The sequence below is a fragment of the Telmatherina bonti genome (genome assembly GCF_933228915.1).
Source record: "Telmatherina bonti genome assembly, chromosome: 3".
NCBI lineage: Eukaryota > Metazoa > Chordata > Actinopteri > Atheriniformes > Telmatherinidae > Telmatherina > Telmatherina bonti.
The window spans coordinates 5339063-5410268 of record NC_136621.1 but is presented as its reverse complement, the minus strand read 5'-3'; the positions used below and the strand labels follow the sequence as shown (position 1 = coordinate 5410268).

Sequence of the window (71206 nt, the reverse complement as noted above, 5' to 3'; positions counted from 1 at the left end):
ACTTTGCCCGGTGGCATGTCCAAGCCAACATCTGGAGCATCCAGGTCCAGCTTTGGTCCTTTCATGTCAAACTTGGGCATTTTTACGTTTGGCGCATTTATCCCACCACTGAGATTGGGACCAGAAACTTCTAGGTCAGGGGTTTTTAGATCCAGGTTTGGGCCATCTAACTTTGGGCCAGAAAACGTGAAGTCAGTCATCTTCAAGTTTGGTTTTTTCAATTTCCCAGATGGACCAGAAAGATCTAGATCTGCTTTAGGACCTTTGAAGTTGACATTGGGTGCATTAACATCTATATCTGGGCCATCTAAGCTGCCATTGATGTCAGGACCTTTAAAGTTTGGGAAGCTAAATTTGGGCATCTTTAACTTGCTTGAGGGAGCTTTAAGATCCCAGTCTGGAGCATGAAGTTCTGGCATTTTCACTTTGCCTGATGGCATATCTAAGCCAAGATCTGGAGCATCTAGGTCCAGCTTTGGTCCTTTCATGTCAAACTTGGGCACATTTATGTTCGATCCATTTATCCCACCACTGATGTTGGGGGAATTGATGTTAAAGTTGGGCGATTTGATGTCTAACTTGGGACCATCGAACTTTGGACCAGAAATATCCAAATCAGGCATCTTCAAATTAGGCTTCTTAAATTTTCCAGAAGGCCCAGTAATATCAACATCTGGCATTTCTAGATTACTTTTAGGACCATTAAAGTTGAAATTGGACGCATTTAGATTCATATCTGGGCCATCTAATTTGCCATCAATGTCAGGACTTTTGAAGTTAGGGAGACTAAATTTAGGCATCTTCAGTTTGGGAAACTTCAACTTTGATTTTGGTGAACCAATGCTGACATCTGGAGTTTTCACATCTAACTTTGGATCTTTAAGTTTCATGTTTGGCAAGTCCAGATCAGGAGTATCCATTCCGCCCTTTACCTTTGGAGCTTTGACACTGAAATTTGGGGATTTCATGTCTGCATTTAGGTCAAGATCTGGTCCTTTTGGCAATGCACCTGAAAGGTTAAATTTAGGCATTTTCACTTTTTCTGATGGCATGTCCAAGCCAACATCTGGAGCATCCAGGTCCAGCTTTGGTCCTTTCATGTCAAACTTGGGCATTTTTACGTTTGGCGCATTTATCCCACCACTGAGATTGGGACCAGAAACTTCTAGGTCAGGTGTTTTTAGATCCAGGTTTGGGCCATCTAACTTTGGGCCAGAAAACGTGAAGTCAGTCATCTTCAAGTTTGGTTTTTTCAATTTCCCAGATGGACCAGAAAGATCTAGATCTGCTTTAGGACCTTTGAAGTTGACATTGGGTGCATTAACATCTATATCTGGGCCATCTAAGCTGCCATTGATGTCAGGACCTTTAAAGTTTGGGAAGCTAAATTTGGGCATCTTTAACTTGCTTGAGGGAGCTTTAAGATCCCAGTCTGGAGCATGAAGTTCTGGCATTTTCACTTTGCCTGATGGCATATCTAAGCCAAGATCTGGAGTATCTAGGTCCAGCTTTGGTCCTTTCATGTCAAACTTGGGCACATTTATGTCCGATCCATTTATCCCACCACTGATGTTGGGGGAATTGATGTTAAAGTTGGGCGATTTGATGTCTAACTTGGGACCATCGAACTTTGGACCAGAAATATCCAAATCAGGCATCTTCAAATTAGGCTTCTTAAATTTTCCAGAAGGCCTAGTAATATCAACATCTGGCATTTCTAGATTACTTTTAGGACCATTAAAGTTGACATTGGGCACATTTAGATTCATATCTGGGCCATCTAATTTGCCATCGATGTCAGGACTTTTTAGGTTAGGGAGACTAAATTTAGGCATCTTCAGTTTGGGAAACTTCAACTTTGATTTTGGTGAACCAATGCTGACATCTGGAGTTTTCACATCTAACTTTGGATCTTTAAGTTTCATGTTTGGCAAGTCCAGATCAGGAGTATCCATTTCTCCTTTTATCTTTGGCGCTTTCAGACTGAAATTTGGGGATTTCATGTCTGCATTTAGGTCCAGATCTGGTCCTTTTGGCAATGCACCTGAAAGGTTGAATTTAGGCATTTTCACTTTGCCCGGTGGCATGTCCAAGCCAACATCTGGAGCATCCAGGTTCAGCTTTGGTCCTTTCATGTCAAACTTGGGCATTTTTACGTTTGGCGCATTTATCCCACCACTGAGATTGGGACCAGAAACTTCTAGGTCAGGTGTTTTTAGATCCAGGTTTGGGCCATCTAACTTTGGGCCAGAAAACGTGAAGTCAGTCATCTTCAAGTTTGGTTTTTTCAATTTCCCAGATGGACCAGAAAGCTCTAGATCTGCTTTAGGACCTTTGAAGTTGACATTGGGTGCATTTACATCTATATCTGGGCCATCTAAGCTGCCATTGATGTCAGGACCTTTAAAGTTTGGGTGGCTAAATTTGGGCATCTTTAATTTTGATTTGGCTGTGCCAATGTTGAGATCTGGAGTGCTCACTTCCAGATTTTGGGAATTGAGATCAATGTTTGGTGAGTCAAAGTTCGGGGCATCACCTTTTATCTTTGGCATGTTGAGACTTAAATCTGGTGATTTTAGATCTGTGTTCATATTCAAATTCAGTCCATTTGGGGATGCATTTGAAAGATTGAATTTTGGCAATTTGAAGTTACTTGAGGGTAAATCAAAACGATCAGGGCCAGAGAGATCTAGTTCTGGCTTATGGAAACCCACATCAGGAATTTCACCATCAGTTGAATCAATGGCACCTCTAAATTCCAGTTTGGATAGCTCAAAGTCAGGAGTTTTAAGATCACTGCCAAACCCATTCAGCTTTGGGCCATATAGTCCCAAATCTGGGACTGTGAAACCGTTTTGAGCTTTTAGGTCCATGTTTGGTAATGCCACATCTGGAGCATCTATATCTCGTATCTTTGGCGACTTCAAGGTTAGGTCGGTTGTATTTAACCCTTCACCAACATTGATGTCTTTTTTCTTTGATAACGTACCAAAGAGTTTAAACTTTGGCAGTTTCAACTTTCCTGAACGAGCATCAGTATCGGCCTTTATTTTACCAGAGGGCAACTCCACATCAGTGACCTTCAGGTCCAGCCTTGAATCTGTGAGATCAGATCTGGGGAAGTGAATACCTTCTTTGAATTTGTCAGGAGTCTTTAGCTGATATTTAGGGTGTTTAACTCCTGGTAAGTCATCATGTGGTTTCTCTAAGCCACCATCCAAATCTGGAACGTAAATATCTAGCAAATCATATTTAGGCATTGTAAACTTAGGAGCCTTGTATTTCCCAGACAGATCTATAGCATTAGCTGATGGAGTGTCAATGTCCAAATGTGCTCCTTTTAGGTCAGCTTTGGATAGATTCACATCAGAGGCAGAGCTGCTACTTTTTACCTTTGGTGTTTTCAGACTTAGCTCAGGTGTTTTCACATCATTTTTACATGAGAGCGAATCAGGAGAAGCATTTACACATAAATCTGGAGATTTAAGATTAGTCTTTGGTTTCCTAAGAGACAAATCACCTTCTGCTCCATTTCCATCAAAACTTGTTTTTTCAGGCAGTTTTCCAGACTGCTTTAACTTAGGCATTCCTACAAAACTGGAGAGATCGTCCACATTTAAATCTGGGTATTTCTGCCTCCTGGATTGTTTGAGACTGGCTTTTCCTGAGAGGATATTGGGGGTTTCTACTTCTGGTGCCCTCACCTCACATTCTGGGCTACTGGTAGGAAGTCCAGACAGAGACAGGCGTGGCACTTTGAATTTTGGCATGTTGAAGTCTGGGTTTATTCCTGAAATGTCCACTTTTGGAACATCGGCATTAAAACAGGGACCTGTTATACTTTCCCTGTCCAGGTCCATTTCAGAGGTGTTAACATGAAAGCCTTGTAGGTCCAAACCCATTTCTGGGGCACAGTCAGTGTTTGGTAGGCTCATACCAACAGCAGTGTTGGCATTTGGATCATCTGGGAATGTTCCAGGGTTATTGAAGTCTGAAGCCGTTAAGTCCAGACCCCTCACACCAAGTTTTAGCCTTGGCTTCTCAGCCCCAGTTAGAGTAAACCCATTTGAACCAAGACCCAGAGGAGGAAGGTTCAGGTTGCTGTCTGCTAACTCTCTGGCATCCAACTGTGAATCACCATCGGCATCTGTACTGGATTTCAAAAGTCCAAAGTCCACTCCAAAGCGAGGCAACTTTTTATCATGTTTTAGGCTGACCGTGGATGAAGTGGGTTCTGCTGTAACCTTCCCGTCCACACAGCCCTCCTCAGCACCAGAGGGCCGATCCTTTATAAACCTCTTTATTTTGGCATTGAAGAGTTTGCTGTAGGAATCCTTCAGCATCTAGAAACACAAGTCATAATAAGTAGTTGATGGGAATTTCCTTTCATAGCGAATAATATCTGTATTTTGTATTCCACCTACGTCTCCTGGACTCCTGGTGCTCTCATCCAAATTGCAGAGGCTCTTGCTCAGGCTGCTTCGAGTCAGGACTTGGATTTTGTCATCATATGGCTCCATCAGCTGCAGGACTTTTAATACTTCCTCTTTTGATAGCTGATCAAAATTTATTGTTGCCCCCAAAATTTCGTCCCCTGAAACGAAAAATCAAATAAATAAAACATTTACATGAAACATCAGCTTGTTCAAGAACATTCCCACAAGCTCATGTGTGCAAATGATACTGCATGTCCCAGATGCATGTTCAGATTATAAGAACTGTGCATGTGTGTGTATGTGTATGTGTGTCTATAGGGGTCACAAGAACTCAGACAAACAAAACAAAGACTTTCTAATGACTAAAAAGGGATAGATAATCTAATGAACACAATCAGACAATGTTTAATGGATGGACGGACGGACAGATGTATGGAGCAGCCCCTCCTGCAGGTGGTGAGCCTGTAGGAGGGGCCGAAGGCTGCAGAGTGAGCTGGGCTGTGGCTGAAGGTGCAGACCCTGGCAGTGTGATCTTTGGCTATGGAAGTGAGCTGTAGGGACATGGAACATCAGTTCCGTGGCGGGGAAAATGCCAGAGCTGGTGTAAGGTGAGACGCATACTCATTGTCCCCTGACTTGCTCTCTGCACATTAGGGTTCCTCTCTGGTAGGGTAGCCTCTTTCCGCCTTTGTGTGGGGGGACAGGGCCTGGATGTTGTTTGTGCTGACGCACCAAACAGCATTTAAAGAGGCCTCCCTTTCCAAAGTCCCTGAGCGGTGTGTTGGAGGACACTCCTTCTGGGAACTTCGTACTGCTGGGAAACTTCAATGCTCCATGAGACCTGAAGAGGCGTGATTGGGAGGAATGAGGCCCCTGATCTTAATCACCCGTATTGTCAAACTCTAGCGAAGAGAGGGGTTGAGCTTATACAATCCCGACCTGGTGGTGAGGGATTGCTGATGCTGGTCAGGCCTGGCAGACCTTAACGTGTTGTGAAGGTCTCGTCCCTGAATCCCCAAAGTCAAGCTGGCAGATGTGGCTGGGAAGAGTGAAGTTTGGCTTCCCTGCTTCAGCAGCTGTCCTCAAAAAAGGGTCTGACCCCCCGGATAAGCAGCAACAAAATAGATAGATTGAAGCTGAAACGATTCCCTGAAATCCTGCGTGTTCTTGTGTCCGTGTTTGATGTAAAACTGGGACACTGATGTGATGTTATTGTTTATTATTGTTATTGTCTTCCAGTTTAAGCAGTGAGAAAGCTTCAGTAGGAGGTCAGAGCTCTTACCTTCCTGCAGGCCCTGGTCATGTGAGGCGTTGCTGATACTGGAAATGACCAGGCTGCCCTCTGCAGACCGCTCCAGGGTAAAGGCTTCGGAGAGGCTCCTTCCCCTTCGATGGCGCGACTGAACACATCACATTTCATCATTTCACTCATCCACATGGTGTTAAGACATACAACAACGTGTTTATATGAATATATTTTCAGCTGTTCAACAAAGAGCAGTGATACTTCGTACCATTGTTCTTGATGGTGACTGTCAGATGTCTCACTGAGTCTTCAGGAGAAACAGATTCTGGTTGAGAAGATAAGAAATATCAGATGTAACAGCAGCAAAACATCTAGCGCAGCAGAAGCAGATCATCCTGCTGTTGTCATAGCAACCGTTTCATCTTTGATCAGGATCAGAAAGAATGTTCTGTCCTGCACGTTCTGTCCTGCTTGTTCTGTCCTGCATGTTCTGTCCTGCTTGTTCTGTCCTGCTTGTTCTGTCCTGCATGTTCTGTCCTGCTTGTTCTGTCCTGGATGTTCTGTCCTGCTTGTTCTGTCCTGCTTGTTCTGTCCTGGATGTTCTGTCCTGCTTGTTCTGTCCTGCATGTTCTGTCCTGCTTGTTCTGTCCTGGATGTTCTGTCCTGCTTGTTCTGTCCTGGATGTTCTGTCCTGCTTGTTCTGTCCTGGATGTTCTGTCCTGCTTGTTCTGTCCTGCTTGTTCTGTCCTGCTTGTTCTGTCCTGGATGTTCTGTCCTGCTTGTTCTGTCCTGCTTGTTCTGTCCTGCATGTTCTGTCCTGCTTGTTCTGTCCTGCATGTTCTGTCCTGGATGTTCTGTCCTGCTTGTTCTGTCCTGCTTGTTCTGTCCTGCTTGTTCTGTCCTGCATGTTCTGTCCTGCTTGTTCTGTCCTGCTTGTTCTGTCCTGCTTGTTCTGTACTGCTTGTTCTGTCCTGCTTGTTCTGTCCTGGATGTTCTGTCCTGCTTGTTCTGTCCTGCTTGTTCTGTCCTGCTTGTTCTGTCCTGCATGTTCTGTCCTGCTTGTTCTGTCCTGGATGTTCTGTCCTGCTTGTTCTGTCCTGCATGTTCTGTCCTGCATGTTCTGTCCTGCATGTTCTGTCCTGCACGTTCTGTCCTGCTTGTTCTGTCCTGCATGTTCTGTCCTGCTTGTTCTGTCCTGCTTGTTCTGTCCTGCATGTTCTGTCCTGCTTGTTCTGTCCTGCATGTTCTGTCCTGCATGTTCTGTCCTGCTTGTTCTGTCCTGGATGTTCTGTCCTGCTTGTTCTGTCCTGCTTGTTCTGTCCTGCTTGTTCTGTCCTGCATGTTCTGTCCTGCTTGTTCTGTCCTGCTTGTTCTGTACTGCTTGTTCTGTCCTGCTTGTTCTGTCCTGGATGTTCTGTCCTGCTTGTTCTGTCCTGCTTGTTCTGTCCTGCTTGTTCTGTCCTGCATGTTCTGTCCTGCTTGTTCTGTCCTGGATGTTCTGTCCTGCTTGTTCTGTCCTGCTTGTTCTGTCCTGGATGTTCTGTCCTGCTTGTTCTGTCCTGCTTGTTCTGTCCTGCTTGTTCTGTCCTGGATGTTCTGTCCTGCTTGTTCTGTCCTGCTTGTTCTGTCCTGCATGTTCTGTCCTGCTTGTTCTGTCCTGCATGTTCTGTCCTGGATGTTCTGTCCTGCATGTTCTGTCCTGCATGTTCTGTCCTGCATGTTCTGTCCTGCACGTTCTGTCCTGCTTGTTCTGTCCTGCATGTTCTGTCCTGCATGTTCTGTCCTGCATGTTCTGTCCTGCACGTTTTGTCCTGCACGTTTTGTCCTGCACGTTCTGTCCTGCACGTTCTGTCCTGCACGTTCTGTCCTGCTTGTTCTGTCCTGCATGTTCTGTCCTGCTTGTTCTGTCCTGCTTGTTCTGTCCTGCATGTTCTGTCCTGCTTGTTCTGTCCTGCATGTTCTGTCCTGCATGTTCTGTCCTGCATGTTCTGTCCTGCATGTTCTGTCCTGCTTGTTCTGTCCTGCATGTTCTGTCCTGCATGTTCTGTCCTGCTTGTTCTGTCCTGCTTGTTCTGTCCTGCTTGTTCTGTCCTGCATGTTCTGTCCTGCATGTTCTGTCCTGCTTGTTCTGTCCTGCATGTTCTGTCCTGCATGTTCTGTCCTGCTTGTTCTGTCCTGGATGTTCTGTCCTGCTTGTTCTGTCCTGCTTGTTCTGTCCTGGATGTTCTGTCCTGCATGTTCTGTCCTGCATGTTCTGTCCTGCTTGTTCTGTCCTGGATGTTCTGTCCTGCTTGTTCTGTCCTGCTTGTTCTGTCCTGGATGTTCTGTCCTGCTTGTTCTGTCCTGCTTGTTCTGTCCTGCTTGTTCTGTCCTGGATGTTCTGTCCTGCTTGTTCTGTCCTGCTTGTTCTGTCCTGCATGTTCTGTCCTGCTTGTTCTGTCCTGCATGTTCTGTCCTGGATGTTCTGTCCTGCATGTTCTGTCCTGCATGTTCTGTCCTGCATGTTCTGTCCTGCACGTTCTGTCCTGCTTGTTCTGTCCTGCATGTTCTGTCCTGCATGTTCTGTCCTGGATGTTCTGTCCTGCTTGTTCTGTCCTGCTTGTTCTGTCCTGCATGTTCTGTCCTGCATGTTCTGTCCTGCTTGTTCTGTCCTGGATGTTCTGTCCTGCTTGTTCTGTCCTGCTTGTTCTGTCCTGCTTGTTCTGTCCTGCATGTTCTGTCCTGCTTGTTCTGTCCTGCTTGTTCTGTCCTGCTTGTTCTGTACTGCTTGTTCTGTCCTGCTTTTTCTGTCCTGGATGTTCTGTCCTGCTTGTTCTGTCCTGCTTGTTCTGTCCTGCTTGTTCTGTCCTGCATGTTCTGTCCTGCTTGTTCTGTCCTGGATGTTCTGTCCTGCTTGTTCTGTCCTGCTTGTTCTGTCCTGGATGTTCTGTCCTGCTTGTTCTGTCCTGCTTGTTCTGTCCTGCTTGTTCTGTCCTGGATGTTCTGTCCTGCTTGTTCTGTCCTGCTTGTTCTGTCCTGCATGTTCTGTCCTGCTTGTTCTGTCCTGCATGTTCTGTCCTGGATGTTCTGTCCTGCATGTTCTGTCCTGCATGTTCTGTCCTGCATGTTCTGTCCTGCACGTTCTGTCCTGCTTGTTCTGTCCTGCATGTTCTGTCCTGCATGTTCTGTCCTGCATGTTCTGTCCTGCATGTTTTGTCCTGCACGTTCTGTCCTGCACGTTCTGTCCTGCACGTTCTGTCCTGCTTGTTCTGTCCTGCATGTTCTGTCCTGCTTGTTCTGTCCTGCTTGTTCTGTCCTGCATGTTCTGTCCTGCTTGTTCTGTCCTGCATGTTCTGTCCTGCATGTTCTGTCCTGCATGTTCTGTCCTGCTTGTTCTGTCCTGCATGTTCTGTCCTGCATGTTCTGTCCTGCTTGTTCTGTCCTGCTTGTTCTGTCCTGCTTGTTCTGTCCTGCTTGTTCTGTCCTGCTTGTTCTGTCCTGCATGTTCTGTCCTGCTTGTTCTGTCCTGCTTGTTCTGTACTGCTTGTTCTGTCCTGCTTGTTCTGTCCTGGATGTTCTGTCCTGCTTGTTCTGTCCTGCTTGTTCTGTCCTGCTTGTTCTGTCCTGCATGTTCTGTCCTGCTTGTTCTGTCCTGGATGTTCTGTCCTGCTTGTTCTGTCCTGCTTGTTCTGTCCTGGATGTTCTGTCCTGCTTGTTCTGTCCTGCTTGTTCTGTCCTGCTTGTTCTGTCCTGGATGTTCTGTCCTGCTTGTTCTGTCCTGCTTGTTCTGTCCTGCATGTTCTGTCCTGCTTGTTCTGTCCTGCATGTTCTGTCCTGGATGTTCTGTCCTGCATGTTCTGTCCTGCATGTTCTGTCCTGCATGTTCTGTCCTGCACGTTCTGTCCTGCTTGTTCTGTCCTGCATGTTCTGTCCTGCATGTTCTGTCCTGCATGTTCTGTCCTGCACGTTTTGTCCTGCACGTTTTGTCCTGCACGTTCTGTCCTGCACGTTCTGTCCTGGATGTTCTGTCCTGCTTGTTCTGTCCTGCTTGTTCTGTCCTGCATGTTCTGTCCTGCTTGTTCTGTCCTGCATGTTCTGTCCTGGATGTTCTGTCCTGCATGTTCTGTCCTGCATGTTCTGTCCTGCATGTTCTGTCCTGCACGTTCTGTCCTGCTTGTTCTGTCCTGCATGTTCTGTCCTGCATGTTCTGTCCTGCATGTTCTGTCCTGCACGTTTTGTCCTGCACGTTTTGTCCTGCACGTTCTGTCCTGCACGTTCTGTCCTGCACGTTCTGTCCTGCTTGTTCTGTCCTGCATGTTCTGTCCTGCTTGTTCTGTCCTGCTTGTTCTGTCCTGCATGTTCTGTCCTGCTTGTTCTGTCCTGCATGTTCTGTCCTGCATGTTCTGTCCTGCATGTTCTGTCCTGCATGTTCTGTCCTGCTTGTTCTGTCCTGCATGTTCTGTCCTGCATGTTCTGTCCTGCTTGTTCTGTCCTGCTTGTTCTGTCCTGCTTGTTCTGTCCTGCATGTTCTGTCCTGCATGTTCTGTCCTGCATGTTCTGTCCTGCATGTTCTGTCCTGCTTGTTCTGTCCTGGATGTTCTGTCCTGCTTGTTCTGTCCTGCTTGTTCTGTCCTGGATGTTCTGTCCTGCATGTTCTGTCCTGCATGTTCTGTCCTGCTTGTTCTGTCCTGGATGTTCTGTCCTGCTTGTTCTGTCCTGCTTGTTCTGTCCTGGATGTTCTGTCCTGCTTGTTCTGTCCTGCTTGTTCTGTCCTGCTTGTTCTGTCCTGGATGTTCTGTCCTGCTTGTTCTGTCCTGCTTGTTCTGTCCTGCATGTTCTGTCCTGCTTGTTCTGTCCTGCATGTTCTGTCCTGGATGTTCTGTCCTGCATGTTCTGTCCTGCATGTTCTGTCCTGCATGTTCTGTCCTGCACGTTCTGTCCTGCTTGTTCTGTCCTGCATGTTCTGTCCTGCATGTTCTGTCCTGGATGTTCTGTCCTGCTTGTTCTGTCCTGCTTGTTCTGTCCTGCATGTTCTGTCCTGCATGTTCTGTCCTGCTTGTTCTGTCCTGGATGTTCTGTCCTGCTTGTTCTGTCCTGCTTGTTCTGTCCTGCTTGTTCTGTCCTGCATGTTCTGTCCTGCTTGTTCTGTCCTGCTTGTTCTGTCCTGCTTGTTCTGTACTGCTTGTTCTGTCCTGCTTGTTCTGTCCTGGATGTTCTGTCCTGCTTGTTCTGTCCTGCTTGTTCTGTCCTGCTTGTTCTGTCCTGCATGTTCTGTCCTGCTTGTTCTGTCCTGGATGTTCTGTCCTGCTTGTTCTGTCCTGCTTGTTCTGTCCTGGATGTTCTGTCCTGCTTGTTCTGTCCTGCTTGTTCTGTCCTGCTTGTTCTGTCCTGGATGTTCTGTCCTGCTTGTTCTGTCCTGCTTGTTCTGTCCTGCATGTTCTGTCCTGCTTGTTCTGTCCTGCATGTTCTGTCCTGGATGTTCTGTCCTGCATGTTCTGTCCTGCATGTTCTGTCCTGCATGTTCTGTCCTGCACGTTCTGTCCTGCTTGTTCTGTCCTGCATGTTCTGTCCTGCATGTTCTGTCCTGCATGTTCTGTCCTGCATGTTTTGTCCTGCACGTTCTGTCCTGCACGTTCTGTCCTGCACGTTCTGTCCTGCTTGTTCTGTCCTGCATGTTCTGTCCTGCTTGTTCTGTCCTGCTTGTTCTGTCCTGCATGTTCTGTCCTGCTTGTTCTGTCCTGCATGTTCTGTCCTGCATGTTCTGTCCTGCATGTTCTGTCCTGCTTGTTCTGTCCTGCATGTTCTGTCCTGCATGTTCTGTCCTGCTTGTTCTGTCCTGCTTGTTCTGTCCTGCTTGTTCTGTCCTGCATGTTCTGTCCTGCTTGTTCTGTCCTGCATGTTCTGTCCTGCATGTTCTGTCCTGCTTGTTCTGTCCTGCATGTTCTGTCCTGCATGTTCTGTCCTGCTTGTTCTGTCCTGGATGTTCTGTCCTGCTTGTTCTGTCCTGCTTGTTCTGTCCTGGATGTTCTGTCCTGCATGTTCTGTCCTGCATGTTCTGTCCTGCTTGTTCTGTCCTGCATGTTCTGTCCTGCATGTTCTGTCCTGCTTGTTCTGTACTGCTTGTTCTGTCCTGCTTGTTCTGTCCTGGATGTTCTGTCCTGCATGTTCTGTCCTGCATGTTCTGTCCTGCTTGTTCTGTACTGCTTGTTCTGTACTGCTTGTTCTGTACTGCTTGTTCTGTCCTGCATGTTCTGTCCTGCTTGTTCTGTCCTGCATGTTCTGTCCTGCATGTTCTGTCCTGCTTGTTCTGTCCTGCATGTTCTGTCCTGCATGTTCTGTCCTGCATGTTCTGTCCTGCTTGTTCTGTCCTGGATGTTCTGTCCTGCTTGTTCTGTCCTGCATGTTCTGTCCTGCTTGTTCTGTCCTGCATGTTCTGTCCTGCTTGTTCTGTCCTGCATGTTCTGTCCTGCATGTTCTGTCCTGCTTGTTCTGTCCTGGATGTTCTGTCCTGGATGTTCTGTCCTGCTTGTTCTGTCCTGGATGTTCTGTACTGCTTGTTCTGTCCTGCATGTTCTGTCCTGCATGTTCTGTCCTGCACGTTCTGTCCTGCTTGTTCTGTCCTGCATGTTCTGTTCTGCATGTTCTGTCCTGCATGTTCTGTCCTGCATGTTCTGTCCTGCACGTTTTGTCCTGCACGTTCTGTCCTGCACGTTATGTCCTGCACGTTATGTCCTGCTTGTTCTGTCCTGCATGTTCTGTCCTGCTTGTTCTGTCCTGCTTGTTCTGTCCTGCATGTTCTGTCCTGCTTGTTCTGTCCTGCATGTTCTGTCCTGCATGTTCTGTCCTGCATGTTCTGTCCTGCTTGTTCTGTCCTGCATGTTCTGTCCTGCTTGTTCTGTCCTGCTTGTTCTGTCCTGCATGTTCAGTCCTGCTTGTTCTGTCCTGCATGTTCTGTCCTGCATGTTCTGTCCTGCTTGTTCTGTCCTGCATGTTCTGTCCTGCATGTTCTGTCCTGCATGTTCTGTCCTGCTTGTTCTGTCCTGGATGTTCTGTCCTGCTTGTTCTGTCCTGCTTGTTCTGTCCTGGATGTTCTGTCCTGCTTGTTCTGTCCTGCTTGTTCTGTCCTGGATGTTCTGTCCTGCATGTTCTGTCCTGCATGTTCTGTCCTGCTTGTTCTGTCCTGCATGTTCTGTCCTGCATGTTCTGTCCTGCTTGTTCTGTACTGCTTGTTCTGTCCTGCTTGTTCTGTCCTGGATGTTCTGTCCTGCATGTTCTGTCCTGCATGTTCTGTCCTGCTTGTTCTGTACTGCTTGTTCTGTCCTGCATGTTCTGTCCTGCTTGTTCTGTCCTGCATGTTCTGTCCTGCATGTTCTGTCCTGCTTGTTCTGTCCTGCATGTTCTGTCCTGCATGTTCTGTCCTGCTTGTTCTGTCCTGGATGTTCTGTCCTGCTTGTTCTGTCCTGCATGTTCTGTCCTGCTTGTTCTGTCCTGCATGTTCTGTCCTGCTTGTTCTGTCCTGCATGTTCTGTCCTGCTTGTTCTGTCCTGGATGTTCTGTCCTGGATGTTCTGTCCTGCTTGTTCTGTCCTGGATGTTCTGTACTGCTTGTTCTGTACTGCTTGTTCTGTCCTGCATGTTCTGTCCTGCATGTTCTGTCCTGCTTGTTCTGTCCTGCTTGTTCTGTCCTGCTTGTTCTGTCCTGGATGTTCTGTCCTGCATGTTCTGTCCTGCATGTTCTGTCCTGCATGTTCTGTCCTGGATGTTCTGTCCTGCATGTTCTGTCCTGCTTGTTCTGTCCTGGATGTTCTGTCCTGGATGTTCTGTCCTGCTTGTTCTGTCCTGGATGTTCTGTACTGCTTGTTCTGTACTGCTTGTTCTGTCCTGCATGTTCTGTCCTGCATGTTCTGTCCTGCATGTTCTGTCCTGCTTGTTCTGTCCTGCTTGTTCTGTCCTGCTTGTTCTGTCCTGGATGTTCTGTCCTGCATGTTCTGTCCTGCATGTTCTGTGCTGCATGTTCTGTCCTGCATGTTCTGTCCTGCTTGTTCTGTCCTGCATGTTCTGTCCTGCATGTTCTGTCCTGCATGTTCTGTCCTGCTTGTTTTTTCCTGCATGTTCTGTCCTGGATGTTCTGTCCTGCATGTTCTGTCCTGCTTGTTCTGTCCTGCTTGTTCTGTCCTGCATGTTCTGTCCTGCATGTTCTGTCCTGCATGTTCTGTCCTGCTTGTTCTGTCCTGCATGTTCTGTCCTGCATGTTCTGTCCTGCATGTTCTGTCCTGCATGTTCTGTCCTGGATGTTCTGTCCTGCATGTTCTGTCCTGCTTGTTCTGTACTGCTTGTTCTGTCCTGCATGTTCTGTCCTGCATGTTCTGTCCTGCTTGTTCTGTCCTGCTTGTTCTGTCCTGCTTGTTCTGTCCTGGATGTTCTGTCCTGCATGTTCTGTCCTGCATGTTCTGTCCTGCTTGTTCTGTACTGCTTGTTCTGTACTGCTTGTTCTGTCCTGCATGTTCTGTCCTGCATGTTCTGTCCTGCATGTTCTGTCCTGCTTGTTCTGTCCTGCATGTTCTGTCCTGCTTGTTCTGTCCTGCATGTTCTGTCCTGCTTGTTCTGTCCTGCTTGTTCTGTCCTGGATGTTCTGTCCTGCTTGTTCTGTCCTGCTTGTTCTGTCCTGGATGTTCTGTCCTGCATGTTCTGTCCTGCTTGTTCTGTCCTGCATGTTCTGTCCTGCATGTTCTGTCCTGCTTGTTCTGTCCTGCTTGTTCTGTACTGCTTGTTCTGTCCTGCATGTTCTGTCCTGCATGTTCTGTCCTGCTTGTTCTGTCCTGCTTGTTCTGTCCTGCTTGTTCTGTCCTGGATGTTCTGTCCTGCATGTTCTGTCCTGCATGTTCTGTCCTGCTTGTTCTGTACTGCTTGTTCTGTCCTGCATGTTCTGTCCTGCATGTTCTGTCCTGCATGTTCTGTCCTGCATGTTCTGTCCTGGATGTTCTGTCCTGCATGTTCTGTCCTGCTTGTTCTGTACTGCTTGTTCTGTCCTGCATGTTCTGTCCTGCATGTTCTGTCCTGCATGTTCTGTCCTGCATGTTCTGTCCTGCTTGTTCTGTCCTGCTTGTTCTGTCCTGGATGTTCTGTCCTGGATGTTCTGTCCTGCTTGTTCTGTCCTGCTTGTTCTGTCCTGCATGTTCTGTCCTGCATGTTCTGTCCTGCATGTTCTGTCCTGGATGTTCTGTCCTGCTTGTTCTGTCCTGCTTGTTCTGTCCTGCTTGTTCTGTCCTGGATGTTCTGTCCTGCTTGTTCTGTCCTGCTTGTTCTGTACTGCTTGTTCTGTCCTGCTTGTTCTGTCCTGCATGTTCTGTCCTGCATGTTCTGTCCTGCATGTTCTGTCCTGCATGTTCTGTCCTGCTTGTTCTGTCCTGGATGTTCTGTCCTGGATGTTCTGTCCTGCTTGTTCTGTCCTGCATGTTCTGTTCTACATGTTCTGTCCTGCATGTTCTGTCCTGCATGTTCTGTCCTGCTTGTTCTGTCCTGCATGTTCTGTCCTGCATGTTCTGTCCTGCTTGTTCTGTCCTGCTTGTTCTGTCCTGCTTGTTCTGTCCTGGATGTTCTGTCCTGGATGTTCTGTCCTGCTTGTTCTGTCCTGCATGTTCTGTTCTACATGTTCTGTCTTGCATGTTCTGTCCTGCTTGTTCTGTACTGCTTGTTCTGTCCTGCATCTTCTGTCCTGGATGTTCTGTCCTGGATGTTCTGTCCTGGATGTTCTGTCCTGCTTGTTCTGTCCTGCTTGTTCTGTCCTGCTTGTTCTGTCCTGCTTGTTCTGTCCTGCATGTTCTGTCCTGCATGTTCTGTCCTGCATGTTCTGTCCTGGATGTTCTGTCCTGCATGTTCTGTCCTGCTTGTTCTGTCCTGCTTGTTCTGTCCTGGATGTTCTGTCCTGGATGTTCTGTCCTGCATGTTTTGTCCTGCATGTTCTGTCCTGCTTGTTCTGTCCTGCTTGTTCTGTCCTGCATGTTTTGTCCTGCATGTTCTGTCCTGCTTGTTCTGTCCTGCATGTTCTGTCCTGCTTGTTCTGTCCTGCATGTTCTGTCCTGCATGTTTTGTCCTGCTTGTTCTGTCCTGCTTGTTCTGTCCTGCATGTTCTGTCCTGCTTGTTCTGTCCTGCTTGTTCTGTCCTGCATGTTCTGTCCTGCATGTTCTGTCCTGCTTGTTCTGTCCTGCATGTTCTGTCCTGGATGTTCTGTCCTGCATGTTCTGTCCTGGATGTTCTGTCCTGCATGTTTTGTCCTGCTTGTTCTGTCCTGGATGTTCTGTCCTGGATGTTCTGTCCTGCTTGTTCTGTCCTGCATGTTCTGTCCTGCATGTTCTGTCCTGCTTGTTCTGTCCTGGATGTTCTGTCCTGCTTGTTCTGTCCTGCATGTTCTGTCCTGGATGTTCTGTCCTGCATGTTTTGTCCTGCATGTTCTGTCCTGCTTGTTCTGTCCTGCATGTTCTGTCCTGCTTGTTCTGTCCTGCTTGTTCTGTCCTGCATGTTCTGTCCTGGATGTTCTGTCCTGCTTGTTCTGTCCTGGATGTTCTGTCCTGCATGTTCTGTCCTGCATGTTCTGTCCTGCTTGTTCTGTCCTGCATGTTCTGTCCTGCTTGTTCTGTCCTGGATGTTCTGTCCTGCTTGTTCTGTCCTGGATATTCTGTCCTGCATGTTCTGTTCTACATGTTCTGTTCTACACAGAACTCTGCGTTGTGGAGAAAAACCCCAGCAGAAGTTCCTTAGAGTTTCATCTCGTGCCCTTAGTACGAGTGTGGATGACTACCTGTCAGGGGCTGCGGTCAGCATATCACGCAGGTATCTGAGTTATGCTCCGTGCTGATGGGACACATTGTTAAAACCCAGGAACAGGTTTATCCAGAGAGCCGGGAACAAATGTTGTGATTTTAGTCTTTCATTTCTGTCAGCTACAAAGCCAAAGTGACCACACCCACTGCTTTCTAATACAGACGTCCTCCTGAAAGAGCAGGCACATAATGTCCTTTAAATATCCCATTCAAGTGTTAGGATGAGCCCTGTCCTTCATCCTCACCTGACTGCAGTTTTACACGATTAAAACCTGAGTCAGAACATTGCAGCTACATTAATACCTCAATAATTAGCTCCATGCAGTTGTCAGAACAATGAAATGTGTTAAAATATCATCCAAACCCTTAAAGCCTCATTAATCCTTATAGGATTATTACAGGTGATCATGCTGTTATTTTACTGGTTTGCCCTGAACTGAAATGACCTCAGCCTGCCTGGTTTAAAGGTCTGGTGATTAATTTGAGGTAAAATAACGTCTAAAAAGCTGTTTTGTTTGGACTGAACGGTAAGATGTGAATGAAACTCTCCTCCTATCATCACAAACATCCGCTGAGCTGATAGTTTACAACCTAAACATTACGTATCAACCGCCTTCCAGGTGAGCCAAAGTGCACAAAGCTGGTCGTGTAAAAGGCGGTGCAGAGTTCACAGTGAACAGGTGCTGGTTTGACAGAAACTACCTGCATGTCAGCCACTGAGAACCTGCACAGTGAGAACCAGACCAGACAGGATGGAACGACACGGAGAAACATGAAGGAATCAAACTGACCTCAGGATCCATCAGACGGGTGTTGTAGGTTTCAGGTGTGTGATGAGTTCCTGCTGACAGCACTGCAGGTCGTCTCTGAGGACAGGAGCGCCTGTCAGGCGGATGAAACTCCGCCTGAAGCTGTCAAACAGGTTCCACCTAAATGTCCTGCCAAGTTTTCGTCCAAACACACACAAACACGCACATTCACATCATACACCCTCATGTTAACACACCCTGACTACCACACACCTGTTCAAAACAAAAACACACTCCAGCAGGAAGTCTCACCTGCTGTCATCACACAGCAACACATCTTCTGCTGCAGAAACATGTTCACACAGGAAAGGGCAACAAATCAACTGGTTTGTGCTTTTCAGGAGGAAGAAAACACCTGAAGAGAGTGTCAACATAAGAAACCAGCTGAGCCGAGCCGAGCCGAGCCGATCCGAGCCCAGCTGAGGGAGTGCCAGGCATGTGAGTCACCGGGTGGGCCGGGCCGTTGGTCTGATATGATCCTACCCGAATATGCTCTGATGCCATAAAACAGCAAAGTTTCACCCACACTGGTTGTAATGTTCAGTGGCTACAACCACACTTTTATCTGCTTGTTATTAATAATAATCCTAAATTAATAAGATGAACTTTGGAGAACAAAAGCTTGAAGAAATGAATGTAAAAGATGTTGGGTGGTCCTCTCAATACTCAGATTTAATCCCAACTAACTAACCAATCCTAACCCCTACATTCAGGGACAAGTTTCTTATTTTGACTGGTTGATTTCAATGAATCCAATTCTAATTAAACTACAATATTTCAGTGATTTACTTTAAGAAAAGCAAAGTAAAGCACCATCTCATGTCTTCAGGATGATCTCCAGCTCCAGACTTCCTGCTGTAACAGAAAAGTTTTCTGGTCTTCAGATTGACATCAAATCAGCCATAATCCACAGTTACTTCCACAATCATCTCTTTTTATTCAAACAAACTTGGTTTAACAACTAACTTCATCAATAAACCAGTTTAACAACAGCAAACCTGAAAGTAAAGCTTTTGTTTGGTTTCAGTCTCTCCTATCATTTCATCTTTTTATAACTGAGAAGCTGTGTCGTCTGCCGTCACCAACCAGACAACATGTGGAGATTACAGAAATCAGATTAAACTTTATTCATACAGCACTTTTCATACAAAAGCAGCTCAAAACATAATAAACACAAATGTATATATAAAAACCCATCGCACATGTAGGTAAAAACCTGACCACACACACACACACACACACACACACACACCAACATGGGATACGAAATGAAATAAACTGACGGGTCCAAACTTTTCACTGATACTAAATAATTACAATATTTGTTCCAAAAGTGCAAAATACAATAAAACTTTTCACCGCTTTCTTTCTTTCGCATCATGTGCCGTTAAAATTTTTACTGGGAAGAAACCTTAAGCCCAAAACAGAATAGATAAACAACAAAAAAAACACCCTAATCAGAAAAAAGTGTAAACGAAGCCGATGAGATTCCAGCTGGAAATCTGTATTTTTCTATCTGAGAGGATCTGACCAGCATGCGTTGCTCATCAGGGATCCTCAGACCGGGTCCTGGAGAGCTGGTGGGCGGGCAGGCTTCAGAGGTTTACCTGCTGCAACACACCTGATGCAACCCATAAGCTGCACAGGTCTGAGTCTGGTCTCGCATTCAATCCCAGATCGGAACATTTCTTTCTGCCTTTCTCGTCTTCAGATTATTGGATTTATTTGTATATTTGCCAAAAAACTGGACATGGGAGCTGTGTGCACATCTGCTCCGAGCGGAGAAGCTGAAATAAAGACCAGCAGTCAAAGTTTGCAAGTTTGTTTTATTAAAAAACAGCACCTGAAACCTGAGACTTCCTTCATAAAGCTGAAAATGTTTTATGAAAACAGATTCATGTTAGCAGCTTCAGGTTGAACGAAGCAGTTCCTGTGCTGTGATTGGCTCTGAATGAGGTCTGCAGGAAGATATTTACTCTCAGAACAACAACTTCTTTGTTTCTCAGCTTGTAGACAAACCAGATTCAGGATCAGGTCTGAGATCTGGGTTACCGTGTTCAGATGGATGGAAATATGCACCATATCCAGAACATCATACTTTACTGACAGCTGGAGTTTTATCCCCAACAAGCCAAGTAGCAGCTAAACGTTTCCCGTCAGCCATGACAGGATACGACTAGTTTCACCCAAAAAAAAAAAACAGAATCACACAAGCAGCCCAGAAATCTTCCACTTCAACTAGTGCAGCAGTGTTTTTCACCATATTTGTTGTCAGTTTTCTCACATTCAGACATAAAGTCTGAAATCAAAACAGTTTTACCACACAGTAAAAAAAAAAAAAAAAAGCCCAAATTTCATCAGATAAACAAAAAGAAAAAAAAAGGAAAAACAAATAAATGTGATCCGCAGTTCCTCGGCTTTAACGAAGAACATCCTCAGGTTCCAGGCGTCCCCTCAGGTCTCCCACCAGTCTCAGGAAGAGGGACTCATCTTTCTGGCAGAGAGCAGCAGGAGCGTCGAACTCCACCACCTTCCCAGCATGCAACACCAGCACCCGGTCGCAGTCCATGATCGTGTTGATCCTAAGGAAGCAGACAGATGTCTTGGAATGAACCTCTGAAGGACACATATCTGATTCCCACAGACACCGGAGACAGAGGACATTCAACCTGTGAGCGATGGTGAGGACGGTGTTGTCCCGAAACCTCTCTCTGATGGTCCGCTGCAGCAGTTTGTCCGTCTTCTGGTCCACGCTGGCCGTGGCTTCGTCAATACACAGGACCTGGCAGTAACGGCATGAGATGGATCAGCAGAGGGATCAGCTGATAGATCAGCAGAGGGATCAGCTGATAGATCAGCAGAGGGATCAGCTGATAGATCAGCTGATAGATCAGCTGATAGATCAGCAGAGGGATCAGCAGAGGGATCAGCAGAGGGATCAGCAGATGGATCAGCAGATGGATCAGCAGATGGATCAGCAGATGGATCAGCAGATGGATCAGCAGATGGATCAGCAGATAGATCAGCAGATAGATCAGCAGATAGATCAGCAGATAGATCAGCTGATAGATCAGCAGAGGGATCAGCAGAGGGATCAGCAGATGGATCAGCAGATGGATCAGCAGATGGATCAGCTGATGGATCAGCAGAGGGATCAGCAGAGGGATCAGCAGAGGGATCAGCTGATGGATCAGCTGATGGATCAGCAGAGGGATCAGCAGAGGGATCAGCAGAGGGATCAGCTGATGGATCAGCAGAGGGATCAGCAGAGGGATCAGCAGAGGGATCAGCTGATGGATCAGCAGAGGGATCAGCAGAGGGATCAGCAGAGGGATCAGCAGATGGATCAGCTGATAGATCAGCTGATAGATCAGCAGAGGGATCAGCAGAGGGATCAGCAGAGGGATCAGCAGAGGGATCAGCAGAGGGATTAGCTACTGTCTGACTAAAAGACATTAAAGACCTGAAAACAAAATGAACTAAAAGTAGCAAAAAGATAAAAACTGAAGAAATGAGAAGCTTGAACTCATGAAATGAGGACGGAGGAAGCGTTTCCATGGAGACAAACATGACAGAAGATGCGTCTCACACACATCTGGCAGCTAAAAGCTGAAATGTTTCCGTGGGAAGCCAATCGTGACTCTGATGTGGGAAACACCCGGACTGATTCACGGCTGCACCTCGTTCCGTCGCAGCGCTTTGTCTGCAAATGGCTGGGATGGTTCCCATTGTGTTAAATGTCTTCAGGGCTACATTTGCAATGCCGCACACACACGCACACACCCAAACACACCCAAACACACACGCCCAAACCCATCCACATGATGAAGATGAGAGAAAATCAACTGCTATTATTGCATGTGTGTGTAATATTTATTTCTTATTCCTTGTGTGTGTTGTCCAGCTTTTAATCAGCAGAATGATCTGGATGTTGTTCTACCGTGTACATTTACTCTGCCAAGGGGAGCTTTAGATCTGCGTGTAATATTATCTACAAACTTTGGGTTCTTGCAAATATTCTCTAACGCTAACACACACACACACACACACACACACACACACACACACACACACACACACACACACACACACAGCAAGATAACACACAGATTTCTTACCTTCAACCTGACAAATCTAATATTTTCATGTTTAAGAAGGCTCTGACACAATGACAGTCATCACATACTGGACGTGTGCACGAACCGCCAGGTACAGACAGACGGACCAGCTGACAGATCGATTGATCGGAAGCTTCATGACACATTTTAGCTGAAACTTATTTCTCTGCTTTTGCCTTTATGGATATTAATGACATTTATGATGTTCACCTGCCTGAAGGAGAAAGAGACGCTCAGTCGGTCCGGTTTCAGGTGTTTATCTACAGATGTTCAATAAAACACCTGTCTGTCTGTCTGTTGATAGATTTGGTTTCGAAACGTTGGTACTAAGAAGCCCAAAGTGAGTCTTCCCTTTCCTACAACAGTCCCTTTGTTCAGTAACGAGACCCTGTTTTTAATCACAGCTTGTGGTCTTGGGTTCTCCAACTCCTCTGACGACTAGAAGACGACGAAGTGCAGAAATGCTCTTTGAAGAGCCGAGTCATCAGCCTGCTCTGAAACGTAGAACAGGACTCTGCAGATCAGTCAGAGTCCGGCAGGATGTTCCACCTGGCGAGTGGTGGTAACACGAGGCGTCTTTCACTGTGGAGACGGAGTGTAGCTCTGGATGAAGGTCGACAGGAGCCGTTTGACTTGTTTTGTAAACCAGAAGCAGAGCTTTGATGCTCTGCAACTGGAAACCAGTGCAGTGTGGTTAGCAGCGGAGTGACAGTTGGAGACCAGACTTGCTGCTGCGTTCTGCATCATCTGCAGAGGTTCAACCAGCGTGCAGGCAGAGCTACTACAGTAATAGATGACCAGAACCTGAACCAGGAGCAGCGCCGTGTGTTCTGACTGGTGCCATCTGATCCTCCTGAGGTTGCAGACAAATCTGCAGCACCAGCCTGTTATTAATCAGATGAACTGTTTTAATCGAGTCCCACCCCTAACAACCGGTGTGTTCCGGTGTGAGTCTGGAAAACCTGCTTCGGCACTACGAACCACATCGGTTGCGGCTACAGGAAGCGTCTTCGGCCTGGACGAGATGAGAACGGCTGCAGCTCTGGCTGAGCTGCACGCTGACAGGAACAGCATGACGGGCTGAGGGAAAGGACTCACCCTGGCCTGCGTCAGCAGAGCTCTGGCCAGACACAGCAGCTGCCTCTGTCCTGCAGAGAGACACCTTCCTCGCTCTCCCACCTCAGCGTCCAGGCCGCCTGGCGGTCACACACATTTACACATCATCAGCTGAAGCTGCGTTTCAAATGCAGCATGAAACAAACCAGACAAACATCACAGGAGGAGGAGAAACGAGAGGAAGTTGAGTAAAACAACCCAGAACTTCCTGTAAAATGGTTTTTACCAACATGAAGGACTCGCGTCCTCTGATGATGAAGATGTAGGTTGTAAACTCACCCATCCTGCTGACCACAGCGCCGAGGTGACACTGGTCCAGGACGTCCAGCAGCTGTGGGTCCAGGTGTCGCCCACATGGGTCCAGATTCTCCCTGATGGTCCCGCTGAACAGGAAGGGGTCCTGAGGAATGATGGCTAACCGTGACCTGCAGACAGGAAACGTTTCATCACATCTTCCAGCACGTGGACGAAACGCTTTTATCCTCTCAGAAACTGGTTCGGTCCCAGCCCCGACATGTCCTACCTGAGCTGATTTAGCCCCACAGCGCTAATGTCCAGCTGGTCCAGGAGAATCTGGCCCTGGTTCAGCTCCACCATACGAAACAGGGCCAAGAACATGGTGGACTTCCCAGAACCGGTGCGCCCAACGATGCCAATTTTCTCCCCGGCTCGCACCACCAGGCTCACGCCATCCAGGGCGTTAGGAAGACCCTCCCGGTACGCCAGAACCACATCACGGAACTCCAAGCAACCCTGCTCAGGCCACCCGGGAGGAAGCTGATGGCAGAGAGAGAAGATAACTGGGAGGAGGGGGCTCAAGTCCCCACCTGGACTGACAGGTAAGAGCCTCCTATTGGACGATTCCTGCATGGAGGATGATGATGCAACAAGTTATTTAACCAACTGATGCAGCTTCTCATTTCATAAACAACCATGTGGGAAGTTTCCTCCTGTTGTCGTAGAAACGATGTTCATCTGTGTCAGAAGTTTCAGATCATCTGCATGAAGCAGAGAAAACATCTGAGGAGATGCAGAAACTACTAAAACTGGGTTCAGGTCCGGGTACGGGTTTAGCTTCAGGTCCGGGTCCAGGTTTAGGTTCAGGTCCGGGTCCAGGTTTAGGTTCAGGTCCGGGTCCAGGTTTAGGTTCAGGTCCGGGTCCAGGTCCAGGTCCAGACTGAGCAGGTTTTTCCATCTTCCTGATGGTCCGGACATACAGTATTCTGAGATGACATCATCAGGATTCATGGAGCGGTTCAGGAAATAGGAGACATCATTTCCACACCTGGACTGGCGGCCAGAGTCCAGACCTGAACCCCATGGAGGACCTTTCTCGTCCAGACCTGAACCCCATGGAGGACCTTTCTCGTCCAGACCTGAACCCCATGGAGGACCTTTCTCGTCCAGACCTGAACCCCATGGAGGACCTTTCTAGTCCAGACCTGAACCCCATGGAGGACCTTTCTCGTCCAGACCTGAACCCCATGGAGGACCTTTCTCGTCCAGACCTGAACCCCATGGAGGACCTTTCTCGTCCAGACCTGAACCCCATGGAGGACCTTTCTCGTCCAGACCTGAACCCCATGGAGGACCTTTCTAGTCCAGACCTGAACCCCATGGAGGACCTTTCTAGTCCAGACCTGAACCCCATGGAGGACCTTTTTGGAGGTCCGACTCTCCCATCATCACTACTGGATCTAGGAGGAAAATTTAACTCTGGAAAGAGCTTCATCCTCGTCTCATCGGACCAGAATTCCTTCTTGCGTTTATTTAGCCCTCATCAGCAGAAGGTTTGGACGGGTCCTGATCCATCAGATCAATGAGCTCACATGAATGTGTTCCAGGTGGTTCTAATGCTGCTGAAAGTCTGACCGACCGGCACCACATTAAAGCCGTTTCCAGTCTGGATACATGAAGAGCTGTGAAAGCTCCGCCCCTGAGGAGCAGCTTCTGCTCTGACCTGTGCACCGTGATGCCGCGGCTCGCTCGGCAGGCCCGTGGAGTACTCCTCGGTCCGCTCCACGCTCACCAGCTGCATCTCAGTCTGCGTGAAGCTGAATATGAGGCTGGACAGAAGCATCGTGATGGACAGCGCGTAGGAAAGGGACAAACCTACCAGACCTGAGCAGAACGTCAGACATCATCTGGTGTCACAGCAAACAGCCCGCATGTCCCCCCAGCCGTCTCACCTGGATCTACAGAACTGTACCGGTGCTGAATGATGGCAATCACGCCCAGGCCCGTTACCACGGCAACACCAATCAGCTGCAAGCGGATGTCCAGCCACTGCATGGCGGCGTTGCTGAGAAACAGGCAGCGTTGGTTCTGCTCAAGCCGCCTGGCGTTTTCATCCTCAAACCTGCAGACACAGAAAGGATCCAGCGGTCATGTGGTCTTCGCTTTTTTACGTTCCTTCATGTAGAAGCTCAACAACTGGAAAAGGAACGTGTGAACAGATACAGCAGCATAAAGAGCAACCAGGAGTTTGTAGAAATAACACACATAGATCAGCAGCGACCAAGCCTTTAGTCATCTGCACATCATTCTCTCACGTCTGCAACACACACACACACACACACACACACACACACACACACACACACACACACACACACACACACACACACACACACACAGTTTCCATGTTTCCACACGTCTTCCTGCTACTATCTACCTGCTATCCTCACTAAAGCACCTCCACCTCAGCTGCATCCCAAACGTCTTCCTGACTTTATTCCAGCTGGGAATAAAACCACGAAGACGGCAGAAGAGGAACTTTTTCAGTTCCGGTGGTCAGGAGGACGTGTGCAGATGCACACGCATGTACACTGAAAATAACTTCTCTAGATTTTTACAATTTACTGTCATCAAGAGTAATATTTTCCATAGATGCAGTCCATACAAACTAAAATGTTTTTTTTTTAAATTATTATTATTGGTTAAGGAGACAGAAGATTACTTTAGAGTTTTGCCTGGCAACATGAAACTCGGGGTGTGTTCAGTGTGTGTGTGTGTTTGTGAATAATTATGTGTCTCATTGTTTTACTTGGTGTTTTAATATATGTAAAGCACTTTGCGCTACTTTATGTATGAAAGGTGTTATACAAGTAAATTTTGATTTCATTTCATTTAATGTTTTGTTTAATATTTTTTGCTGTTATGTTATTTTGCCATTATTTTACTGTTATTTTACTGTTATTTTGCCGTTATTTTGCCGTTATTTTACTGTTATTTTGCCGTTATTTTGCCGTTATTTTACCAGTTTTTTACCGTTATTTTACTGTTATTTTGCCGTTATTTTACTGTTATGTTGCCGTTATTTTACTGTTATTTTGCCGTTATTTTAGTGTTATTTTACTGTCATTTTAGTGTTATTTTACCGTCATTTTACTGTTATTTTAGTGTTATTTTGCCGTTATTTTGCCGTTATTTAGCTGGTCCGGCCCCCTGAAGCCAGACTACTGACCTAACTGAACACATCCCTGTTCCTCAGAAGGCGCTGATGACATGAGACAGAGTGCTGAGGGTTTATGGTGAAGCTTTAAGGGTAAATGATCAGACTTCAGGGACTGCAGACGCCAACGTGTTGCTGTGACCCACCTGGCAGTGTGACCGCCGGCCCGGATGGTACCCAGCCCGGTCAGCGTCTCGGAGAAGTGCGAGTACACGGGGGAAAGGGTGAGGCTGCACAGGCGCTTCAGCTCCCGGGAGGTGTGTCTGTAGAAGTGCTGTGTGCGGTAGTAGAGCAGGGCCAGGGGGAGCAGGGGCACCAGGACCCAGGGCAGACCGTAGCTGATCACCAGCAGTATGCCGAGCAGGCTGAAAACATTGGCCAGCAGGATGTTCAGGATGAACGGCAGGCTGTCGTCGATGCTGTACAGGTCTGAGGAAAACCTGTTGAGGATCCGGCCTAAAGGGGTCGTATCAAAGAAGGTCACGGTGGCCTGAAGGAGAATGTAAAAATGGAAGTTACGGGTAAGCACCGATCCATGCATCACCCCACATCCTGGAGCTTCAGCCTCACATCTACCAGCCTGCCTCTCCAACCTCCAGGCATGATGGCACTCCTCAGATGTACCTGAAGGACCCGGTCCAGAAGTCTGTTGTGGATGACACTCGCAGCACAGACGACTCCGTAGGCGAAGAGGAATGCTCGGATGGCGGTGAAGACGGTGTTGGCTGCAGCAATGCAGCTGTAGACGGTCAGGTAAAACCGGACGTCTTGGTTTGTGTTGGTGGAGAGAAGGTCCTGCTCGGAGGGCAGAGTGAATCTTCAGGACATAAAAAGCTGAAATAAGTTCTGGAGAAAATCCCGTAGGTGGAGAGATTTACACATTTAAACCTCAAAGTTTAATGTTGATCTGTTGAGCAAACATTTCAAAACCTTAGGACTCACGTAACCATGGCAACATGATGGACACTAGGGGTGGGAAAATCGAAAAAAGAAATTTGAAAATCTGGATTTTTTGCTTCACAATTTAAAATCTTATTCATTCATTTTTCAAACCGCTTCATCCAGTTCAGGGTGGCGGGGAAGCTGGAGCCTATCGCAGCTGTCTTTCGGGCGAAGGCAGGGTATACCCTGGACAGCTCGCCAGTCCATCGCAGGGCTTTAAAATCTTATTTTTGTTAAGAAAACAATTTTTTTTCTAATTATGTAAAAATAATCCATAATAAAATTTTTGTCATTTTTTATTGTTTTTATTGATCTTTTTACTCATCTTCTTGGGCATTATAGCAGCAGGATGATGGTCTGGCTACTGTGTTGTTTTGTCCTCATTGAAATCAAGAAAAATTAAAACAAAAAAAAAAAGGTTTCTACATTTCTTTTTTTTTAAAAAAAAAAATCAGAATCAAATTGGGACAAAAGCATATCGTCATAGTTGTTCCTACGACGGCAGTACTAACCCCTACGACGGCAGTACTAACCCCTACGACGGCAGTACTAACCCCTACGACGGCAGTACTAACCCCTACGACGGCAGTACTAACCCCTACGACGGCAGTACTAACCCCTACGACGGCAGTACTAACCCCTACGACGGCAGTACTAATCCCTACGACGGCAGTACTAATCCCTACGACGGCAGTACTAATCCCTACGACGGCAGTACTAATCCCTACGACGGCAGTACTAACCCCTACGACGGCAGTACTAATCCCTACGACGGCAGTACTAACCCCTACGACGGCAGTACTAACCCCTACGACGGCAGTACTAACCCCTACGACGGCAGTACTAACCCCTACGACGGCAGTACTAACCCCTACGACGGCAGTACTAATCCCTACGACGGCAGTACTAACCCCTACGACGGCAGTACTAATCCCTACGACGGCAGTACTAACCCCTACGACGGCAGTACTAACCCCTACGACGGCAGTACTAATCCCTACGACGGCAGTACTAATCCCTACGACGGCAGTACTAACCCCTACGACGGCAGTACTAACCCCTACGACGGCAGTACTAACCCCTACGACGGCAGTACTAACCCCTACGACGGCAGTACTAACCCCTACGACGGCAGTACTAACCCCTACGACGGCAGTACTAATCCCTACGACGGCAGTACTAATCCCTACGACGGCAGTACTAATCCCTACGACGGCAGTACTAACCCCTACGACGGCAGTACTAACCCCTACGACGGCAGTACTAACCCCTACGACGGCAGTACTAACCCCTACGACGGCAGTACTAACCCCTACGACGGCAGTACTAATCCCTACGACGGCAGTACTAACCCCTACGACGGCAGTACTAACCCCTACGACGGCAGTACTAACCCCTACGACGGCAGTACTAATCCCTACGACGGCAGTACTAATCCCTACGACGGCAGTACTAACCCCTACGACGGCAGTACTAACCCCTACGACGGCAGTACTAATCCCTACGACGGCAGTACTAATCCCTACGACGGCAGTACTAACCCCTACGACGGCAGTACTAACCCCTACGACGGCAGTACTAACCCCTACGACGGCAGTACTAATCCCTACGACGGCAGTACTAACCCCTACGACGGCAGTACTAACCCCTACGACGGCAGTACTAATCCCTACGACGGCAGTACTAACCCCTACGACGGCAGTACTAACCCCTACGACGGCAGTACTAACCCCTACGACGGCAGTACTAACCCCTACGACGGCAGTACTAACCCCTACGACGGCAGTACTAATCCCTACGACGGCAGTACTAACCCCTACGACGGCAGTACTAATCCCTACGACGGCAGTACTAACCCCTACGACGGCAGTACTAACCCCTACGACGGCAGTACTAACCCCTACGACGGCAGTACTAACCCCTACGACGGCAGTACTAACCCCTACGACGGCAGTACTAACCCCTACGACGGCAGTACTAACCCCTACGACGGCAGTACTAACCCCTACGACGGCAGTACTAACCCCTACGACGGCAGTACTAATCCCTACGACGGCAGTACTAATCCCTACGACGGCAGTACTAATCCCTACGACGGCAGTACTAATCCCTACGACGGCAGTACTAACCCCTACGACGGCAGTACTAATCCCTACGACGGCAGTACTAACCCCTACGACGGCAGTACTAATCCCTACGACGGCAGTACTAATCCCTACGACGGCAGTACTAATCCCTACGACGGCAGTACTAACCCCTACGACGGCAGTACTAACCCCTACGACGGCAGTACTAATCCCTACGACGGCAGTACTAACCCCTACGACGGCAGTACTAATCCCTACGACGGCAGTACTAACCCCTACGACGGCAGTACTAACCCCTACGACGGCAGTACTAATCCCTACGACGGCAGTACTAACCCCTACGACGGCAGTACTAATCCCTACGACGGCAGTACTAATCCCTACGACGGCAGTACTAACCCCTACGACGGCAGTACTAACCCCTACGACGGCAGTACTAATCCCTACGACGGCAGTACTAACCCCTACGACGGCAGTACTAACCCCTACGACGGCAGTACTAACCCCTACGACGGCAGTACTAACCCCTACGACGGCAGTACTAACCCCTACGACGGCAGTACTAACCCCTACGACGGCAGTACTAACCCCTACGACGGCAGTACTAATCCCTACGACGGCAGTACTAATCCCTACGACGGCAGTACTAACCCCTACGACGGCAGTACTAACCCCTACGACGGCAGTACTAATCCCTACGACGGCAGTACTAATCCCTACGACGGCAGTACTAACCCCTACGACGGCAGTACTAACCCCTACGACGGCAGTACTAACCCCTACGACGGCAGTACTAATCCCTACGACGGCAGTACTAACCCCTACGACGGCAGTACTAATCCCTACGACGGCAGTACTAATCCCTACGACGGCAGTACTAACCCCTACGACGGCAGTACTAACCCCTACGACGGCAGTACTAATCCCTACGACGGCAGTACTAATCCCTACGACGGCAGTACTAACCCCTACGACGGCAGTACTAATCCCTACGACGGCAGTACTAATCCCTACAGTACTGCTTCATACGACATTTATAAGTCCCTCTAGAGAAATGCCAGCCTCCCTCCGGAGATGTGATCTCCTCATATGATCTCTCAGGCTGGACCAGCCACACTAAGGAGGTCACCTGTATCTGCAATCTTCTTCCTTTAGTCACTACCCACACCTTGTTATCATAGTTGATGTTGGAACGTAGATTTGTCCAGTAAGTCAACAGACCTTCCTGCTCTGGAGCAGCTTTTTTCATTATGACCCTGGTATCTAACTCTGACTCAACGTCATGCTTTAAAACATGATGAAAATATGATGGACTGTCAACTTCATAGCAGCATCATCACCACCTAAAAACACATTATTCGTTTTGATTCTCTCCAGTCAACTTACAGAAGTCCAGCAGCTGACAGAAGCAGCAGATGAGGAGCGCTGGTCGCTGAAGAGGAATCATTGGGCTTCAGCGCTGAGATCCAGTAGGACAACCACCAGTCGGAGGCGTTCTTAGACGCTGAGTATCACACACAAACACGTCTTCATCATCACCATCATCATCACCGTACAGGGATGGCAGTGAAAAGCTGATGGGTCAGTCCACACCTTGCATTAGGAGCAGAGACATTAAGATGGAAGTGGCGAGAACTCCACCCACAGCGAACCAGTACGTCTGGTAAACTTTCCACGCTAGTCCACCCACTTGCTTCTGCTCTTCGGCCACCTGATCGGGGTCATCATCCACGCAGAGGTCAGGTGGAGAACCCAGCTGCTCTTCCTCCTCATGCTCCATGCTGTCTGCTTCCATGCAAAAGGAAGGAGAGGAGTGGTGGTAATGTGCAGTACGTCTGAGCAACACCAAGCTGTAACAGGTATCATGTTCACCACCTTCTTGGCAGGAAGTTCAGAGTTTTGAAATATTTGAGCAGGAAGGAAATAAAGGATCGATGCAGAACAAAAGATCTGCAGCACCGGAGACTTTTCATGTCTGTCTGAAAACTTAAGTTGGTTAGAATCTGAACAAACCTTCCTGTTTAGCTTCGCAGGCCTTTCTCTCCGTTTTCGGCACAGCCTCCACTAAAGGGAGGATCTCTGCTGGTGTTCCTGTTAAACGAAAAGGAAAAGATGGAAACTTTGCAATATTTCTCTTGTTCGCTTTCCTGGTTTGTTCCTGTTGAAGCATAGCTATCAGCTGGATTACTGCGCTCAATACAAACCATCTGATTGGAGGTTTAAAGGTTTTATTAATAAACTGTTTCATTAATGAGGGAATGTCACATATGTTCTAGCTTTCTATAAAAATAAAGAGCAAAACAGCACAACTGAAATATGAAATTCCCTCAGGATTAACAAAGACAATCCGCCCAGCGGTCACTTCATCAAGTCCAACTTCTAGTACAAGGGTGGGCCCCTTTGTCCTCCCGAACTGCCTTAAACCTTGGTGTCACAGGTCCAAAGAAGTGTTGGAAACACTCAGATGTTTTGTTCCATACAAACAGTTCCACCTCATCACGATGAGATGTGGTGGAACGGGAGATTCTCATGGTCTTTTCAACAAGAGAGTCTATGTGGATTTGCTCTGTTTTGGCGCCCCTAGTGGATGAAGGAGGAACTGCAGTTTTATAAACTTCTGCATTCTCCCGTTCCACCGCATCACCATGAGAATCTCCCGTTCCACCTCATCATGAGAATCTCCCGTTCCACCTCATCATGATGAGAATCTCCCGTTCCACCTCATCACGATGAGAATCTCCCGTTCCACCTGATCACCATGAGAATCTCCCGTTCCACCTGATCACCATGAGAATCTCCCGTTCCACCTGATCACCATGAGAATCTCCCGTTCCACCTGATCAACATGAGAATCTCCCGTTCCACCTCATCACCATGAGAATCTCCCGTTCCACCTCATCACCATGAGAATCTCCCGTTCCACCTCATCACCATGAGAATCTCCCGTTCCACCTCATGAGAATCTCCCGTTCCACCTCATCACCATGAGAATCTCCCGTTCCACCTCATCACCATGAGAATCTCCCGTTCCACCTCATGAGAATCTCCCGTTCCACCTCATGAGAATCTCCCGTTCCACCTCATGAGAATCTCCCGTTCCACCTCATCACCATGAGAATCTCCCGTTCCACCTCATCACCATGAGAATCTCCCGTTCCACCTCATCACCATGAGAATCTCCCGTTCCACCTCATCACCATGAGAATCTCCCGTTCCACCTCATCACCATGAGAATCTCCCGTTCCACCTCATCACCATGAGAATCTCCCGTTCCACCTCATCACCATGAGAATCTCCCGTTCCACCTCATCACCATGAGAATCTCCCGTTCCACCTCATCACCATGAGAATCTCCCGTTCCACCTCATCATGATGAGAATCTCCCGTTTCACCTCATCACCATGAGAATCTCCCGTTCCACATCATCATGATGAGAATCTCCCGTTTCACCTCATCACCATGAGAATCTCCCGTTCCACCTCATCATTATGAGAATCTCCCGTTCCACCTCATCACCATGAGAATCTCCCGTTCCACCTCATCATGATGAGAATCTCCTGTTCCACCTCATCACCATGAGAATCTCCCGTTCCACCTCATCATGATGAGAATCTCCTGTTCCACCTCATCACCATGAGAATCTCCCGTTCCACCTCATCACCATGAGAATCTCCCGTTCCACCTCATCATGATGAGAATCTCCTGTTCCACCTCATCATGATGAGAATCTCCTGTTCCACCTCATCATGATGAGAATCTCCCATTCCACCTCATCATGATGAGAATCTCCCATTCCACCTCATCATGATGAGAATCTCCCGTTCCACCTCATCACCATGAGAATCTCCCGTTCCACCTCATCACCATGAGAATCTCCCGTTCCACCTCATCACCATGAGAATCTCCCGTTCCACCTCATCACCATGAGAATCTCCCGTTCCACCTCATCACCATGAGAATCTCCCGTTCCACCTCATCACCATGAGAATCTCCCGTTCCACCTCATCATGATGAGAATCTCCCGTTTCACCTCATCACCATGAGAATCTCCCGTTCCACCTCATCATGATGAGAATCTCCCGTTTCACCTCATCACCATGAGAATCTCCCGTTCCACCTCATCATTATGAGAATCTCCCGTTCCACCTCATCACCATGAGAATCTCCCGTTCCACCTCATCATGATGAGAATCTCCTGTTCCACCTCATCACCATGAGAATCTCCCGTTCCACCTCATCATGATGAGAATCTCCTGTTCCACCTCATCACCATGAGAATCTCCCGTTCCACCTCATCACCATGAGAATCTCCCGTTCCACCTCATCATGATGAGAATCTCCTGTTCCACCTCATCATGATGAGAATCTCCTGTTCCACCTCATCATGATGAGAATCTCCCATTCCACCTCATCATGATGAGAATCTCCCATTCCACCTCATCATGATGAGAATCTCCCGTTCCACCTCATCACCATGAGAATCTCCCGTTCCACCTCATCATGATGAGAATCTCCCGTTCCACCTCATCATGATGAGAATCTCCCGTTCCACCTCATCATGATGAGAATCTCCACCACACACTTTTGGGATGTGGTGGAAAGTGATTTGAAGAGCCCGAAAGTTTCCATAAACTCCTGTCTTTGAGGACCCTGCCCTGCACATCTCAGTTGTTTCAGCAGCAGGACTCAGGTAGGCTGTGGAGGTTAAACCAGGTCATGCTGGTACTAAGACGACTACATGACAGCACGCATTAAGCTGCTGCCAGATGATTGGCTGATGAACAAGCTACTGAACAGGTGCATGGGATGAAGTGGACAGAAGGTGTAGGTTCTGGCAGGATGCAGAGTTCTGTTTCTACCTGTTTTAATTATAGTTCCATTCTCCATGAGGACCACCATGTCAGCTTTATCCACAAACTCTATGCGGTGTGTGCAGAGGATTCTGGTCTTCCCCTTGAGAAGCTCCATGATGCATCTTTTCATGAGGTGTTCAGCAACGTGTGTATCAACCGCCGCCAGCGGGTCGTCCAGGAGGTAGATGTCCTTGTCCTGATGAGGTGATGTTGGATGGATGGAGGGGGAGAGAGAGAGAGAGAGAGAGAGAGAGAGAGAGCATCATGGGACACATTCTAAAACATCTAAACCTCCACCTGAAAATTCAGTTTTACTCTTCAACAATCAGTGTCACCAATGCAACCAGAAAATATCTGCAGCTCTAATCAGAAAACACGTCCAACCGGTCCGCAGACGTATGTGTTCTCCTTTCACCACTAACTGCTTTTCTGGCCCATGTCCACCCCCAGGTGGGCTTTAAACACGGCGCTCCTGGACCTTCATACACTCCAGCATGATCACAGACCTGCAGTTTTGCCCCAAAACACTTTGGCTTTTGCTGAGGTGGCCTCCATGAATAAAATAGATTACAATAAATTCAGATACTTGAGGTATTGCTGCAGACGATACAAATCGTCCTCTTGGATCTCAACAAGCTGAAGTTGGAGCACAATCCTGCGACTGAGCTCAGTGTGCGGTTTGTAAAACTGCACAACACCTCTGTCTTCTGGATAAGACGTGTATTTCAGTTTAACGGCACGCCGTTTAGCCATCTCTGGCTGCAGGACGTCACACATTTCAGTCATCATCTTCTTCTGTTGGACCAGCGGAAGCACATCCATGAAGCTTTGTAGAACTTACAGGGACAATCTCAGGCCTGAACCTCCGTCTGGGCTGCTCCTACTTGTAAGAAATTGTAAGAAATCTAAAAACAGGGTGAAGAGCGTCCAAGCTATGCTACTGCTTGGGGAGGGGGGGTTAAAAAAGGGGCAGGTCCAGGCAAAGAGTCATCATTACCTGCTACATCCTGTGTTTGCACAGCTGAAGTAAACTTGTTTCACCGAATTTGCTGTGTTTATGTCTGATCAAAACGTACAAATAAAGTTATATTGCTATGTCTGTAATTCTGGGCGAGGGCTGACCATGTAAACGGCTCTGGCGAGGGCCAAGCGGGCCTTCTGTCCTCCACTCAGAGTCACTCCATTCTCACCCACTTCTGTCTTGTCTCCGTTTGGCAAAATCTGCAACAAGATGAACAGAAAGCTGACAACGGAGCCATCAACCATGTGAATCGTTCTGTGACGTGAGCAGCACGAGTGGAGCAGAGTTCTGGTAAAGATTTCAGGCTCTGCTTGCAGAACGTACGGCCTGGTGACACACAGAGGAACACCATGGTAACAAACACATCTTTGTTCATCACTGCAAATCTCACAAACAAACATCTTTAACGTAGTTCCATATAAAAATAATCACTAAAAACATATCCGGATGTGTAAACATGACACAGAAAGCTAACTCTTCTTCAGCTCTGAGGGTTCATGCATCAGATCAACGGGAACTCGACGTCAGAGATGATCTGGAAGCTTGGAGAAGCTCCTCCAGCAGCAGGGAGGTGCAGACCTGCTTTCCTGGATGATGTCTTCGCCACTCTTCTTCCAGCACAGCTTCAGGCATAAAGGCTTGCAGTCTGGTTTTTCCTGAGGTCCCACCACAGCATCCCAGTCCGGTTGAGGTCTGGACTTGGACTGGATCCTGCCAGCATGGGTCTGTTGCAGATCTGCAGCTGTGTTTGGGATCGTTGTCCTGTTGCAGGAGACGGTTTCAGCCAAACTTCAGCTGTTCCTACGGTCTCCATTTACTGCAGAATCCTTTTCCTGGTCCGCTCAGCCACCGCCAGCTGTCCAGATCATCACACTTCCAGGTGACACGTAGTGGACCCAACCGGGTCAGCGCGGCTACTTCTGGCTCGTTTTTCCTGCAATCCTTCCAAACAAGCTTATTCTGTCTTTTCCAAAGTGGACTGGTTTGGTTCATTATACTTTTTTTATTTTAATCTGTAAAGCACTTTGTGTTGCTGTTTGGTGTGATTTATAAACTAAATATGAACTTTAAGGTTCAAACTGAGGCCTGGAGAGTCTGACACGGAGCTCTGGGGTTTTTCCAGTTTCTCTGAACAGTCAGACCTGCTGCTTCTGGGAAAACTGGCTGCTGTCTTGACTTTTTCCATCTGTAAATGATCTTTCTCTGTAGGATGATGGACATGAATCAGAGCATAGATCAGCTGCTCATCACCCCCTGTGAGAGCGGTAAGGATGAAGCTGAGACATGTGCTGTTCTTCATCTGAGTTTACATTCACCACATTAAAAATCACGTCCTGATGCATAAAACCTTAGAAATGAAAGAAGGTGAATTTAATCCCAGGTGTGTGCAACATTTTCTCCTAAAACATTATTTCCTGCCATCTCTCTCTTCTCATTATTCATCAACAACACAGAAGGGGTCCTACACTGAGGTCCTCTGAGAGGGCACAGGCCTCGATCACAGCTTGGTAGAAGTCACCGTTGTAGTCTTTTCCAAACAGGATGTTGTCTCGTACTGAAGCATGCTGTATCCACGGTTCCTGAGCGGCAAACCCAAAGCCAGCATCTCTGTTTGCAACGTAGATCACCCCGCTGAGCCTGCGGAGAAACAACCAACTCTGGGTAGCATCATCTTCGGCTAAACCAATTATTTTCTTTCCACTTTAGACAAAAACAACCAGAACGCTGAGCTCAGGTCACCTCAGTTACCTGCTGAGTTCTCCGGTGAGAGCAGACAGTAAGGAACTTTTCCCACAGCCCACTTTTCCCACCACCACCACCAGACAGCCCTGAGGAGACACGGCAACGCCAGGATTCTCCGTTAAACACAACCTCAGACTCCAACTGGCCAAAAAGGTTTTACACACGGCCCATGCAGACAAAGTCCGACTCTGTGGCATCGCCTCTGCACTGTTACAACATTTACTTCCATCCAAGATGTTGCCGTGACGATGGGAGAGTCGGACCTCCAGCCCATCCCAAAGATCCGGCATGTGGTTCAGGTCTGGACTCTGTGGAGAAAGAGGTCTCCTGTTCTCTGAACCCCTCTTTCACAATCAGATCAAGAGGCAAAAATGACAAACTAGAAATTCCAGAAAACAATGTTTTCTAGTTTTAATGATGAGTATTAATGAAATAGAAATAAAAAAAAAATTTTTAAATCTGGATGTTTTGCTTCACAATTTTAAAATTCATATTGCTGTTTGAAAAAAACATTTTTCTTAAATAAATTAAAACAATCCATTAAAAAAAATTGTATTGTTTTATTTGATCTTTTTCTTGTCTTTCTGGCTTATAGAAGAATGAAGTTACTTGGGAAATTACCACCTTTTGTGGGTGTATTGATTATGAATCGAAAATATGAATCAAATCGTCACCCCAAAAGTCGGAATCGAAATGTTACGTTAAACGCTTCGTAGTTTCACTCCTGAATATTTATTTATAGTCCAGTGAAAATAATGTACCACACATGAGTAAAAAAGTAAAAGTATTATTTACTATTGTTAGTTATTTATGTGATTTAAGTCCATCTTTAAAACACCTGCTGATGAAGAATTTCTCTCTGAAAGCCATTCGGACTGAGGCGTGTCTGACTACATACGTGTTGGTCTGGGATGCCCACAGCACGGCTGCTTTTTGAACTCTTCTGCGTCTGACTGGTGAGCTGAACTGGTTGAGCTGGAAAAGAACAGGACTGTACCTCGGTTATGTGCAGATTCAGACCGTGCAGCTTCAGACTTCCGTTGGCTTCACCTTCTCCCTCCGCGGTTTTACTGGGTCCTTGCCAGGAAAACGTCCCCCGGCTCAACAGGACCGATGTCTCACCGCCTCCCGCCGACACTGTGGACGTAAGCTCAGTGAAAACCCCGACTGGACACCAAACGGGTCAAACGCCTCCGGTTGCGTACCGCTGTGCTCAGTTTACATACCCTGGCAGAATTACTGGCCATTTGTCAGAGAATAAGGAGGACAGTAACTTTTTTTCTGCTTCGGTTTATTGTTAGATGTCAGGAGATGCATGATCCAGACCAAAAGTTCACATATCCTGGTTGCTTACCAAAGCACCCAGTTCATCCACGTGGGGTTAAATGGCTGCGGAAGACCTGCATCCACACGTCATCTGATAGCTTGTAATGACTGAATGAATAAAAAACAGGGAGTTTCTGGAATCCTCCAGAGTCCTGCATGTTTCATCGAGCTCTGCGCTGACGCTGCAGAACTCCAAACAATGGAGAACGCAAAACAACTTCCAAAAAAAGGAGAAGGTTAAAAATATCCGGAGAATGATGTAAAAATACACCCGAGGAAGAGAGAATGCCATGGTCAGGCAAACGGTTCAGCCACAGCGGCCGGGGAAACGGTGCCAACAGACCAACACAAATAAGCTCCGCTGACTTTCAGGGTCCTGAAAAACGCAGTGAGGCTGCTCAGTGAGGTGAAATTAAGATGAAAATTAGCCACATGGTTGAGTCAGGAAGTAATTACTGCTCCAACGCTGCAGAGCAGCCGACTTCTAACACACCAAACAGCACTGAGACGAGCCGCTCAACTTCTGGAAGAAGGTTTCCTGGAGGGATGAGACCAGAACGCAACACAAACACTTTGCCTGCAGAGGAACCAACACCTTCACCATCCAACTGTGAACCTGGGGGGTCAAACTGATGACGGGATGAAAGCAGCATGTTACCAACGGCCCTGAAGCAGCATGTGGGACGTACCTGGAGGTTCCGACATGACGCTGGTCCAAAACAAGCTCGAGTCGACCCGTCACTGACTACAGCAGAAAACCAAGAAGGTTCTGGAGATGTCCTGTCAGTCTCCTGACCTCAGGACCACCAGACACATTAGGATGAACTGAAACTGCAGCTCATGCAACGCAGCCCAACAATTTACAGGAAGTGGAGTCATCTCTAAAACCCACAAGACGTGACGCTACCTGAGTTAAAGCTGGAAAGAACCAGAACCAGGAGCGTAAACTGCAGCGTCTGCTGCTGTGGTTTTAAAAAAAGCAAACGCAGTTATTTGGTTTCAAACTGTTTCCCCACTAACCATGAATAAAAGACAAATCTTTGCACAACGTTTATACTGTCAGCAAAACAGTGGAAAGTCACCAACTCTGTCAAAGTACGTTCATGAGAACAGCTGTTTGACAGGAGCACAAAAGTCTGTTCAGCTTCATGTTCAAAACCCCCGTCTGATTAAACAGCAGAGGGAAGGCTGACCTTGGGTGTAGTACGCCTTGAGATCCTGGTTGGTCAGTTTGAAGAAGCGCTGGATGCGGTCCAGAGACACTTTGGCCTCCAGGACACCGTTGAGCACCCAGGGGAAGACGTTGAGAGGAGTTATCAGCATTCCCACCAGAGCCAGCGTGGTGAAAACCTGCCAGAGAGGAGACGAGGCTCTTTCAGCGCTCCTCTCTTCGATGGATAAATCTTTATGCAAGAGATTCAGACAGCTGGGAGTTTTTTTGTTGTAAATAATTCAGATGAAACTGGCTTGATGTGACATAAAACGTGTGTTTAATGAAGAATAACACTTAAACCCCTTTACAAACAGAAAGTCGCCATGTTTCTGAGCCGTTACCTTGGCTGCGGTCAGCTGGTTTCCAAGCAACACGTAGGTGACGAAGGTGAGGATTGAGATGACGACAGGCAGCGCGGCCCAGGTGTACACACACACGGCATCCAGGTACTTGATGGTTTTCAGGTGGGACAGCTCTTGTTTACGATATTCAGCCACCTTCTGGGTAAAATGACTCTCCCAGTTGTAAAACTTGATGACTCGAATTCCAAAAAGGATCTCTGTCATTAACTTTGAGACAAAGACGTTAAAAAAAAATGACAATAAAAAGTCTGAATCCCAACAAGATGACGACTTCATGGTTAGTTACACAATTCTAAGCTTCCCCTCTCACCTTAACACGGTCGTCTTTGCACTTCAGCAGGTGTTTGTTGTTGCTAAGGATACGGGAGGCAAGGAACTTGTTGAACGGCACCAACACCAGCGCCACGCAGAGTCCTCCCAGGAAAGCCACGCCCACCTGCTGATACAGCAGGTAGAGGGTGACAGAAAACCGGAAGGGAAGGCTCCAAAGCTCATGGAAGCTGTTTAGGAAGTTGACCACGCGGTCGGTGTCTGTGCTCATCAAGTTGACCATCTCTCCCAGCGTGAAGCCGGCCAGACTGCAGCTGCTGACCCGCAGAGCTTTGCTGTAGATGCTCGATACCAGCGCAGCACGCGCCGACAGAGCCACCTTTGAGACCTCAAAGACGTAGACATTGCTGAGAACGGAGCTTAGAAGCGTTGAGGCGAAGAGTCCCAGAACACACCAAACCCCCCGGCTGACATCAGCCCCTTTCTCCTCCATGAAGTCCACCAGGCTGCTGAGGAGCAGTGGACCTGCAAAGGTGCTTACGTTCACCACCACTTTCAGCACCCCAAGCAGATAGTACCGCAGCCCAAAGGCTTTGTGCAACACTCTCAGTAATCTAACGTCACTTTCCAGCTGCAGCAGTCCCTCCTGGTGGTGTGAGCGCTGGCTGCCGCAGACTGGCCTGGGCCACTGGTCCCGCTGGTCACCGATTCCCACCCCTTTTCCACAGGCTTCCCAACACTGGAGAAAGTATCCACAAACCACACTAGTACGCAGCTTCTGTGGAAGGCGGTAAACATCAGCTGGTCTGTCCAGCTCCCCCCGCTGGCCTCGTCTGAGCAGAGGATTCAACCAGAGGTAGAAGAGCCGAGAAACGCAGCCGCTCCCATCCTCAGCCACCATCTCAGCCGTGTCAGGCGGTGTGCTCTCTGGGACGAGTGGGGATCCATCAGCAGTCTGGATAAATAAGGCATATCCAGCATCGCTGATGCAGGGGAAAACAAATGCAAGGAGGTAGACCAGAAACAGAAGGCTCCGGGCTGAGGCAAGGACAAATCTCGCCAGCTTCAGAGGTTCAGTGATGCTTAAGTAATCCTTGCTGTCACAGTAGATCATCATGGAGACGACCATGTTGGGGACCAACGACAGAACCATGAAGAGCAGGACTGGAGGCCCTCTGCTTCTCCTGAAGGCAGTCCTCAGGAGGACCTTTATGGCGCCAAAGTGGACCAGCCAGGCCAGGACTGCAGAGCCGTCAGTCAGGATGTCCAGATACATGTCCGCCTGCTGGAGGACACTCACCAGGACGACATCTGCTGTGAAGAGCAGCGCAGCAAGCAAAGCCGACACCAGCCTGAGGGTCCAACCGAACGGTGGGGATGACTGAAACAAGTTGCTTCTGGGAAGCAGAGAAAACGCTACATTAAAGACAAATGACAGAAACCCAACGTGCAACTGGACTACAGGTAGTTTTACTGCTTCGTAAAATCACAAATAAACTCCAGTAAAACTAGAAAGTAAATGTTTTGTTGCTGATCAGATTTGGTTTATCTTGTCACCTACCTCGCCATGCCAAGATAGTATGCACTGAAAACTGCCATCCCAGCATGAGGCAAAGCTCCAAGGACGAGCTGGTTGAAGCAGGGGCTGACGTGTCCATTCTGCCACAGAGGAAGAGGATTCTCCTCGTCTGTGTGACAGAGGCCTGACAGCAGCTCTGCTAGGCAAGAGGAACCCATCCCTCCAACTTAAACTGCTGTCGTTCGGACAAAACATCTCATGTTAACTGTAAAGATAGAAATAAAGTCACTCTACCAGCCGGTATTCTGAAAGCAGCAGATTTCCTTCAGGTGACTAACAGAGCCAATGGTCTCCTTTACTGGGCAACTATCTTTATGAATTGCTTTACATGAATCTTATTTAAATTGGACTCAGATGATGTTATGTATCTGACTGAATTGGATTCAACAAACTTTATTTACAGGCCCGAGGTCCAACACAACAACACACAACAAACAATAAAAATTTACATAGGGCAGGCCATAAGTAATGAAAACAACAAATGTAAACAACACACCCTGCAAAAGACAGATATACGAGTCTTACATTAGTCAGGCACAATCTGATGGAGTTACAACCTAGACGCCATGTTGCATCATGCTGCCCAGTCGAGCTGACGTCTCATCGCGCCGCAATCCTGGATGGGTCTCCAATGTGCCTCCAATGCATTTATTTGTAAGGTGTAGGCCCAACCACAACAATAACTTCACCAATTTTTACCTGATTTTTCTGACAGTTTGGTTTGTTACAAAGATATTGTTGTGATACAGGTCACTGTAAAACATTAAAATGATGCGCTTTTATTCTAAAGTATTTTTTTATTATGCTATTGAACTAAGACATAAGGTAGCTACAGTATAAATAAACGTATTAATGAATTTGATACTAACATATTTGATTTTTGATTAATGCATTTGGATTTATCTATTTTTATCTGGTAAATAAATTATTATTCAACCTTGTGAAATGTAATTCCAGACGATCTCCTTTCAGAATTTTGCCAGTTATATTGCGTATGCTGACGAAAATACGGGAATTGTTGCTGGCTTTCTTTCTGAAAATAAAATATTTAATCAAAACTGTGAAATTCAGAAGTTTCCCAGAAAAACACTCAGAGAGCGCAAACTTCCGCCAAGGCCTTTAAAAAGCTCCTGGATCCCAACGGTGATCCGGATCACCGCCAAAATTAAATCAGTTCTTCCTTTTCACGTGAAGCCGGGTTAGAAGGAGCACACAAAGCTTCAAATACAGCTCGTCTTTGTGGGGGTCTTGATCTCCCGTATTTTTATTGCCAGTGCAGTTCAACTCTGATTAACAAAAAAAAGAATCCACTAACACACTTTAGGCACATTTAACAATGCCAGATGATTTCCAATATGTGAAAAATTTGATACATAAGAAAATATGAAATATGGGTATTAATTTGGTCTTACAATACGCCAGTGGCACCTAAATGGATAAATAAAAAGAAGAATATCCACACTGCCTCATTATCAAAATACAATTTGCTAAATTGCTGTCCAAACATTAAAAAAATCTATCTTTACATCAAACCATCTTATACAATAACATGTTACCCATGCAAAATTACAAAACAACATGTAAAATAAAATAAGTGTCCTACCTAGCACATGCAATGACATCCAACACACATGTGCTCTCTCTCATTAGCATCAACACTCCTAGTACTGCAACACCACCAAAATATACATTAAAATCAAGATATTAAACAAAACTCAGTCATTATAAAACAGGATTGTGCAGATTGCTTATCAAATAACATAGGATGGTTAATTTCTTTCCTCACCATTGGCATGTGCAATCTCCCCCTTCCAGAGTACTTCCTGGAATTAGTTTCCCATGAGCACCTTAAACCAGGATATCACCTGTCTCAATACATGTATAGCCCCCCTGCTGTTCCCAATTGGGATTAAATTTCTAGATTTGTCTCACAGGCAATATTAGATTAAGTGGATTTTACAAACTATTTCTACACCACATATTCTGTTCTTTTCTTCCACCGCCTGGTTACACACGTTTCCAACAAGTCCTGAAAATTTCATGGAAATCGGTCCATAACTTTTAAACTGATGTTGAAGAAAAACAGGTAAAACTGGTAAAAACATAATTATGCTAATTATGCTCCATGTAAAACTCTCTTTGTTAAGCGTTCATGTAGTTTTTTATAAACACTTCATAGGAGTAAAATTTATCATTTGTAAATGATAAATTTACAAATATACATGAAATTCCTTAAAACAGCCTGAAAGCTTTTAAGCTCTGCCGTCACAAACAACTAATCTGCCATTTTAAACGGACTGCAACAAACAAGTCTGGATTCAACTTTATCTTTTCTTTAGTTGAAAATTAACAAGATTCAGGCTGAGCTAAACTGAAATGACCAATTTTTGTTTTCAAATTATTTAAATTGAGTCCAAGTTCAATACAGTCAAAAGACTCAAAAGACCAAACGTTTGGACAAACTTAACATAGAAAAGTGTGCTCAAACTTCTGACTGATACCGTTTACCTACATGGAAATAAATATAACAAAACCATCAGTCAGCTGTACATTTACCAGAGTTCCATATGAAGAAGTTAATCCTGCCAGTCACAACCAGCTGGCGACAGTCGGACAGCGGATCATTACGCAGAGTAAATACTTCCACCATACTAAACAAGGAGGAGGAGGAGAAATGAGAGGAGAACGGGAGGAGAAGAGAAGGAGAACGGGAGGAGAAATGAGAGGAGGAGAAATGAGAGGAGAACGGGAGGAGAAGAGAAGGAGAACGGGAGGAGAAATGAGAGGAGGAGAAATGAGAGGAGGAGAAATGAGAGGAGAACAGGAGGAGAAGAGAAGGAGAACGGGAGGAGAAGAGAAGGAGAACGGGAGGAGAAATGAGAGGAGAACAGGAGGAGAAGAGAAGGAGAACGGGAGGAGAAGAGGAGGAGAACGGGAGGAGAAGAGGAGGAGGAGAAATGAGAGGAGAACGGGAGGAGAAGAGAAGGAGAACGGGAGGAGAAGAGGAGGAGGAGAAGGAGAACGGGAGGAGAAGAGGAGGAGGAGAAATGAGAGGAGAACGAGAGGAGAAGAGAAGGAGAACAGGAGGAGGAGAAATGAGAGGAGAACGGGAGGAGGAGAGGAGGAGAACGGGAGAAGAAGGAGAACGGGAGGAGAAGAGAAGGAGAACGGGAGGAGAAGAGGAGGAGGAGAAATGAGAGGAGAACGAGAGGAGAAGAGAAGGAGAACAGGAGGAGGAGAAATGAGAGGAGAACGGGAGGAGAAGAGAAGGAGAACGGGAGGAGAAATGAGAGGAGGAGAAATGAGAGGACAACGGGAGGAGAAGAGAAGGAGAACGGGAGGAGAAGAGAAGGAGAACGGGAGGAGAAATGAGAGGAGGAGAAATGAGAGGAGAACAGGAGGAGAAGAGAAGGAGAACGGGAGGAGAAGAGAAGGAGAACGGGAGGAGAAATGAGAGGAGAACAGGAGGAGAAGAGAAGGAGAACGGGAGGAGAAGAGAAGGAGAACGGGAGAAGAAGAGGAGGAGAACGGGAGGAGAAGAGGAGGAGGAGAAATGAGAGGAGAACGGGAGGAGAAGAGAAGGAGAACGGGAGGAGAAATGAGAGGAGGAGAAATGAGAGGAGAACGGGAGGAGAAGAGAAGGAGAACGGGAGGAGAAATGAGAGGAGGAGAAATGAGAGGAGAACAGGAGGAGAAGAGAAGGAGAACGGGAGGAGAAGAGAAGGAGAACGGGAGGAGAAATGAGAGGAGGAGAAATGAGAGGAGGAGAAATGAGAGGAGAACAGGAGGAGAAGAGAAGGAGAACGGGAGAAGAAGAGGAGGAGAACGGGAGGAGAAGAGGAGGAGGAGAAATGAGAGGAGAACGGGAGGAGAAGAGAAGGAGAACGGGAGGAGAAGAGGAGGAGGAGAAGGAGAACGGGAGGAGAAGAGGAGGAGGAGAAATGAGAGGAGAACGAGAGGAGAAGAGAAGGAGAACAGGAGGAGGAGAAATGAGAGGAGAACGGGAGGAGGAGAGGAGGAGAACGGGAGAAGAAGGAGAACGGGAGGAGAAGAGAAGGAGAACGGGAGGAGAAGAGGAGGAGGAGAAATGAGAGGAGAACGAGAGGAGAAGAGAAGGAGAACAGGAGGAGGAGAAATGAGAGGAGAACGGGAGGAGAAGAGAAGGAGAACGGGAGGAGAAATGAGAGGAGGAGAAATGAGAGGAGAACGGGAGGAGAAGAGAAGGAGAACGGGAGGAGAAGAGAAGGAGAACGGGAGGAGAAATGAGAGGAGGAGAAATGAGAGGAGAACAGGAGGAGAAGAGAAGGAGAACGGGAGGAGAAGAGAAGGAGAACGGGAGGAGAAATGAGAGGAGGAGAAATGAGAGGAGAACAGGAGGAGAAGAGAAGGAGAACGGGAGGAGAAGAGAAGGAGAACGGGAGAAGAAGAGGAGGAGAACGGGAGGAGAAGAGGAGGAGGAGAAATGAGAGGAGAACGGGAGGAGAAGAGAAGGAGAACGGGAGGAGAAGAGGAGGAGGAGAAATGAGAGGAGAACGAGAGGAGAAGAGAAGGAGAACAGGAGGAGGAGAAATGAGAGGAGAACGGGAGGAGAAGAGAAGGAGAACGGGAGGAGAAATGAGAGGAGGAGAAATGAGAGGAGAACGGGAGGAGAAGAGAAGGAGAACGGGAGGAGAAATGAGAGGAGGAGAAATGAGAGGAGAACAGGAGGAGAAGAGAAGGAGAACGGGAGGAGAAGAGAAGGAGAACGGGAGGAGAAATGAGAGGAGGAGAAATGAGAGGAGAACAGGAGGAGAAGAGAAGGAGAACGGGAGGAGAAGAGGAGGAGAACGGGAGAAGAAGAGGAGGAGAACGGGAGGAGGAGAAATGAGAGGAGAACGGGAGGAGAAGAGAAGGAGAACGGGAGGAGAAGAGAAGGAGAACGGGAGGAGAAATGAGAGGAGGAGAAATGAGAGGAGAACAGGAGGAGAAGAGAAGGAGAACGGGAGGAGAAATGAGAGGAGGAGAAATGAGAGGAGAACAGGAGGAGAAGAGAAGGAGAACGGGAGGAGAAGAGAAGGAGAACGGGAGAAGAAGAGGAGGAGAACGGGAGGAGAAGAGGAGGAGGAGAAATGAGAGGAGAACGGGAGGAGAAGAGAAGGAGAACGGGAGGAGAAGAGGAGGAGGAGAAATGAGAGGAGAACGGGAGGAGAAGAGAAGGAGAACGGGAGGAGAAATGAGAGGAGGAGAAATGAGAGGAGAACGGGAGGAGAAGAGAAGGAGAACGGGAGGAGAAATGAGAGGAGGAGAAATGAGAGGAGAACAGGAGGAGAAGAGAAGGAGAACGGGAGGAGAAGAGAAGGAGAACGGGAGGAGAAATGAGAGGAGGAGAAATGAGAGGAGAACAGGAGGAGAAGAGAAGGAGAACGGGAGGAGAAGAGAAGGAGAACGGGAGGAGAAGAGAAGGAGAACGGGAGGAGAAGAGAAGGAGAACGGGAGGAGAAGAGAAGGAGAACGGGAGGAGAAGAGGAGGAGGAGAAATGAGAGGAGAACGGGAGGAGAAGAGAAGGAGAACGGGAGGAGAAGAGGAGGAGGAGAAATGAGAGGAGAACGGGAGGAGAAGAGAAGGAGAACGGGAGGAGAAGAGGAGGAGGAGAAATGAGAGGAGAACGGGAGGAGAAGAGAAGGAGAACGGGAGGAGAAGAGGAGGAGGAGAAGGAGAACGGGAGGAGAAGAGGAGGAGGAGAAATGAGAGGAGAACGAGAGGAGAAGAGAAGGAGAACAGGAGGAGGAGAAATGAGAGGAGAACGGGAGGAGGAGAGGAGGAGAACGGGAGGAGTGGGGAAGGAGAACGGGAGAAGAAGGAGAACGGGAGGAGAAGAGAAGGAGAACGGGAGGAGAAGAGGAGGAGGAGAAATGAGAGGAGAACGAGAGGAGAAGAGAAGGAGAACAGGAGGAGGAGAAATGAGAGGAGAACGGGAGGAGAAGAGAAGGAGAACGGGAGGAGAAGAGGAGGAGGAGAAGGAGAACGGGAGGAGAAGAGGAGGAGGAGAAATGAGAGGAGAACGAGAGGAGAAGAGAAGGAGAACAGGAGGAGGAGAGAAGGAGAACGGGAGGAGAAATGAGAGGAGGAGAAATGAGAGGAGAACAGGAGGAGAAGAGAAGGAGAACGGGAGGAGAAGAGGAGGAGAACGGGAGAAGAAGAGGAGGAGAACAGGAGGAGAAGAGAAGGAGAACGGGAGAAGAGGAGGAGGAGAAATGAGAGGAGAACGGGAGGAGAAGAGGAGGAGGAGAAATGAGAGGAGAACGGGAGGAGAAGAGGAGGAGGAGAAGGAGAACGGGAGGAGAAGAGGAGGAGGAGAAGGAGAACGGGAGGAGAAGAGGAGGAGAAATGAGAGGAGAACGGGAGGAGAAATGAGAGGAGGAGAAATGAGAGGAGAACGGGAGGAGAAGAGAAGGAGAACGGGAGGAGAAATGAGAGGAGGAGAAATGAGAGGAGAACAGGAGGAGAAGAGAAGGAGAACGGGAGGAGAAGAGAAGGAGAACGGGAGGAGAAATGAGAGGAGGAGAAATGAGAGGAGAACAGGAGGAGAAGAGAAGGAGAACGGGAGAAGAAGAGGAGGAGAACGGGAGGAGAAGAGGAGGAGGAGAAATGAGAGGAGAACGGGAGGAGAAGAGAAGGAGAACGGGAGGAGAAGAGGAGGAGGAGAAGGAGAACGGGAGGAGAAGAGGAGGAGGAGAAATGAGAGGAGAACGAGAGGAGAAGAGAAGGAGAACAGGAGGAGGAGAAATGAGAGGAGAACGGGAGGAGGAGAGGAGGAGAACGGGAGAAGAAGGAGAACGGGAGGAGAAGAGAAGGAGAACGGGAGGAGAAGAGGAGGAGGAGAAATGAGAGGAGAACGAGAGGAGAAGAGAAGGAGAACAGGAGGAGGAGAAATGAGAGGAGAACGGGAGGAGAAGAGAAGGAGAACGGGAGGAGAAATGAGAGGAGGAGAAATGAGAGGAGAACGGGAGGAGAAGAGAAGGAGAACGGGAGGAGAAATGAGAGGAGGAGAAATGAGAGGAGAACAGGAGGAGAAGAGAAGGAGAACGGGAGGAGAAGAGAAGGAGAACGGGAGGAGAAATGAGAGGAGGAGAAATGAGAGGAGAACAGGAGGAGAAGAGAAGGAGAACGGGAGGAGAAGAGAAGGAGAACGGGAGAAGAAGAGGAGGAGAACGGGAGGAGAAGAGGAGGAGGAGAAATGAGAGGAGAACGGGAGGAGAAGAGAAGGAGAACGGGAGGAGAAGAGGAGGAGGAGAAATGAGAGGAGAACGAGAGGAGAAGAGAAGGAGAACAGGAGGAGGAGAAATGAGAGGAGAACGGGAGGAGAAGAGAAGGAGAACGGGAGGAGAAATGAGAGGAGGAGAAATGAGAGGAGAACGGGAGGAGAAGAGAAGGAGAACGGGAGGAGAAATGAGAGGAGGAGAAATGAGAGGAGAACAGGAGGAGAAGAGAAGGAGAACGGGAGGAGAAGAGAAGGAGAACGGGAGGAGAAATGAGAGGAGGAGAAATGAGAGGAGAACAGGAGGAGAAGAGAAGGAGAACGGGAGGAGAAGAGGAGGAGAACGGGAGAAGAAGAGGAGGAGAACGGGAGGAGGAGAAATGAGAGGAGAACGGGAGGAGAAGAGAAGGAGAACGGGAGGAGAAGAGAAGGAGAACGGGAGGAGAAATGAGAGGAGGAGAAATGAGAGGAGAAGAGAAGGAGAACGGGAGGAGAAATGAGAGGAGGAGAAATGAGAGGAGAACAGGAGGAGAAGAGAAGGAGAACGGGAGGAGAAGAGAAGGAGAACGGGAGAAGAAGAGGAGGAGAACGGGAGGAGAAGAGGAGGAGGAGAAATGAGAGGAGAACGGGAGGAGAAGAGAAGGAGAACGGGAGGAGAAGAGGAGGAGGAGAAATGAGAGGAGAACGGGAGGAGAAGAGAAGGAGAACGGGAGGAGAAATGAGAGGAGGAGAAATGAGAGGAGAACGGGAGGAGAAGAGAAGGAGAACGGGAGGAGAAATGAGAGGAGGAGAAATGAGAGGAGAACAGGAGGAGAAGAGAAGGAGAACGGGAGGAGAAGAGAAGGAGAACGGGAGGAGAAATGAGAGGAGAACAGGAGGAGAAGAGAAGGAGAACGGGAGGAGAAGAGAAGGAGAACGGGAGAAGAAGAGGAGGAGAACGGGAGGAGAAGAGGAGGAGGAGAAATGAGAGGAGAACGGGAGGAGAAGAGAAGGAGAACGGGAGGAGAAGAGGAGGAGGAGAAATGAGAGGAGAACGGGAGGAGAAGAGAAGGAGAACGGGAGGAGAAGAGGAGGAGGAGAAATGAGAGGAGAACGGGAGGAGAAGAGAAGGAGAACGGGAGGAGAAGAGGAGGAGGAGAAGGAGAACGGGAGGAGAAGAGGAGGAGGAGAAATGAGAGGAGAACGAGAGGAGAAGAGAAGGAGAACAGGAGGAGGAGAAATGAGAGGAGAACGGGAGGAGGAGAGGAGGAGAACGGGAGGAGTGGGGAAGGAGAACGGGAGAAGAAGGAGAACGGGAGGAGAAGAGGAGGAGGAGAAATGAGAGGAGAACGAGAGGAGAAGAGAAGGAGAACAGGAGGAGGAGAAATGAGAGGAGAACGGGAGGAGAAGAGAAGGAGAACGGGAGGAGAAGAGGAGGAGGAGAAGGAGAACGGGAGGAGAAGAGGAGGAGGAGAAATGAGAGGAGAACGAGAGGAGAAGAGAAGGAGAACAGGAGGAGGAGAGAAGGAGAACGGGAGGAGAAATGAGAGGAGGAGAAATGAGAGGAGAACAGGAGGAGAAGAGAAGGAGAACGGGAGGAGAAGAGGAGGAGAACGGGAGAAGAAGAGGAGGAGAACAGGAGGAGAAGAGAAGGAGAACGGGAGAAGAGGAGGAGGAGAAATGAGAGGAGAACGGGAGGAGAAGAGGAGGAGGAGAAATGAGAGGAGAACGGGAGGAGAAGAGGAGGAGGAGAAGGAGAACGGGAGGAGAAGAGGAGGAGGAGAAGGAGAACGGGAGGAGAAGAGGAGGAGAAATGAGAGGAGAACGAGAGGAGAAGAGAAGGAGAACAGGAGGAGGAGAAATGAGAGGAGAACGGGAGGAGGAGAGGAGGAGGAGAATGGGAGGAGAAGGAGAACGGGAGGAGAAGAGAAGGAGGAGAAATGAGAGGAGAACGGGAGGAGAAGAGAAGGAGAACGGGAGGAGAAATGAGAGGAGAACGGGAGGAGAAGAGAAGGAGAGAATGGGGAAGGAGAAGAGGAGGAGGAGAAATGAGAGGAGAACGGGAGGAGAAGAGGAGGAGGAGGAGAAATGAGAGAAGGAGAACGGGAGAAATGACAGGAGAAGGAGAACGGAAGGAGAAGAGAAGGAGAAGAGGAGGAGGAGAAATGAGAGGAGAACAGGAGGAGAGAAGGAGAACGGGAGGAGAAGAAGAGGAAGAGGAGAAGTGATAGGAGAACGGGAGGAGAAGAGAATGAGGAGAGGAAAATGAGAGGAGAGGAGGAGAAGAGAAGGAAAAATGAGTTTTCCGCCGGAATCACGGAACTGTAACACAGATGTAAACAAATAAGATTAACTAAACTAAGTATCTTTTACATACGTTGTCAGGGCAGATGGGATATTCTCTCTTTTGTTTAGACATTAAGAAGCTGAACCAACAGAATAACACGGTAAAAGTCAGGATATAAATACAGTTTAGAGAAAACAGCGTTCCATTGTTACCTGCTTCGTGTTTGCTGACGGAGCCCATCTTCCCGGCGCGTACTGATGACGTAACAGCAAAGCGTCACAATAAATCGAAATAATTTTTATTTATTTATTTAATTTAATAAGGTAGCATTTTCAGAACAAGTGCACGCGAAAGAGACAGAAAAAATGAAAAGGCATTATTTAGGGCCTTTACACAGAACTCTCATGTGGAGTAGTTGTTAGGAGGTTTAACTAAGGAACCCTTATCTTCTTGCAATTAACAACCTGTAGTCTAAATCAGGTTCCGGTATCGTTTATGATGGTCCCCAAGAGTCCAGTGCGTCAATGCTTCCTTCAAGAAGGAAGGGCTGTGGTGGCAGAGATTGCCCAAAAGAGGCTGTGTGTACTTTGTGTGATGATGATTCCTTCCAAGACCTCACTGTCATCACTACAGGAGGCTGGAACAAGAACTTTAAGTTGAACTTTTCCTTGCCTGAGAGTCAAACATTGTATAGTTCTGATTAACTAATTAAAGGAATCATCACCTGGAAATTGCACTTTTTCGAGTTAAAACGTGCGTATTAGTATTGGGCGGAAGTGGTAACATCCCCAGAAGCCTTTCTGTTGAAGACGGCCGGGTTTTTACGTCTGGGTGCTTTGTTTGCAGCAAAACTGGCCGCAACACCGAAGTCTCGCAAACGCATTTTTTTTTTTTTTTTTTTTTTTTTTTTTTTTTCTCCCCGCTATTTGCATTAACCTGCACCTTTTCCAGCCTAAATACACCTGCTGGACCTGCCTCAGTTGCTATTAGCAACAAGCTGTGTGAAGATGTGCGAGCAGCGATCATGTCCACTGCTCGGTTGTCTGTTAGCAAAACCAACATCGGCAGGTTTTTTTCCTCTCCCTTCATCAGCGGACCAAACTACCAGGGACAGATGGATTACATTATTTTTTGCTGATAATGCACCTGCATCTCTGCCGGCTGCTGCCTCTGTTTGTGCCAAACATTTAGCTAACATTTGGGAAAATACCAAGGGAAGATGGCATCAAACCGGTTGGAAAGAGGGGGGGGATTGCAACTTTAAGTGGCTCACCATCAATGCAGTTGGTAAGTGTCACTACTGCTATAAAGTTCTGCTTTGTTGTGATAATGCTAAGGCTAACGGCTATGCTAACGGGACGAGCCTGGAAGTTTAACGTCCTGCGGCGTATATATAAACCTGAGCCCCAGGTTTTATTTTCTTATATCTATCCTATGCTCTGCCACGTAAATGTTTGTAAATGACTTCTCTATTTATTATTTTTCACGCCTGCTACCACACAGTAAGTACTCATGATGGATGTAGCTTGCTCTCCTCAACATGACATTCAGTTGTAATAATCATAATGATAATTTAACAAGGTGACCATCATGTAGTCTGATATTGGCACCTATTGGATATCGTTAGGGAGGATATTTTATTTCCATCGTATTTATTCACCGAACCAGAATGCAAACTTTTTATTTCTGACATCTTCACGTCATGTTTGTAAAACGGGAGCTGTGCAGGATTAATATCTGCAGCTGCAGCCTCTGTGGATGTGGAGGTCTGACTCCTGGTATGATGGATCTGAAAGATATGTTTTATTTTATCTACATGCAGTGAAGACACAGAGGTTAGGGAAAATTGTGTCCGTATATAACTATGTGAAATCAAATGAGTGTGTTTTTAATATTCTATGTTAATATTTCAGTGTGTGAAAACCTGTTTTATTTAATCAGCTTTTTATAAAGAAAAGTATGCAAAGTACTTTGTGTTGCCTTTGGCATGAAAGTGCTTTATAAAGTTTGATTTAATCTATTTCTATTACAATATTTGATTACTCTTAAACTGCAGCTATTTACACCTACAATCTATTTATGTGATGATCTGATATTTTTATAACTTGTATTTGCAGATTTTAGTCCAGCACATCTCACACCATGCGCAGCACCAGCGGTGTACTGATGTCTAAAAGTTGATGTTGGAGCAGACTGACCCTACAATGCAGGCAACAACTGGAACACAGCTGTCATCAAGGACTTTCCACCCCAGAAATACAGGTTTGTCGTTTGTTTGATTAATTTTACATACAGAAAATTATAATAAATCAAACACATATACATTCTTAATGGAAGCTAAGAGGCACTTTTATTACTCGTTCTGATGTCAGTATCTGGTTCTGTGCAGAAAAGGAACCCAGACGACAGCAGTGAAGATGAGATCTCAGCTCAGTCTGGAGGAAGATGAAGACCGTGCTGTGGAGGCTTGCTCATCCGGCTCCAGAATCACGAGAGTCCACATAAAACCCAGAAAACTCAGCTACTGTGTTAACAGAATCAATAACTAAGAGTGAAAATGATCATTTTTATTTTATTACATTGAAAATGAGCATTGATTTTATTTCTGTACACTAATAAAGGTATTGTGTTTTTAAAGAGCTGTGTTTTTTTTACTTCAGCTTTACATTTTACTTTCAGAAGTCAGATGTATAAATGTGTATATGGTAAAGTTGTGTATTTAATTTAATTCAATTGCTATTGTCCTAAGTGACTGCAGCAAAGTTACTATTTGTTATATGTAATATGAAATGGCAAGAACATTTATAATCACCTTTTACAGTTATTTGCCATTTGATTAAACTTGCCTCTCATTCCCTCCAACAGGTAAATGTACATAATCCTGCTTATAAATGTTTCCTGCAGTTTGTAATAAAAAAGCGTTGGTTCCACGCCAGGATGTTGGGTCAGACACGGAGGAGTTTGGACCTGCTTTATCCTTCTCAGCACCTAAGGAAATGAAAAAAGAAATGTTATTTTCTAAGCACAGTAATATCTTGCTGTCTATTTCTGTTGGCATGTGCAGCTGAACAGAAGAAAATGGACCAACAGAAGAAAATAGACCAACATAATAGATGGTAAATGATGCTGGAATATATAAAACATGAGTCTATATCAGTCAGCAAGAAGCCTGATTAATGATACAAGATAACTGACTTCATGTTATTTATCTGTACAGTAACACAGCAGCCCACATCAGTGGTTGCATCAACCAGAGATCTGTCATGTTGACATAACGACATTTTTCACACTCCTGGCTAAAACGGAAAATCTAAATAAGCTAATTAATTTAGAAAAACACTGGACGGTAAATAAAACCTCAATAAAAAGTGCAGCTTCGTGAAACTCTGTGTGGTTAAAATGTGTGTGTGCTTATCTTGGTGCAGACCGGCCGGCAGCTGGACACTGAACGTACCGACCGGTTCAGTCAACATCCGTTTCTTTTTTTTACATCTGTAACCTCGGATTGTGTTAAAAAGTACATTTATTGTCTAAAAAATGGTCCAACACGGAATAAAACTGAGACGTATTAACATGAACGACATGCCTCGTTGTCAACATGCTATCTGAACAGGCAAGGCGAGCAGACATTAAAAGTGACGGCTTTACCATTCAGAGACAGTTTGTTGTAAACGTGCGCTTTCCACCATCTCGGTATCTTCTCTCTCAGGCTCAGAGTCCGGTTCAAACATAAATGCTGAATTCAGAAAGCTGCTGCTGTCGGGTTAGCTGCTATCACTAGCCGCTAATGTTTTTAGCATGGAGACTACTGGCCTCGCCCCCCTTCCGACTCCGGACTTCCAGCGACCAATCAGCGAGCACCTCATTAACATTATTTTAATCGATGTCGAGGTTGGTGAAAATTTTGCGTGAATTCTTACGAGAAAATGTTTATTATAAATAAAGTGTCAGGAAAAGCACTTTTATCATTTTTTTGTTTAATAAGTTTTAAAACAGTTATTCAAAAACCATTAGAGGACAGTGGGCACATGAAAAGACCAGGTTATGACTCCTTTAACAAAACTTCCAATGCACTGAATGTAACAAATGTAACTACACATACATAAAAGAAGATATAAAAAATAAAAATGAACAAACACATTAAATAAAATTATGCAGAAAAGAACAAGAATAAGGTTTTTTTTTTTTACAAAAATCAGCAGCTCATAGAGGACAGAACAATGCAAAGCGCTTTGATTGAGTAAGGTCCACTGGGGACTAAAATAAATCATATTTGTTCATCAGTTGCTTCAATCTTTGTGCCTGAAGACAGTTTAACATTTTTGTAATACATTTCTTAAACAAAGTCATTTCACTTATGAAAGCAGCAAATACTGGAGGGTTTTGCTAGAACTACATTTGTAAATGTAGTACTTTGTATTGATAATAACGTTGTTGATTAAAAACTTTAATTTCTTTTCCTTTGTGAACAAACCTAGCAGTACATTAATGTCTGATTATTGATCTTTTTCTATGCTTATAGATTTGGATTTCAGACGGTCAGCCAGTGACTGCCAGATGGGATTAACATGAGGGCAACTGAAAAACAGATGTTCTGTTGTTTCCTTCTGAGTATTACATAAATGACAGTTGTCGACTTCTATCTTAAACTTGTTTATCAAATCATTTGAGGGGTAAATTCCATTCATGCATTTGAAGTGTATCTCTTTATATTTGGGAGGAAGTGGAAATCTTAGAAATTTGGTTCTAATGGAATTAATGTTTCTCCAGTGTTCTTTCAGGGTGAAAGAGAATTTGGTTTTCCCTGGATACAGATAATTGCTCAAATGGTTCCTCAAAAAAGAGTTTCTATAATTAGGTTTCTCAATGAAGGATGTATGATCTATGCACTGTATTGACAGCAAACATTCAGGTAATGCCATGCCACTCTCCAGGGGTTCAATTAACGCCACACCGGCCATTTCGCTAAAATGCAAGGAACATGTAGCAGCAACCCACTTCACTGTACCTCCCGGGATGGTGATGGGATGTTTCCCTCTGACCCGAGCTATACCAGACCTCGCATGCTTAGACTGCAGCTGAGCCTAATGACATTCCTGCAAAGCCTGCTGCCACAAAAGGGGTGTCTGTTGTACTGTAGGAAGAATAAACAAATCAGGACCATGCTGACTAAAAAGCTGTTGGTAACACTCTCTGATGATATTCATGCCCAACACCCCTGGGGCCCCAGCAAGAGCACTTTGACACGGGGGGATCTTTAACCACTAAGGTGACCCCTCCCACACAAAGGCAAGAGGCACGCCAGGAGTACCCCCGAGACCCGGGCCATCGGCAGCCACCCCCAGGCGCAGACCCCAACCGCTCCACCCCGGAGCCAGCCATGCACCGACCCAGGAGGCGGCAGAGGGGGGTCCCAGCCAGAGTCCCCCGCAGTCAGGGGGAACAGGCCCCAGCAGGCCCGGACCAGCGAGGACCGGCCCCGCTGGGCACCGGTCACCCAGGGCAGACAGAGCGCGGGCCCCACGGCCCCAAGAGCCCGGAAGCAACCCCCCACCCCCGCAGGCAGAGGGCCCAGCCCACACCGATGGAGGGCCGGGATCCCCAGACCGCCACCGAGCGGCAGCCAGGCCGCACCCCAGTGCACCAGTGCATGTACCCACGCACACACACACATACACACACACACACACACGCACACACATGTGCACACACACGCACACATGCACACACACACACACCCACACCCACACGCATCCACACTTCCTCCTTAAGCACACCCTATCCACCCATTCTCTGACACACGCTCAAACTCACACTCTACTACCCCCGTCCTTTATACACACACACCCCCTCACACACACATCCCTGCTCCCTCTATAATCACCCATTCTTCCATACACGCATACCCCACTCTACACACACACATACCTCCCTACACCCCTCTATCCACATTCACACTCCTCATTGTACACCCACCCCATCACTTCCCCGTACCACCAACATAACCCCACATACACACCCCCACCCATCTGCATACACCCCCCTTCCTCCTATCCCAGCGGCCATCCACTTTCCTAAATTCTTTCACCCTGATCCCCCCCCTCTACCCTAACATTCATTCACCACTTCATCCATTGGCTCATGCGCGCCCTCACCTTTCTTTCCCAACGTGTCCCCTGTGAGATACCCCCGGGGGAGCAGGGGATAGGAGGGCCCCGATCAGGGCCCCACAACTACCCCCCACCCCTGTCAACGCCCCCCACCACTTCACACATGCAGCCGATTCAGCACCACCCAGGGCCAGCAGCAGTCCCACCCCTGCCAGGCCAGCCCAGACCCAGGCCCCCTGAACAGCACCACTCCCCCGCCCAAACTCCTCCGGCACAGCCCCGGAAATAGGGGCGTGGCAGGACCCCATTGTCACCCCCTCCCTCCCAGCTTATGAATGATTGTGAAGTGTGTGTTGTTTGCCATTAAAATTGGGAAGAAGTAACCACATCATGTTGGGAGTGGGACCACCAAAGCAGCCCTGCCCACCGCACACTGCATGGCCCGCCCCCCAAAACATGTCCATGTGTTGTCAGTGTGTGTTTTTTGTGTTATGTTGACTAAGTGTAATTAAAACTGGGAGGTGAACCGATGCTGGATGCAGCGATCGAGACCACCTTGATGGCCTCTCTCACCATCCAGATCAACGTGTCCACCTCCCAACGCCTGTGTGTGGTGGAAGAAGGGAAGGAGGGGGGTCCGGGGATTTAGGTCCCGAGGGAAGTGCGCCTCCCTCGGGAGGCATGTCCCCCATTCCCGGGGCCCCCGAAGGCCAGGACAGGCCAAGGGCAGCTGCCCCAACAACCAGGGCCCTCAGCAACACCAGGCCCGCACCAGCGAGGACCGGCCCTGCCAGGCACCGGTCACGCAGGGCAGACAGAGCGCGGGCCCCATGGCCCCAAGAGCCCGGAAGCAACCCCCCACTCCCGCAGGCAGAGGGCCCAGCCCACACCGAGGGAGGTGTGGGCTGGGCCAATACCACGGAGCCAATACCTGCCGATCCAGCCTCCGCCAGCGACCTCGCCCCACCGCCGCAAGGCAACTCCAACCATTGATCAACCCAAGGCCTCCCGCCAGGTCTGGAAACCTAGCCCCCCCAGTAATGAAGCTGCCAAGATCCCTGTCCAGGGGTCCACCCCATACCCATAGCCACCTGAGCCACCCAGCCAGTCCCCAGCCCCGAGCGGGATGAGGTCACACTCTCCCCCCTACACTAAGTGATGGAGCTGATCACAGGAGACCAGAGAGAGTGAAATTCAACTGACTGATCCTTTGAGGAGGCAGACATCATTTCCATGCTGATGTAATCTAATAACAGATTTCTAAACTGCTGGATACACAGATTCTGTTTGCTTTTCCAGTTCACAAGGATAGTTTTCTTTGCAATGCACAGGCTACTGAGGATTGGTTTTGCTAAATTAAAGCCTATGTTATTTTCACCTAAGTGACTCAATAGGTACAATTTCGGGTTTGTAGGGATATTACATTTAAACCAGTCTGACAGATCTTTACATACCTGGAGCCAGAATCTCTGGACAGGTGGACAAGACCATAAAGCATGGTAGTAGCTGTCAATCATGTTGTCAGTACAGTGTGAACAGTTATGTGAGTGAAACAGACCCATCTTGATCATCCTGTGTCCCGTATAATGAGTTCTGTGTAGAATTTTGAATTGTATTAATTGCATGTTGGAATTCTTAAGTCATTTTGAATGTGTTTAAGCAGATTTGTGACCATTCATTTTGATTGAAGTTGCTGGATAAGTCTGCTTCCCATTTAGAAGTTGGGAGAGAGATGGAATCTTCTAGCTTCAATAGTAATCTGTATATTTTGGATAGTAGCTTCGGGGCCTTAAGATTTAAGAATTCTGCAACCCTGATAGGTAACTAAGTTAGTTGATCAGTGGTGTATTTCTTACTTATAGATTTAAGTTGGTGGTATTCTAAGAATTTGGTGCTGCTGAATTCATACCGTGAAGAAATTGCATCAAATGGCAGAAAGTTTCCATTTTCTATTATATGTTCTAACTGCTTTACTCCTTTATTCTTCCACTGAGGGAAGTTTATCATCTTTTTGTTTTGCAGGAAGTCAGGATTGTTCCAGATGGGTGTGAGCTTACATGGAATAAGCGCAGACTTGGTTACTTTCAGGAATTCCCACCAAGCCGTTAAACTGGAGCTGATGTTAATGCTTTTGAAACACTTATATGACTTGACAGTTGAGCTGATGAATGGTAAATCAGAGATGACTAAATCCTCACACAATGCTTGCTCAACATCCAGCCATGGCTCATCCAAAGAACTTGGATTAAGCCACTTGGAGATGCATTGCAGCCTATTACATAAGAAATATTGATTAAAATTTGGCAGGTCCAACCCACCTCTGTCTTTGGTCTGTTGTAAAGTTTTTAGACTAATGCGGGATGGCTTGTTTTTCCAGAGAAATCTGGATATGTGGGAGTCTAGTGATTTAAACCAAGTGGAGGATGGTCTGATGGGAACCATTGAGAAAAGGTAATTAACTTTTGGTAAAACCATCATTTTAACAGTGGAAACCCTCCCCATAAGTGATATGGGCAAGAGGTTCCACCTTGAGAGGTCATCCTCTACTGTTTTTATTAGCTGATCATGATTTAACTTTATTAATTCGGTTAGTCTGGGAGAGATTATTATACCTAAATAACTAATATTTCCTGACTGTATAGTGGTGTTAGATATGTTTTTAAAGTCACAGTTAATGGGCATTGCTGTAGTCTTTAACCAGTTAATAGAAGAGTCTGATATTGAAAGAATTTATTAATTAGTGTGATTGTTTGAGAAAGTGTTGTTTGTGAGTTGTGAAGGAAAAGTAAAATGTCATCTGCGTAAAGACTAATTTTATGTTCAATATTTTTAGCTTGAATTCCTTTGATTGCTGGGTTTTGTCTTATGGCAGCTGCCAGGGGTTCAATAAAAATGGCAAAGAGTGATGGAGAAAGTGGGCAGCCCTGTCTGGTGCCTCTCTGTAAGCAGAAGTTTGGAGAAGTTTTGTCATTAGTCTTCACACATGCATTTGGGTTATTGTATAATATTTTTATCCAGTCAATAAATGATGACCCAAACCCAAATTCTTTTAAAGTTGCAAATAAAAGTTTCCAGTTTACACGGTCAAATGCTTTTTCTGCATCTAAAGAAATAACTGTGGACTTCAGATTGTGTAGAGTTGAATAATCTATTATGTTAATTAATCTGCGCATGTTAGTGTAGGAATGTCTACCTTTTATAAAGCCTGTTTGATCAGCGTGAATAATGGAAGGGGTTATTTTTTCTATCCTTCTGGCTAGAGCTTTGCTGATTATTTTGAGATCTATGTTTATTAATGAAATTGGACGATAACTGGATGGGAGTGTAGGGTCCTTTCCTGGTTTTAATAGGACTGAAATATTCTCCAAGTTCATATTGGAGGGTATTTTTTGCTTTTCCTTTATTTCTAATACCATGCTGTAAAAGGTTGGAGCCAGTGTGGTCCAGAATTCTTTGTAGAATTCAGCTGGATAACCATCTGGACCTGGTGCTTTATTATTTGGCATACGGTGGAGAGCTTCATGGAGCTCATGAACTGAAATAGGTGAATCTAGAGCCATTTTATTTTCCGGATTTATTTTAGGAAGATTGATGCTGCTAAGAAATTTGTTAATATTCTCATCTGTTGGATTTATTTGTGATGAATATAATGCTTTGTAAAATTCTTTGAAAGTATTGTTTATCATGTCAGGATCATGGCTGATATTTCCTTCTGAATCTTTTATAGAGGACATTGTTGTTTTCTCCTTATTTGCCTTTAGTTGGTTAGCCAGGAACTTTCCAGATTTGTTACCATGTTCAAAATTGTCCAATCGAAGTCTTTGCACCATGAATTGTGTTCTTTTATCTATTATTTCATTAAGTTCTAATTTGGCTTTTCTAATATCATTCAGTGTATGTTCTTCTGGGGAGACATGGTAAGCTTCCTCTAGTGATTTAATTCTGAGTTCTAATTCTGATGTTCTCAAAGTTTCCTTCTTTTTCTTATGGGAAGAGAAGGATATTATTTTCCCTGTCATTACTGCTTTTCCTGCTTCCCAAAGAACACACGCTGAAGTTTCTGGTCTGTTATTGTTTTCTAGATATGAGGACCATTCTCTTTTAAAGTAACTGATAAACTCAGAATCTGTAAGTAATGATGTATTAAATCTCCAGTTTCTAGTGGCTGGCTTACAGTTTTTACTTCTAAGGGTTAATGATACAGGTGCATGATCACTGATGATTATGGGATGGATCTTTATCTCTGATATGTCACTCATGAGTGAACTGCTGATTAGGAAGTACTCTAGTCTAGAATAGGTCTGGTGAACTGAAGAGAAGAAAGTGTATTCTCTCAGTGTCGGGTGATGAGAACGCCATGCATCGCAAAGACCAAAATCCTTCATGTACTGTTTAACTGTTTCAGCTGATTTCCAACCTCGATGCTTCCCTGATGAACTGTATTTGTCTAGAATAACATTTAAGTCCCCTGCTACAATGATTGTGTTATCTAAGTGATCATAGAGCGAAGTAAAGAGGGAGTGAAAAAAGGAGGAGTCATCAACATTTGGACCATAAACATTTGCAATAGTTAATTTAACATTTTGAATAGATAATGTAACTATTAAAAATCTGCCTTCTGGATCTGTGATTGTTTGATCAATGTCAAATTTTAACCTTTTATTAATAAGAGTGGCTACTCCTCTTTGTCTGGAATTATAGCAAGCTGAGTAAACATGTGGAAACTGGTCCATTGAAAGATTTATTGTTGAATTAGATAAATGAGTCTCCTGCAGGAGAACGATGTCTGCCTTCATTTCACGCATCCGATTAAGAATTTTTAACCTCTTCTCTCTTGTACCAGCTCCACGCACATTCCAAGTGACAAACCTCAGTGTATCCATAAACCAACAAAAATGAAGACTATCTGCATATTACAAACCTCAGTGTATCCATAAACCAGCAGAGATGGAGGTTATGTGCATATTACTACAGCGTGCGTCTGTGTGTAACCCGCTGCTTGTGCGCCTGTCAGCTGTGTGCGGTACCTGGATCTGCGCGTTAAGTGTCTCTATGTGTGCTTTCCTCGTACTGAACTGTGTGTGTATGTGTGAATCATGCATAATGTTGTGTCCGATGTTTAATCTTGTGCGTGCGCCATGAAACATATAAATGTAGAAGTAGGTGACATTACTGATAAAAGTGAAAGGGTTCAAACAAAGAAAAGTGAAAAGAGAAAAAAGTAACCGTGCCAAAGGAAGAAAATAATGTAAAAGAAACATCCGTGACGAGAACGGTGTAGCAGAGACGGGTGGAGAAAATATTGATAATTATTTTGAAACCACAGTATTACAAATATGGCATAACTTATTTAAGATTTAAGATTATTAAGGAACATACCAACAAGTCAGTAGAGCCACGGAGTGATGTTTGGGTCGCGGTACAACTGTCCATTGATAAATAATTTATCCACGGCGATGACAGCGCGAGCTCCTTTGGCGATGGATTTCCTCCTGATAGGGAAATCCAGGGAACAAAACTCTCCGCCGATCCAGGATCTCTCTTGGAAACTGGTCATTAACTGCATAATGGAGGCCCCGAAGTTCACGACCCTGACTCTTCACCTGCTCCTTTTGTTTGTAGTTAACAAACTTGGCTACGATAGGCCGTGGCCGGCCGGCTCCGGGTTTCCTTCCGCCCAGACGGTGAACTCGGTGAAAGGCGATGTTCCCCACCGTTTCTTCCGGGAGCTTTAGATGAGTCTGGATGAAGTTTTTAACTGTGATCTCGGGGTCTTCATCTGCTTTTTCTGGAATCCCTGTAAACACCAAGTTGTCCCTCATGCTTCTGGCTTGCAGATCCAGCACCGCTTCCTTCATCTTCTTGTTCTCCTCGGAGACTCTGGTTAACCCCTCGGTGAGGGATTTAACCAACTCTCTGAGGACCGCGTTTTCTTTACATTCATTCATTCTTTACATTCATTTACATGAACGAACTGAAGTCTATCAGATAAATATGATTTAAACCAGCTTAACGCTGTACTTGTAATTCCAATCACCTGTTCTAGTCTTTGTAACAGAATGTTATGATCGACTGTATCAAATGCAGCACTAAGATCAAGCAAGATAAGTACGGACACAAGTCCTTTGTCTGAGGCCATAAGAAGGTCATTAGTAACTTTCACCAATGCTGTCTCAGTGCTATGATGAGCTCTAAATCCTGACTGAAACTCCTCGCATAAATTATTTCTGCTCAGGTGGGCATGTAGCTGAGCGGAAACTGTTTTCTCCAGAATTTTGGACATAAACGGGAGGTTAGATATAGGTCTATAATTTGCTATCACCTCTGGATCCAGAGATTGCTTTTTAAGTAAAGGCTTGATTACAGCAGTTTTAAATGATTGTGGTACATATCCTGTCACTAAAGACATATTGATAAGATTTAGTAGTGATGTATTAATTAAAGGGAAAATGTCCTTAAAGAGGCTCGTTGGGAGAGGGTCTAAGATACAGGTGGATGGTTTAGATGAAGCTATTATTTTAGTTAATTCAGAGGGTTGGACAGGACAGAAACTATTTAGACACAAGTCAGATCCTGGTTCTAAGGATGCTTCGGAGACCACAACAGGCTCAACATTATAGGTAGAAGGAAGAGTATTGTGAATTTCATCTCTAATAGTGTCAATTTTATTCCTGAAAAAATACATGAAATCATCACAGCTAAGTGAGAAAGGAATACATGGCTCCACAGCGCTCCGGCTCCTAGTAAGCCTAGCTACAGTGCTGAAAAGAAACCGAGGGTTGTTTTTGTTTTCCTCTATCAATGATGAATAATAAGCTGTTCTTGCCGTACGTAAGGCTTTTTTGTATATGATTAAACTTTCTTTCCAGGTTAAGTGAGACTCCTCTAGTCCTGATGAATGCCATCTGTTTTCCAAACGCCTTGATGCCTGTTTTAGAGCTCGAAGCTGGGAATTAAACCAGGGAGCCTTCATAATCTTACCTAATTTCTTCTTCTTTAGGGGAGCAACATTATCCAAGGTTGTACGCATTGAAGCTGTTATAGTATCAGCATGTTGATCAATCTGAGCAGGAGTAAGGCTTAAAGGGGGACTCTCAGTCATGCTAACACATGGTAGATGTGAAAAAATTGATTCAATTGATTGTTTAAATTTTGTAATATTATTGTCTGATAAACATCTACTATAGTAGAATTTATTTTTGGTCAGTGAGTAATCAAATAAAGTGAATTCAAAGGTTAATAAGAAGTGATCGGACAAGACAGGGTTTTGAGGAAATACTTTGAGCTTATCAGTCTCAATACCATATGTTAGAACAAGATCAAGAGTATGGCCATGAGAGTGAGTGGCTCCATTGACATTTTGTGAAAACCCAATTGAGTTTAGAATAGAGCTAAAGGAAATGTTTAAACTATCATTTTCATCGTCAACATGAATATTAAAATCACCTAGTACAATGACCTTATCAGTAGTCAGCACTAACTCAGACAAGAGATCAGAGAATTGGGTCAGAAACTCGGAGTAAGGTCCAGGTGGGCGATACACTAATGCTAAAAGGAGCGGTTTCTCTGAATTCCATTTTGGATGAGATAAATTTAATGTCAGGAATTCAAAGGATTTATAGTTAGTTTTGTGCTTAGGATTAATTAATAATTCTGACTTAAAAATAGCTGCAACACCTCCTCCTCTGCCTGTAGTTCTAGGAATGTGAAAGTTTAAATAGTTAGCTGGCGTAGCTTCATTAATACTAACATAATCCTCTTGCTGTAACCAGGTTTCCGTAAGACAGAATAAATCAATGTGGTGATCACCTATCAAGTCATTGACTAATAAAGACTTATTTGGGAGGGATCTAATATTCAGTAGGCCACACTTTATTGTCTTATTTTCAGATTTTATTAGATCCATTGTTTTTATTTTTATGAGGTTTTCACGATTAACCCCAGAAGTGTTTTTGTGTTGTTTAATTCTTACTGCTGGGAAGTTGTATAAGGTCGGAATGGGGTTTTGGGTGGGCGGCGGCAGGTGGGAAGCTGCAGAAAAGTGTGTAGGACTACAATTCTGCCTCCTGGTCCCAACCCTGAGTTGTCAATTTAGCTGACTAATAAAAGAGTCCATATTGCTAGATAAGAGAGCGGCTCCATCCAACGTGGGATGGATGCCATCTCTCCTAATAAGACCAGGCTTTCCCCAAAAAGCGCTCCAGTTATCTATAAAAACCCACGTTATCGGGACACCACCTAGACAACCAGCGGTTGAAGGATGACATGCGGCTAAACATGTCATCGCTGATTAAATTTGGCAAGGGACCAGAGAAAACTACGGAGTCCGACATGCTCTTGGCAAAGTTACACACCGAAGCAACATTAATTTTAGTGACCTCCGATTGGCGTCTGGCCCCAGGAATGCATTTGACTATGGTCCCCGGTGTCTCTAGAGCCACGTTTCTGACTATGGAACTACCTATAATCAGGGTTTCTGCCTCAGCGGGTGTGTCGCCGAGCGGGGAAAATCTGTTAGAAACGTGAACAGGTCGGTGGTGGCCAGTGGGTTTTGGTTTGGGGCTCCGCTTCCGCCTGACCGTCGTCCAGCCCGCCTCGGCTCCCGGCTGCGCGGGAACTGCTGAGGGACGGCTCGGGATGGCTGCCCTGGCTGGTAGCTCCGCACTGGCTAATGGGGGCTTGCTGACTAACTGCTTCCCTAACTGAGTGCGGAGCTGGGCTTCTAACTCACAGAGCCTCGCCTCCAAAGCTGCCAAGCTGCTACACTTAATACACCTACCGTTATCACTAAAGGAGGCGGAGGAGTAGCTAAACATCAGACACACCGAGCAAGAAAAGGCAGGGGACCGGGGTGTGGGAAGAGAGCTAGCAGCCATGCTAAAACCGAGTGCTTGAGCTGTTTAAGTCAGTAAACAGAAAGCCAAAGATCCCAAAAATAAATGCAATATATAGAACAGTGGTTTGGGAAGATATTGTGCGCTAAAGTGAGTGGTTGGTTAACAATAGATAGAAGTTAGAAAGAAGTTAAAGGAGCCAACGGCTCGTAGCAATCCGCAGTGACACACGCTAGGGAAACAGGAAATGACACAATACGTTACCGCAACGTCAGCACCTAGCACTATGTTTAACCTTTTCCATGAGACAACACAGAGCATGTGAAAATTCTTACAAAGATTCTCCTTCCAGCTGTTTTCTAGAAAAAAAAAACCTCTGCTGTAAAGACACATAAGATCTAGAACAGCCATACAGTTCCTGGAGATTGGCTACAATTCTCTCAGGATCCTCCCTTTCTGCTTTTGACCTATAGCGGATCAACTCTTTAACTTCTCCCTCCAGGTGATCGTACATGAAGTAAACCTGATCAACTGCCTTTAGAGGTCTAATCCTCAAGGTTGCCTCTACCTCCTCAACCCAATCCTCCACTGGGATACCAGTTGTTCCCCTAAAAACTGGGCATCTGCGTTCCCTGGGTATGTACACCAACTGCTGGGTTGGGGGAGAATTATCACCATCACCCTCCACATTGTAACCATGGTGCAAGTGATGAGCTGAGCCACTAGCATTCGACCCTGAAGAAGATGCTCTTGTTGCTGCCTGTTCCTGTAGTAGTTTGTCATTTTCTGCATGTAACCGCTGAACTTGTTCTTTCAACTCCTGCAGTCCATTAGCCATGGTTTGACGAGGGTCGAAGGTTCTCCGCACTTGATGTTGGCAGGCAAGAAGCACAGTTTCTTCTCGCTCCCTTTGTTTTGGATCCTCCAAACACACATACACTGCTGTTTTGTCCAGAAACACAAAAGAAAAAAAAAAAAAAAAAAAAAAAAAAAAAAGGCAAAATATGTCAATCTTATAATCTCATTTACACCAATGTTTCCATCCTGCCGACAACGCCAGCTTTGTGACCGGCGGTGCAAAGGCAAAACCTTATAATTGCAAAGAACTGCCCAGTCTGCCCAGAGTGTAGGAGGGAAACAAGTGGTGCAAAAATGAGTACAGACAGACAGTCCTCCCTAAATCAAATCAAGTTTTATTAACCACTACAATGAACAACCGTTAAAATTGAAAGTTTATTAACAAATAAGAATAAAATGCAAAAACATCATAAAAAGAGTCCGGGGTTGTCCATAAGAAGAGGGCTACAGCTGTGGACACAAGGATTTAATTTGTTAGGGTCAGGCCTCTCCCCACTGCGACCAGGGCCCACCAGGACAAAGCAACAACAGCAACAAAAAAAAACACATGCAACTGAATATAAAAGTGTCACTTCCCAAACCAAACGAAAATACCAAAATCAATACAAACTAACCCGCCAGTCCACAGACACGGTGAAGTCCTGACCACCAGAATCCTTGGGCTAAACAACTGGAGCCAACCTCCGGAATTCCCCCATAAAATCAGAAGAACCAAATGCTACAGAAGACAAAAGACACTCTCATAAATGAAAAAAAAAAAAAATCCATACAAGAAAATTAAAAGGACAAAACAGCAGTGTAAATGTGACTGCGTCTAAAAAGGTAAAAACACAGAAATCAGTAAATTAAAAAAAACATACCTCGTACCGGCCGGCTATGTAGAACCCCTATGGGAAGGTTTCCTACAACAGCTGGCATCCTACAACAAAGAGGAACCATATTTAAAAATACAGCATGAACAAATTTACAGCAGGTGCACATAAAACACCTACCGAGCCCACACACCACGCTACGCCCACATCCAGCAGATTCCCATAGCATAAACCCAGCTATTTGCTTGTCCTTTTATAGGTGGGGGCAAATTGACAATGAGGAAGTATGTCCTCCAGTACCTAGCTATGGCAACCCAGGAGTGCCAAAAGGCCTACGGTTACATTAGCATCAAGGCTGTTCATAACCTGGGCGTGAATCTACACAGGGTGGAAAGTATGGCGTCTGTCTTTTCAGCTTACGTTGTGGTTGTTGTTTTTTTTATGGTGACATAGTCCTTAAATCACAGAGGCTGATGTACAGAGAACCAGCAGCTGGGCTTAAATTCCAATTGTAAGGTAAATGCAGTTATGTGAATACATACGCACATTGAGGTATGTGTGCGCAATTGCTTTTAACTGTCTTTCTTCTTCTTGTAAACGCCAAACCTTCCGCCCACTGCCGTTTTGTTCAGTTAGTTTTATTGTTTTACATGTGGTTTTTATTTTGTTTTAATTAACTGATCATTTATTTTTACCTTGTTGTTCCCTCAGGATCTTTATGCTGCCAGACTAGTAAATGTACTGGGGCCCTCACAGTGGCAGCAGCTGTCAGGGTCGAGTTCGGGTTGGAGTAGGTGGTCACCCTGTCCTCAAAGGTTTTTATTGAATGCTTAAATGTGCATTTCCCTTTTTATCCTTATTGGTATAATTTATTCTTTTTTTTATTTGCATGTGAGTCTTATATAGAGGACTTTTAGGTGGGATCCGCCTCCACCCATGCTTTCTCCCCTGTAGTATTTTTAGCTGTGGCCACTGTTGTGGACCTCTAACTGGTTTCATTGGCTTGTTTTTAATTCTTTGTTATCTGTTTTTAATAAACTTGTGATCATGAGGGAAACAGTTTGTTGTCCCTATCCTTGACCACACGTGATCCTAAATAAAATAACTATCTGTGACAAAGTTCAGTTCCTTTGCGGAAACGTAACATGTTAACGGTCTATTTTTGTTGCTCTAAGTTTCATTTAGCATTGGAGTAAATGTGTCGCTCTCTAGCTTAATATAAACATTGCACAAAAACAGAAAAAGGGGGTAAAACTTACCTGTTTTGTGCGTCCAGCAAATGATCCTGTGACGAGAAGTACGTCTGTAAAATAAGATGGCGGTCAATATTTGACTGTATAACCGACGTGGAGAGGCGTGGCCACCAGCAATACTTAAAAATTTTAATTCCATTTTACTTAAAATTATTCACACATAAAACTTTTTGTACAAATAAGTAGAGTATACTTAGTATTTTATAGTATTGATATGAAACTTAAGTAATTTAAGTATATACGTATATATATATATACATACTTCTTGCAGAACAGCAGTGTGAATGCTTTCATGCTGAAATGCTTGAACTGCAATGCTAAAGAAGGCTAAAATGAAAAAAAATTCGAAAGAAGTGTTGAAAGCAAAAACGGATGTTTAAACAGTTAAAATAGCTGAAAGCTGAGCTGAAATAAGTTGAATATGTTTGAAGATGGCTCAAATTTGGTTGTGGAAGGATCAGATGAAGAAGTTGTAGAGGTGAGGTAAACAGTTGAAATATTTATAAATATAATAGATTCAACATATAAATAAATAAATAAATATTTTATTATAATATTTATAATATTATAAATAATTATATTTATAAATTCATTCTAGATTGCGCCGTCTGTTGGCAGCAGATTGTAGTAGCTTTGACTTGCTATCTTGATTTTTTTTTTTTTAAGTACAAAGTCTTTTTGCATAGATATTACCTCAAATTAGGTACTTTTTTTCTGAGGATTTCATGCCGGTTCTGAGAGTGTGTTGCAAGGAAGATTTTTCTGCATATTTTGGCTCTTTCAAGGCTTGTTATGATGAGTCTCCATGGCAACGAAAGACTTGTTTACAATCGGGATCAACTGATTAACCTCTCCCAAATCAGGATTATCAGCGAAACAACACATCAAATCCCGATGGCGTTGAAAAGAAAGAGGAGAGGATGCAGAGCAGGAGTCAGAGAACGAAGAAGGCGATGGAGATTTAAACCATTTCTCCCGACTGTCGTCATGGGTAATTTGAGATCGCTAGCTAAAAAAACGGACGAGCTCGAGATGCTAACAAGGTCTCAGAAAGAACACAGAGTGCAGTATTATGTGCTTCACCGAGACATGGCTGCATGAACACATCCCTGACTGTAATGTGTCTGTACCGGGCTTTAAAACGGTCCGTGCAGACCGCAGTAGACAACACAGCGGAAAGCTAAAGGGTGGTGGAATTGCAGTGCTGGTTAACCAGCGTTGGTGTCATCCTGGACATGTTACTGTCAAGGAGAAGATATGCACAAGGGACATGGAATTGTTAGTTGCAAACTTCCGTCCATATTATTTACCCAGAGAGTTTACCTGTGTTATTCTGGTAGCGGTTTATATAATACCTGGTACCACACCAGACACAGCCTGTGATGTCATCAGCTCCGTCGTTGCTCGGCTACAAACACAGCGTCCAAACTCATACATGGCGATCTCCAGAGACTTCAACAACGTGTCCCTCTCTGCAACTCTTCCAACATTCCAGCAGTTTGTCAGCTGCTCCACCAGAGAAAATAAGATCTTGGACTTATTTTATGCAAATATGAATAATGGATACAGTAGTTCTGCCTCCACCTACAAGCCCATCGTTCAGCAGCAACCAGTCATCACAAAGACTATCAAAATCTGGTCTGCTGAAGCTGAAGATGCTCTTAGAGGAGGCTTTGAAGCTATAGACTGGAACGTCCTCTATGAAGCTCATGGAGACAACATCAATGCCATGACTGAGTGTGTGACAGATTACATAAACTTCTGTGTGGACAGCATCGTCCCAACAAGAACAGTGAGGTGCTTCCCCAATAACAAACCCTGGATCACCAGTGAGCTGAAAAAGCTGCTGAACATCAAAAAGAAAGCCTTCAGGGATGGAGACAGGGAGTTATTGAGGGCAACACAAAAACAACTTAAAACACAAACTAAGAAGTGCAAGGAGGACTACAGGAAGAAGTTAGAAAGTCAGCTCCAGCAGAATAACCTGAGGGATGTGTGGTCTGGAATGAAGAAGATCACCGGCTTCAAGTTAAAGGGGGACCAGCCTGATGGAGGTCTGGACAGAGCTAATGAGCTGAACATATTCTTCAACAGGTTCAGTTCACCCCCTACCTCAAGCCCAACAGACCACACACCCTCCATAAGCCCACTGCTTTCCTGTCATGCCTCCAATCTGTCACCCTGCAGCTCAGTCATGGACCAGAACACAGCTTCATCTCCCTCCACATCAGGACATCCTGAGACCTCCACCTTGTTTCTCTCCTGCAATCAGGTTAAGAAGCAACTTGAGAAACTGAACCAGAACAAGGCTGCAGGTCCAGATGGTGTCAGTCCCAGAGTTCTCAAGACCTGCTCAAAACAACTATGTCCGATTCTCCAGCACCTTTTCAACACCAGTCTGAGACAAAATAGAGTCCCAGTGCTGTAGAAAACCTCCTGCCTTGTTCCAGTGCCTAAAAAA

At 46.2% G+C, this 71206-nt stretch overlaps 1 protein-coding gene and 1 long non-coding RNA gene across 5 annotated transcripts; one reads left to right on the top strand and one right to left on the bottom strand.

Annotated features, from left to right (window-relative positions):
• Positions 1 to 19238: 19238 nt before the first annotated feature.
• Positions 19239 to 51121, bottom strand: abcc10 (ATP-binding cassette, sub-family C (CFTR/MRP), member 10). 4 transcript variants are annotated; one of them, XM_079264387.1, is made up of 23 exons: positions 51091 to 51120; positions 43931 to 44025; positions 41357 to 41579; positions 39836 to 41192; positions 39505 to 39732; positions 39144 to 39300; positions 37622 to 37761; positions 36631 to 36710; positions 36348 to 36519; positions 34983 to 35081; positions 33867 to 34056; positions 31021 to 31098; positions 30601 to 30795; positions 30394 to 30511; positions 26603 to 26795; positions 26125 to 26468; positions 24714 to 24883; positions 24485 to 24645; positions 23048 to 23301; positions 22804 to 22949; positions 22507 to 22604; positions 19960 to 20072; positions 19239 to 19872 (listed from the first exon to the last, which is right to left on the bottom strand). In XM_079264387.1, exons 3-23 carry the CDS (start codon positions 41530 to 41532, stop codon positions 19710 to 19712), a joined length of 4632 nt encoding a protein of 1543 aa, XP_079120513.1. In that variant the 5' UTR covers positions 41533 to 41579; positions 43931 to 44025; positions 51091 to 51120; the 3' UTR covers positions 19239 to 19709. The 4 variants fall into 4 exon arrangements, with proteins under 4 accessions (XP_079120513.1, XP_079120515.1, XP_079120514.1 ...); XM_079264389.1 differs by having other exon boundaries at positions 30601 to 30792; XM_079264388.1 differs by lacking the exon at positions 43931 to 44025 and having other exon boundaries at positions 51091 to 51121.
• Positions 51122 to 52025: 904 nt separating this feature from the next.
• On the top strand, positions 52026 to 53400 carry LOC306774464. Its single transcript, XR_013771826.1, has 3 exons — positions 52026 to 52165; positions 52996 to 53140; positions 53268 to 53400. It is a non-coding gene; the product is annotated as an uncharacterized lncRNA (long non-coding RNA).
• The last annotated feature ends 17806 nt before the right edge of the window (positions 53401 to 71206 follow it).

What these genes read in the sequence shown, in the direction of transcription:
- abcc10 (XM_079264388.1), bottom strand. Translation starts at nt 41,532, where the DNA reads ATGGGTTCCTCTTGCCTAGCAGAGCTGCTGTCAGGCCTCTGTCACACA. An exon ending in GTCTCTGCTCCTAATGCAAG is followed by an intron (nt 30,512 to 30,600) that starts GTGTGGACTGAC and finishes TGTGATACTCAG; the next exon opens with CGTCTAAGAACGCCTCCGAC. An exon ending in GTACAGTTCTGTAGATCCAG is followed by an intron (nt 24,646 to 24,713) that starts GTGAGACGGCTG and finishes CGTTCTGCTCAG; the next exon opens with GTCTGGTAGGTTTGTCCCTT.